Consider the following 71,656-nt stretch of genomic DNA (forward strand, 5'->3'; position numbering starts at 1 on the left):
ACTCAGCAGTGGCCACAGGACTGGAAAAGGTCAATTTTCATTCCAATCCCAAAGAAAGGCAATGCCAAAGAATGTTCAGACTACTGCATAATTGCACTCATCTCACAAGATAGGAAAGTAATGCTCAGAATTCTTCAACAATATATGAACTGTGAACTTCCAGAAGTTCAAGCTGGATTTAGAAAAGCCAGAGGAACCAGAGATCAAATTGCCAACATCTGTTGGATCATCGAAAAAGCAAGAGAGTTCTGGAAAAACATCTACTTCTTTATTGACTATGCCAAAGCCTTTGACTGTGTGGATAACAACAAACTGTGGAAAATTCTTAGAGAGATGGGAATACCAGACCACCTGACCTGCCTCCTGAGAAATCTGTATTCAGGTCGAGAAGCAGCAGTTAGAACTGGACATGGAACACTGGTTCCAAATAGGGAAAGGAATACATCAAGGCTGTACATTGTCACCCTGCTTATTTAACTTATATGCAGAGTACATCATGTGAAATGGTGGGCTGGGTGTAGCACAAACTGGAATCTAGAATGCTGGGAGAAATATCAATAACCTCAGATATGCAGATGACACCACTCTTGTGGCAGAAAGCGAAGAAGAGTCTCTTGATGAAAGTGAAAGAGGAGGGTGAAAAAGCTGGCTTAAAACTCAACATTCAGAAAACTAAGATCATGGCATCCGGTCCCATCACTTCATGGCAAATAGATAGGGAAACAATGGAAACAGTTTGAGAGACTTTATTTTGGGGGTCCAAAATCACTGCAGATGGTGACTGCAGCCATGAAATTAAAGGACGCTTGCTCCTTGGAAGAAAAGCTATGACCAACCTAGACAGCATATTAAAAAACAGAGACATTACTTTGCCAACAAAGGTCCGTCTAGTCAAAGCTATGGTTTTTCCAGTAGTCATATATGGATGTGAGTGTTGGACTATGTAGAAAGCTGAGTGCTGAAGAATTGATGCTTTTCAACTGTGGTGTTGGAGAAGACTCTTGAGAGTCCCTTGGACTCCAAGGAGATCCAACCAGTCAATCGTAAAGGAAATGAGTCCTGAATATTCATTGGAAGGACTGATGTTGAAGCTGAAACTCCAATACTTCGGCCACCTGATGCAAAGAACTGACTCATTTGAAAAGACCCTGATGGTGGGAAAGATTGAAGGTGGGAGGAGAAGGGGACGTCAGAGGATGAGATGGTTGGATGGCATCACCAACTTTATGGACATGAGTTTGAGTAAGCTCCTGGAGCTGGTGATGGACAGGGAAGCCTGGTGAGATCACAGAGTCGGACATGACTGAGTGACTGACCAAGAGGACTTAGGCCACGGGGGACCTTCCAGTGCCCCATCCTTGTGGTGAGCCCCTGCCGACCCATGCCTCTGCAGGAGGCCCTCCAATGCTAGCAGGTAGTTTTGGTTCCATCTTCTGTGGGATCGCTGCTCCTCTCCTCTGGGTTTTGGTGCATGCAAATTTTTGTTTATGCCTTCCAAGACTAGAATCTGTTTCCCTCAGTCCTCTGGAAGGTCTACAATCAAATCTCTCTGGCCCTCAAGGCCAGATTCCCTGGGGATTCCCAGTCCTTTGTCAGATCCCCAGGCTGGGAAACCTGATGTGGGGTTCAGAACCTTCATAATAGTGTGAGAACTTCCTTGGTATTACTGTTGTCTAGGCTGTAGGTCACCTATCCAGCAGGTGTGAGAGTTGATGTTATCGTGATTTTGCCCCTCCTACCATCTCGCTGAAATGGGAATCCGAGCTCTTGTTTGTGGAGCATGAACTTCACAAACATGCAAACACAGTAGCAAGTGAATAGGATTTATTAAAGAGAAGCAAAGTACAAAGCTCTCAGCAAAGGCACTGAGCAGGGGTAAAGAGTCTCCCAAAGGGTGGGTATTACAGCAGTTTTGTATCCTTACCAGTATTAATTTGTACACTTTTTGTTGGCTCCTGTCCTTAAAATACATCATTTTTAACCAATCGATTTAAAGGTCACAATGTTTAGTTTAACATTTTTATGACTCTTGTTGATCCTTGGATTAAAGTACCACCCTTTTTCATGCCCCCTGGACATTTGAAAATAGACTAGATGTATTGCCAACATCATCAAAAAGGCAAGAGAGTTCCAGAAAAACATCTACTTCTGCTTTATTGCCTTTGACTGTGTGGATCACAACAAACTGTGGAAAATTCTTAAAGAGATGGGAATACCAGACTACCTGACCTGCCTCTTGAGAAATCTGTATGCAGATCAGGAAGCAACGGTTCGAATGGGACATGGAACAACAGACTGGTTCCAAATAGAGAAAGAAGTACGTCAAGGCTGTATATTGTCACCCTGCTTATTTAACTTATATGCAGAGTACATCATGAGAAATGGTGGACTGGGTGAAGCACAAGCTGGAATCAAGATTGCTGGGAGAAATATCAAGAACCTCAGATATGCAGATAACACCACACTTATGGCAGAAAGTGAAGAACTAAAGAGCTTCTTGAAAGTGAAAGAGGAGAGTGAAAAAGTTGGCTTAAAACTCAACATTCAAAACATGAAGACAATGGTATCCGGTCCCATGACTTCATGGCAAATAGATGGGGAAACAATGGAAACAACGACAGACTTTGTTTTCGTGGGCTCCAAAATCACTGCAGATGGTGACTGCAGCCATGAAATTAAAAGACTCTTGCTCCTTGGAAGAAAAGTTATCACCAACCTAGGGAGCACATTAAAAAGCAGAGACATTACTTTGCCAGCAAAGGTCAGTCTAGACAAGGCTATGGGTTTTCCAGTAATCTTGTATGGATGTGAGAGATGGACTGTGAAGAAGGCTGAGCGCCGAAGAATTGATGCTTCTGAACTGTGGTGTTGGAGAAGACTCTTGAGAGTCCCTTGGACTCCAAGGAGATCCAACCAGTCAATTGTAAAGGAAATGAGTCTTGAATATTCATTGGAAGGACTGATGCTGAAGCTGAAACTCCGATACTCTGGCCACCTGATGCAAATAACTGACTCATTTGAAAAGACCCTGATGGTGGGAAAGATTGAAGGTGGGAGGAGAAAGGGATGACAGAGGATGAAATGGTTGGATGGCATCACCGACTCAAAGGACGTGAGTTTGAGTAAACTCCGGGAGCTGATGATGGACAGGGAGGCCTGTCATGCTGCAGTTCATAGGGTTGCAGAGTTGGAAACGACAGAGAGTGAACTGAACTGAATGGCCTTAAGATTAACGGTTGTTTTTTCCTCAGGCAAATGGGTTGGAAGTTAATTACTGCCCTTCCGTGGATCCCACTGCTGATAATTTATCAGACCAAGGACACATTCCAGGAATTTGTGACAACAGGTATAGCTTCAGGCTAATGGAGTGAGATGTTTATTGAAAACAAAACTGAGGTCTCAGAGTCCTTCACTGACTGCCTAGCAATTTCTGTGTTGTTCCTGTGGCTTCTTCTTTGTCTTTGGATGTGGAGTATCTTTTTTTGGTGGGTTCCAGTGTCCTCCTGTTACCGAAGGGTATGCGTTGGGGACCTGGCTGCTTGCCATTAAAAAGTCAGTAAATAGGCCAGGTTGGTGGAAAGGAAAGTTTGGTTTATTTCAGATGCTGGCAACTGGGGTGGGTGGCCCCCTCCTCCAAGCAGAGGGTGAGAGCTTTTATGGACAAAGTGTGTCTCTGGGAAACATGCAGAACCAGTACAGTCATTTCTAACAGTCATCTTCCAAATGGTCATCAGTTGTCTGACTAGCATCATCTTGATTGTTTTAGGTATAGTTAATCTTCAGTTCCTGGGTTCACTTGTTCCCATTTCTTTGCATCAGTTCCCTGAATTGTGGCAGCTCATGTCCTGGGTAGTCTGGTCATCATGTAGTTAACTTCTGCACCTGGTGTTTTGGTATATCTATAAGACAGCTCACAGGATATGGCTCAGAATATTACCTTTAGCCCTTGAGAAAGAACTAAAGGTCCTTGACTCTGCTTAACGACTACCTTATTATTACTTAGTTTCCTTAGACTGTTTTCCTTTGTTTCTCACTCCTCTGATTAAACTTATTTTTTGACTAAAGTTTTCCATAGGCAAAAGACAGGCAGAGGAGATGGTGCAGGGTGGCGAAGGACCATATGGTCTTGCTCTGCTCCACTTCTGTCGATAATTGTTCAACAACTAGTTGCAATTTTGGTGCTCTTGGAGGAGATGAGTGCATGTCCTTCTACTCCACCATCTTGAACTGGAAGTCTTGAGTTATTCTTTATAAAGCACTTAAAAACCGTGCCTTTGGGTAAATAACCCAGAGATATGAAAGTTTGGACAGCAAGTAGATGGTAGGTGGGAAATGCAGTTAGAAGGGTAGTTGGGAAACAGTTTGTAGAAGTGTTTGAATATCTTAATTTTTATTGACGTATATTTGACTTACAGTATTATATTGGTTTTAGGGATACAACATAGTGATTCAATATTTTTGCACTTTACAGAATGATTACCACTATAAGTCTAGTTACCATCTGTCACCATACAAAGTTATTATAATTTTATTGACTGTGTTCTCAGTGCTCTACATGACATCTTAGTGCTTATTTATTTTGTAACTGAAAGTTTGTACCTCTTAATCTCCCTCACCTGTTGTACTCATTCCTCCACCCTACTCCCCTCTGGCAATCACCAGTTTTTCCTCTGTATCTGTAAGTCTGTTTCTATTTTGTTATGTTTGTTCACTTGTTTTGTTTTTTAGATTCCATACTAAGTGAGATCATATGGTATTTGTCTTTCTGTGTCTGACTTATTTCACTTAGCATAATACCCTCTATGCCCATTGATATTGTTGTAAATGGCAAGATTTCATTCTTTTTTAAGGCTGAGTAACACATACATACATATATATATACACACACACATACAATATATATATTTATCTCCTTTATCCATTCATCTGTTGATGGACACTTAGGTTGCTTCCATATCTTGACTGTTGTAAATAATGCTCTAGTGATCACAGGAGTGCAGGTATCTTTTTGAATTAGTGCTTTTGTTTTCCTTAGAAAAATACTCAGAAGTGGAATTTTGGGATTGTATGGAATCAAGATTTCTGGGAGAAATATCAATAACCTCAGATATGCAGATGACACCACCCTTATGGCAGAAAGTGAAGAGGAACTAAAAAGCCTATTGATGAAAGTGAAAGTGGAGAGTGAAAACGCTGGCTTATAGCTCAACATTTCAGAAAACGAAGATCATAGCATCTGGTCCCATCACTTCATGGGAAATAGATGGAGAAACAGTGGAAACAGTGTCAGACTTTATTTTTTTGGGCTCCAAAATCACTGTAGATGGTGACTGCAGCCATGAAATTAAAAGACACTTACTCCTTGGAAGGAAAGTTATGACCAACCTAGATAGCATATTCAAAAGCAGAGACATTACTTTGCCAACAAAGGTCCGTCTAGTCAAAGCTATGGTTTTTCCAGTGGTCATGCTTGGATGTGAGAGTTGGACTGTGAAGAAAGCTGAGCACCAAAGAATTGATGCTTTTCAACTGTGGTGTTGGAGAAGACTCTTGAGAGTCCCTTGGACTGCAAGGAGATCCAACCAGTCCATTCTGAAGGAGATCAGCCCTGGGATTTCTTTGGAGGGACTGATGCTAAAGCTGAAACTCCAGTACTTTGGCCACCTCATGCAAAGAGTTGACTCATTGGAAAAGACTCTGATGCTGGGAGGGATTAGGGGCAGGAGGAGAAGGGGACGACAGAGGATGAGATGGCTGGATGGCATCACTGACTCGATGGACGTGAGTCTGAGTGCACTCCAGGAGTTGGTGATGGACAGGGAGGTCTGGCGTGCTGCCATTCATGGGGTCACAAAGAGTCGGACACGATTGAGTGGCTGAATTGAACTGAACTGAATGGTAGTTCTATTTTTAATTTTTTGAGGACCCTCCTCCATACTGTTTTCCATGGGGTTGTACTAGTTTATGATCCCAGCACTTGTTATTTCTTGTCTTTTTGATGATAGCGATTCTCACAGGTGTGAGGTCATATCTCACCGTAGTTTTAGTTTGCATTTCCCTGATGATGAGTGATTCTGAGCATCTTTTCATGTCATGCCACTCCCTTCTGGCCTAAAAAATTTTATTGAAAGGTCAGCTTATAGTTTTATGTGAGTTCCCTGTACCTAACTAGTTGCTTACCTCTTGCCACTTTCAAGATTCTCTTGTTATCTTGAACGTTTTTCATTTTTAAGTTTAATGTGTCTTGGTATGGAACTCTTTGGATTCATCTTGTTTAGGACTCTCTGTGCTTCCAGGACTTGGATGTCTGCTTTCTTTCCCAGGCTAGGGAAGTTTTCAACTTTTATTTCTTCAGATAAATTCTCCTCCCTTTTCTCTCTCTTCTTCTTGAATCTTTATAATGTGAATGTTAGTATATTTGATTTTGTCCCAGAGATCTCTTAAACTTCCCTCACTTAAAAATTAAAAAAAAATTTATTATTTTTGGGCTGTGCTGGGTCTTTGTTGCTGCACGGCCTTTTCTCTCATTTCGGTGAGAAGGCACTGCTCTCTAGTTGTGGTGTACGGACTTCTCATTGCAGTGGCTTCACTGTGGCAGAGCGCTGGCCCTTAGGGTGGGCAGACCTCAGTAGTTGTGTTTCCTGGTCTCTAGAGCACAGGCTTGATACTTGTGGCACATGGGCTTAGTTGTTCCTTGGCATGTGGGATCTTCTCGGACCAGGGATTGAACCCACATCTCTTGTATTGGCAGGCAGATTCTTTACCACTTGGCCACCAGGGAAGCCCTGCACTCACTGTTAGAAATTCATTCTTCTTTTCACCCTGGGTGATTTCCACTATTCTGTCTTCCAGTTCACTAATCCATTCATCTGTATTATCTAACCTACTGTTGATTCCTTCTAGTGTAGCAGTCCCCACCCTTTACAGCACCAGGAACTGGTTTCATGGAAGGCAGTTTTCCATTGACTGGGTCAGGGGAATGGTTCAGGCAGTAATGTGAGTGATGGGGAACAGTGGATGAAGTTTCGTTAGATCGCCTGCCGCTCACCTGCCATGCAGTCTGGTTCCTAATGCACTGTGAATCAGTAGTGGTCCACAATCTGGGGAGTTGGGGATCCCTGTTCTAGTATATATTTTATTTCAGTTGTTGTATTCTTCAGATCTGTTTGGTTCTCCTTTATATTTTATAACTCTTTGTTAAACTTCTCAATGTGTTCATGCATTCTTTTCCTGAGTTTGTGGAGCATCCTTATGATCATGACCTTGAATTCTTCATTGGGTAGATTGAATATCTCCACTTGATTCTTTTGGGGATCTAGTTCCTTCATTTAAAACTCATTTCAAATGAGTTTTGAAATGAGTCTTCCTCATTTTGTCTAACTCTCTGTTTATTTCTTGTATTAGGTAGGTCAGGTTTTGTTTCCAGATCTTGGAGAAGTGGCATTACGTAGGACACACCCATGGAGCCTAGCACCAAACTCCCCCCTGGTCACCAGAGCTATATGCTCTAGGGGTGCCAGCTATGTGAGCTGAGTGGGTCTTTCTGTGTGGCTGGGCTAGCTGCTGTGAGTGTGCTGGTAGGCATGGGTGGCCCTGCCTCACATGGTGGCTGCCAGCCCTCTGGTGATCAGGGTTGAGTCCTGGAACAGCTGGCTGTGGGGCCCAGGGCTAGTGGCAGCTCTCCCATATGCAAGTATGCAAGCCCCGCTGGCCTTCAGAGTCAGATGTTCTGGGACCTCATCTTCATGGTGCATGACCCCTGGGCTGGGAGCCATGAGGTGGGGCTCAGACCCCTTCTTCCTTGGGGAGAACCTCTGCAGTTGTCGTTATCCTCTTGTTTGTGGTTCACTAACCCAGTGCCCCCAGTCCCTTTACTTGGCTTATGGTTTCTTCTTTATATCTTTAGTTGTGGAAAATCTTTTCTGCTAGGGTTCAGGTCATTCCTGTAGATAGTTATTCCTGTAAATAGTTGTAATTTTGGTGTGTCTGTGGGAGGAGGTGAGCCGGGGTCTTCCTACTTCCCCATAGTGCCCATACCTACTTGAATATCTTCTTAATCAATTTGGAATTAGCCCACAAGGAACACAGAACATCCCTTCCCGTATGGCTGAAGCTCAGTGGTGGCTGCCCCTTGTAAACAGGGCATGCACTCCCCATTTTGCCAGTCCCTAACGCTCCCTATGCCAACACTCCCTGCAGTGGTTCTCAGTTAGTCTGAAGATCTGCATTTCTAATGAGTTTCCGGTTGATGCTGATGCTGCCAGCCAGCAACCACACTTGAGAACCACAGCCCAGTTGTATCTTTTAAAATATTTATTTGGCTACACTGAGTTTTAGTGGTAGCACATAGGATCTTCAGTCTTTGTTGCGGCATGCGGAATCTACTTCCCTGGCCAGGGTTCGAACCTGGGCCCCCTGCATTGGGAGCATGGAGTCTTAGCCCCTGGACTACCAGGGAAGTCCCTGCCCAGTTACATCTTGGACACTAAGTTAGGGAATTAGTTGCCACTTATCATCAAACTTATGGCTTTTCTTATGCCTAGCATGTTTCCTACATTTAACATTACCTTCCTGGTCCTGATGGAATTTAGATTTGCTATTTCTGCTGCTGCTACTGCTGCTGCTAAGTCACTTTAGTCGTGTCCAACTCTGTGCGACCCCATAGACGGCAGCCCTCCAGGCTCTGCCATCCTTGGGATTCTCCAGGCAAGAACACTGGAGTGGGTTGCCATTTCCTTCTCCAATGCAGGAAAGTGAAAAGTGAAAGTGAAGACACTCTGTTGTGTCCGACACTTAGCAACCCCATGGACTGCAGCCTACCAGGCTCCTCCATCCATGGCATTTTCCAGGCAAGGGTACTGAAGTGGGTTGCCATTGCCTTCTCTGTTGCTATTTCTAGTATAATCAATTTTTTTTAAAGTCTCTCAGTTGTGTCCGACTCTGCAATCCCATGGACTTTAAAGTCCATGGAATTCTCCAGGCCAGAATACTAGAGTGGGTAGCCTTTCCCTTCTCCAGGGATCTTCCCAACCCAGGGATTGAACCCAGGTCTCCTGCATTGCAGGCAGATTCTTTACCAGTTGAGCCACAAGGGAAGCCCAAGAATACTAGAGTGGGTAGCCTATCCCTTTTCCAGTGGATCTTCCCAACCCAGGAATCAAACCGGGGTCTCCTGCATTGCAGGCAGATTCTTTACCAACAGAGCTATTAGGGAAGCCAGAATAATCAATATTGGAAGGTCAATCTAAAGATATCAAGAGACAGGCCTATGAAAAACAGATTCGGGAGTGGCTGAGGCTTATGGTAGCTGAAGCTCAGGGTATGTGTGAACTCATACCCAGGGAGCATGTGCCCAGAGTGACAGGTGGGGGGTGAACAGCAGACTGTCACAGGGGGACTGCATACCCTGCCTTAAAGGAAGGGCAAAAAGATAGTAACTGTTCAAGGGAGAGGCATTCAAAGAGGTGGGAGGCAAGCCAAGAAAGTGGCTGACGGAACATTCTTGGCCTTATTATTAGAGAGGGGCTGTGGGCAGACATCTGAGGCCAAAGTTTAAATAGTTAAACAGCAAGTTCTCAAGTGAGCTTGTGGTCTGTGGGAGGACAGGAAGCAGGAGTCCTGTTACCCTTGCCCGTAGCACTCCTGGTAACCTGCTGTTGCTCCAAGGTACAGCTTGTTGTGGCAATTGTCTCTGAGGCTCTGGTGACGAGGTTGCAGCCAGCAGCTGAGCATGGTGAGTGTCATGTCACCTGCCTTTTTAAAAAAAAATAATGTGCCTTATTAAGAGAAATGTGCTAGTCTCCACATGGCCATGGTTGGTATGCTTGTGGCTGGATTTTTTTTTGGAGTTTGTGTTGAGGAGGAGTATCTGAGAAAGGGAAGCATGGGAGCTGAAATGGAAAAGGTGGGTCAGTGGCATGAGTGGCAGCTTCAAGACCAGGCTAAGGGTTTGCACTGGGTACTGTGGCAGCAAGGAGCTGTGCTAAGCTGCTGGGGTGGGGAATGGGGGGGAGCTGTGTGGTTAATGCATCTCCGTGGCCCCAGTGCCTGGCACAGGCCTGGCCAAGGTAGGCATGCTCTAAACGGGGGATGAATGAGTGGATGAATTTGAAGGATAAGCAGTGATGATCTGATCAAAGCAAAATTGTAGGACAGATAGCCTCAAGAATTGATGTAGGGCAGTTCAAAGTCCACAAGCTTTGGAGCCTGTGTGTATGTGTGTGTGTGTTCAGTTGTGTCTGACTCTTTGCAACCGCATGAACTGTAGCCCACCAAGCTCCTCTGTCCATGGAATTTTCCAGGAAAGAATACTGGAGGGGGTTGCCATTTCTTTCTCCAGTAGATCCTCCTTACCCAGGGATTGAACCCATGTCTCCTGCACTGCAGGTGGATTCTTTACCACTAACTATCTGGAAAGCTCCAATATATGTGTGTGTGTGTGTGTGTGTGTGTGTGTGTGTGTCCCCATACATATGTGAGATATACAGATCTCCTTTATTTTTACAAATTATTATTAAATGTCATGTTACTATATTATTTAAACAGAAATACATATATATGTGTGTATATATAGTCATTATTCTCTATCGGTACATAAAAAGCTGCCTTCTTATCAATAGCTGCATAGTATTTCATTGTATAGAGATACCTTACTTTGTACTTTCTTGTAATTTTCTTATACTTTACTATTACAAGTAATACTACAATGACAATTTTTGCACAAGCACCTTTGCACACCTGTATGAGTTTATCTGTGGAATAAATTATAATTCTTAGTAGTGGAATGTTCATTTTAAATTCCAGTTGCTATTGTAAAGTTACAAAGAGAAGAATTTCTTTGTCTAACAAGAGAGTGGCAAGTAGAATCTGAGTCTTTTAACAACAAACTGGAGCTGTTTTCTAAACCATAAGGATTGGAAAAGAGACCATCGTGGACTGAACAAGATCTCTGTGCAGAGGCCCAGCTGCTGTCTTGAGCGCCACCCCGTGGCAGAGCTGGGCATCATTTCACTCACATCCCACTAAAGAAAACATGGGGTCCACCTTACAGCTGGGGAAACTGGAAACTAGCCCATCCTGTCCGTTAAATTTTGCAGTTACCGAAGGAGAACCATTTAATGTCCACTGTTAAGTGGCTCTGCCTCCCAAGGCAAAGTTACTGGACTTTATCCTGAGATCAGTATAGGGTTGCAGAAAGACTTCCATATACATTTGACAGCTCCTTCCTGACCCAGCCCTCTGGCAGGCTCTCTTGCAGTGCACTTGGGCATGGTGGGGGGGTGGGTGGGTGGTACACTGAGGACCTGCTATGTGTCAGGCACTGGGCTGGGTGTTTTTCCTGCCTCATTCCTAACCACAGGCCTGCAGAGGAGGCACCATGATTCCCAATACACATGGAGGCTTAATAATACAAAGGATCTTGCTCAAGGCTGAGGATCTGAACCCACATTTGTATGTTATAAAGCCCACACCCTTGCTTTGGCCATGTCAGCGCACACTGCACACTAAGGCTCCTGCTGTCCAGTATGGTACACGCAGCCATGTGCAGCAGGCCTAACTTCAATTCTCTTCTCATTTTCCAGGCCCTCTCTCAGCTCCTGTGCCTGTGGCCGTGGCCTTGGTGGCACCCTTCCCCAGTGGCCAGCCCAGGGCTTCCCCCACCCATGCAGTCTCCTACCCTCACTGCCCAGGGCCTCAGTAGCCCCCTCTTTGGGGCCTACACTCTCCCCACCTTCAAGTTCCAGCCTCGCCGTGAGAGTGTGGACTGGAGGCGCATCAATGCCCTGGATGTGGACCGCGTGGCACGGGAGCTGGACGTGGCTACCCTGCAGGAGAACATCGCTGGTGTCACTTTCTGCAACCTGGACCGGGAGGTGTGCGGCCGCTGTGGGCAGCCCGTGGACCCAGCGCTGCTCAAGGTGCTGCGGCTGGCGCAGCTCAGCATCGAGTACCTGCTGCACTGCCAGGACTGCCTGAGCACCAGCGTGGCCCAGCTGGAGGCGCGGCTGCAGGCCAGCCTGGGCCAGCAGGAGCGTGGCCAGCAGGAGCTGGGCCGACAGGCCGACGAGCTCAAGGGCGTGCGGGAGGAGAGCCGGCGGCGGCGCAAGATGATCAGTGCCCTGCAGCAGCTGCTCCTGCAGACGGGCACCCACAGCTACCACACCGTGAGCACTGCTGTGGGGCGGGGACCCTGGGAGGGCTGTGCACCCAGCCAGTGGCCACCTCTGTGGCACTGCCGCCTGGGCCCCGAGGCAGCTGTGGCCATTCTCACTGGGGCTGGGACCAGGTTTTAGAGATGCCATTCATCACCAGAGAGCCCTCTGCAGTCTGGTTAGGTCTACAATGCGTGTGGAGTTGTGTGGCAGGTGTGTATGAGTTCAGAGTATAGATGTCTTATGCGTTATGTCTCATTGTGCATGTGTGAACATATGCAGGGTGTGTGTGAGTTAACAGATGGTGGGTAAACATGCCTAAGGTGTGTGTATGATTGCTTGGAGGGTTATGTTTGTGAATGGTGTGTGCATGTGTGTGTGTAGAGTGTGTGGTATATAACACGCTTGTGTAAAATGCGCATGTAAAGACATACTTTTGTTGCATGTGTGGATGTATGAAGGGTGTGTGTGTGTGTAGAGCCTAAGTGTGTATGTGTGAAGGCTTTGTGTGTGTGTAGAGGTGTGATGTGATAAACATGTATAAGAGATGTGTGAGGGTATGTGTGAAATCAGTGTGTGACAAGGAACTGGTGAAGACAAACCCGTTCTGGAAAAGTGACTCCATTAGTCAACCAAGTGACAGCTCATCACCCAAAGTAGCATTTGAGCATTTGCGTCTCTTTCCATGAAAAGTGTAGATTGGGATCAGTTGCCCTTTAATGAACTGTTGGTGGCTAGATCCTCTGGCAGGCTCTGAGGATGAAGGCACCAATTATGCTGGTTCAGGTTTCTCAGAAATTCATAGTGTAAGGTCAACTGGACAGAAGGAATCACTAAGATATGATGTTAGTGACTAGAATGGTAATGGATGCAATTAATGCAATGTTAATTATGATAAAAGGGCCAGACCTTTTCCAGTAGTAAATTACAAAACAGCAGTTTAACCTGGCTTAGGCCAATAAGGAATTTATTGGTTAATTGAACTGAAAAATCCAGGATTATGGTGGACTCAGATAATGGCACCAGAATCTAGTTTCTCTCTCTGCAGCTTTTGGCAATTCTTTGACAGTGTGGATTCCATTCTTAGAAAGAGTCTGTCTGTGTGGTAGCAAGTTGGGCCGCTGCAATGCCAGTATTTCATTTTCCCAGATTCAGAGCTGGCATGGCAGAGGGCCGTGTTTGGTGCCTGGTTTGTGAATGTGCTGCTTGGGGTGGGAAAGGGGAAGCAGGGAAGGGGGGGAGGAGGGGAAAATTATGGAAAATATCAAATGTATACAAAAGTAGAGAGAATAATATAACGAACCTTCATTTGCATACTACCTAGCCCAATAGTTTTCAACATTGGGCCCAATGTTGTTGCATACGTTCCCATACACACTTCCCCCCTACCCCTGGATTATTTTGAAGTGTATCAGTCATATGACTTTATCTGTAAATATTTCACTTTGTATCACTGAAAAGCAAGGACTCCTACTTTTAAACATAAGCATAATACCATCATCATGCCCTGAAAAACCCACAAAAATTCCTTAGTATCATCAAATGCCTAGTTTTTGTTCATAGCTCCCTACTGCTGGTAGTGTTGTAAAGCTCAGAAAATAAATATTTTGAAGGGGCTGTATAAAAAATATATATGTGTATATAATGGCTCAGTGGTAAAGTATCCGCCAGCAATGCAGGAGATGCAGGTTCGACCCCTGGGTTGGGAAGATTTCCTGGAGAAGGAAGTGGCAGCCCACTACTATATTCTTGTCTGGAAAATCCCATGGACAGAGGAACCTGGGGGGCAACAGCTCATAGGGTTGCAAAAGAGTTGGGCATGAGTTAGCAACTAAACAACAGCAACATATATATATATATATGTTTTATATATGTATATATATATGATTCACATCGCTTCCTTACTTTGTAAATCAAGCTCTTCATTTGTGAAGCAGCCCAGGGTTCCCAAGGAATGGGAATGTTGATGGAGGGAGAATCATCCCAGGATGACTCAGGTGAGCTGATCCTATACTTTCCGCTGCTTTCTTCTGTGTAGTGCCACCTGTGTGACAAGACCTTCATGAACGCCACCTTTCTCCGGGGCCACATCCAGCGCAGGCACGCAGGCGTGGTGGAAGGCGGTGAGTGGAAGGGCCTGGGCGTCTCTAGAAGGCTGGGAGGTAAGGGCCCTTCAGAGTCACTCAGTCTGTCCCATGCACAGTCAAGAACACTGAGACTCAGAGAGGAAACACTGACCGTGGTCACATGATATAAGGGACAGGAAAAGACTGGACGCTGCCTGTCTGACTCCCAGCCAGCTCAGCAGGTGGAGGACGTGTACAAAGCTCAGAACCTCATCATCCAGTCGAGGAGCCAGTGATCCCACCATCCACGTGGAGGGATCCCATAGGTGCTTAGGAACACCTCTGACCCCATGTTTAGAGGAAAAGGGCTGGGTGTCAGACAGGTAGGTTCTAGTCTTCACTTCGTCCCCTTTTGTTATGTGACCGTGGTTAGGGTGGTTTCCCTCTGAGTCTCAAGTGTCCTTGACTGTGAATGGGGCAGTTAGACACAGTGACTTGGATGGGCCCTTACCGCCCAGCCTTCTGTGAATCTGGTGCTGACTATGAATAAGCCTAACTGGGCCTAAGGAGCAGTCAGACCAGTTCTTTGACTTTTTAATGTACATGAATTCATTATGATTTAATCACTGTAATTTTACTGTTTCAAGTTCTAAAACAAGTAGCAAGGCTATATGTTTTCCCCTTTAAGAGATTTTTTGAGGTTCAATAAGAAATAGCTGTTAATGCAAATATGTTATGATAAAATGTAATATAAATTAAATATAAAATCTCATTGAATAAAACATTTTTCCCTTTATTTTAATTTCCTTTTGAAAGAACAGAGTTTTAAAATAGCACTTGTCACCTAGTTACTATGCATTTATTATATATCTGATTCTTCTTGGTTCTACATTGGAGGCAACTAAAGAAAAACAGATTTTCTATTTATTAAACACTTTTTTCTGGAAACGATATATGTTTTTGAAGAGATAGTTGTATACTCATTTTCATAGGAGCATTATTCACAGTAACTAAAGGTGGAGAAGCAACTCAAATGTCCACTGACAGATGAATGAATAAGCAAAATGTGGTATATGTATGTGTGTATATATATATATATATATATATATATATATATATATATATATATATAGAGAGAGAGAGAGAGAGAGAGAGAGAAATACAAAGAAATGTTTTTCAGCCGTAAAAAGAATGGTCATTCTGCAATTTGCTACAATAGGTTATTTTGCTAAGTGAACTGTCAGTTAAAAAAGGGCAAATACCATATGATTTCACTTATATGAGGTACATAGAATAGCCAAATGCATAGAAACAGAAAGTAGAATGGAGGTTGCTAAGGGCTGGAGGAAGAGGGGATGGCAAGTTAGTGTTTAGTAAGGACAGAGATTCTGTTTTACAAGATGAAGAATGTCCTGAAGATGGGTGGTGGTAATGATTGAACAACATTATGAATGTATTTAATCCTACCGAACTGTACATTTAAAAATGGCTAAGATGGTAAATTTTATGTTAGGTATATTTACCACAGTAAGAAATTAGAAAATACATGCCTTTGATGTAGAAAATTGAAGTGCAGAAAGGTAGAAAAGAGAAAATAAAAACCATGGACGATATCATCTGCAGCTAATACGTTGGTGTGTCTGTGGTCATTATTTTTTGTGTATGAATATTATCATATAAGATGCAGTTTTGATACTGCTTATTTTCAATTAATCATTAAATCATTAAATCATCTTTGAAAACATGGTTTCTAATGGCTGAATAGTATTTCATCATGTGCTGATCATAATTTACTTCACAACTGAATTATTTCTTAATTTATTTGGATAACTAAAACATTCCCCAATTATAAATCACATGGTGGCAACATTCTTGTGCATAAATCCTTGTGCATGTTCCTTATTACTTCCTTAATGAACAGTGCTGGGAAAATATGGAGAGGAAAAATACGTTCTTAAGGAAATCCCATGGACAGAGGAGCCTGGCAGGCTACAGTCCGTGGGGTCCCAAAAGAGTTGGACGTGACTTAGCAACTAAAACAACAACAATTAAGACAACTTTGGCTACATTAGTATTCAGTAATTTATATCAGGCAGCTGACTTCTCAGCTACTGCAGTTCTCCCATCCCAGACTCACCTCAAATCACTTTATTTTTATTTTGTTATTTTATATTTTTTGCGGTGCCACATGACATGCCTAATCTTAGTTCCCTGACCAGGGTTTGAACCTGTGCCCCTGGCAGTGAAAGCCCTGAATCTTAACCACTGGATTTCCAGGGAAGTCCCTCAAATCACTTTATTAATCCAAATTAATTTTCACTGCATCTAAAAGTTGCTTGTTTCTAAAAAGCCCCATTTGAGAAAAGCCATATATCTTAAAAAAAAAAAAGCTTGAAGTTTTAATAAAAGTACCATCTAATAATCCCTAAATGTACTTTGAAAAGTAACAAATGTTGCAGTACAATTGGTGTCTTTCTCATTAACCTTTAACTCGTAGTTTACCAGTATGCGGTTTAGTTAGAATATTCTTCTATAATTCAAGTTTTCTTCATAGTGCACAGTGCCTTTTTTTAATTTGAAATTTAAAACTACACATTTGAACTGTACTACATTACTGAAAAGAATGAACTTAAAAACTACAATTCTTATCATTGCTTTAAATCCCCCTCTTTGTATTAATAATCAGTGTGTACATATCCTGATTCTGTTACTCTACCGGTTTTACATTCATGTTCCCCATTCGTAAGTACTGTCAAAGTAGTTATTTTAGGGACTTCCCTGGTGGTCCAGCGGTTAAGACTCCGAGCTCCCAATAGAAGGGGCCCAGATTCGATTCCTGGTCAGGGAACTAGATCCTACATACTGCAACCAAAGATCTGGTACAGCCAAATAAATAAACAAAAATAAATACATATTTAAAAAATAGTTATTTTAAATGACAGTGTATTGGGCTGTCCTGCCAGGTGCTATGCTGGGCACTTTGCATTATCACGTTTCATCCTCACAATGACCCTCTGGGTTCAGTTCAGTTCAGTTCAGTTGCTCAGTCATGTCCGATTCTTTGCAACCCCACGGACTGAAGCACGCCAGGCTTCCCTGTCCATCACCAACTCCCAGAGCTTGCTCAGACTCATATCCATTGAGTTGGTGATGCCATCCAACCATCTTATCCTCTGTCCTTCTCCTCCTGACCCTCTGGGTTAGGTGCTGTTATTGCTTTCATTTTCCACTTTGGAGAAACAGAGGATCAGGGAGGTTACATAATTTGCCCAGAGTCAGTGTACAGTGTACAGTGTAAAGCTGGTCTCAGATTGAGGTGCTACTGCACACAAGGAACTGTACACACCACCGACTCTGACTTATGCTGGTCACTCTCACTTTGCGTGGTTCCCACAGGAAAGCAGAGGAAGCAGGAGCAGCCAGTGGAAGAGGTGTTAGAAGAGCTACGGGCCAAACTGAAGTGGACCCAAGGGGAGCTGGAAGCCCAGAGGGAGGCGGAGAGGCAGCGGCAGCTCCAGGTGGGCGTGGAGGAGAAATGGCAGGGGATTTGGTGATGGACTGGCCAGGAGACCCGTAATGTGCTCAGATCCCACAGAGTCGACATTCTGGCTGTTTCCCAGAGCTGAGAGTCAGGGCTAGGATGGTGTCTTCCCGGATGTGCCAAGTGATTTTAGGTAGTCTGGGAAGGAAAATTCAGTTATTTGGCTAGAACTGTGTGGCCGAAAGAGAGCTGCAGCTTCCTGTGTTTGCACCCTCTGTGGGCATTTGAACCTGAATTTTAACTTCCTACAACATACTGTTAGCTTTGGAGGAGAAAGACTGGGTAAACTCCAGACGGCAGCTCAGAGGAGGCATTCAGTAAATATTTGTAGAATGAAAATACATACACTTGCGTCACGCCTTCCGTCATTTATTCATTCATCACTCCTTGCCAGGCATCATGAAGAATATAAAGAGAAAAGAGACGTGATCTCCATCCTTTACAGTTCAGATAAGACTAATTCCATTCCCAGTCCAAACACAGGGGACTGGGGGATAAATGTTCTTTGGGTCTCCATAGTGACTTACATGGAAAAGGGGCCCTGGCAGTTTCTTGGTAAATATTTGTCATAGTGTGGAATTAATGATTCTCTTGTTCTTGCTTTTCTTTGTAGGAAGCAGAGATCATTCGCCAAAGGGAAGCAGAAGCTAAGAAAGAATTTGATGAATGGAAAGAAAAAGAGCGGGCGAAGCTATATGGGGAAATAGACAAGCTCAAAAAATTATTTTGGGATGAATTTAAAAGTGTTGCCAACCAGAACTCTACCTTAGAGGAGGTACCCAACCTAAAAGACTTCTCAGAGTTCTTTAGCTGAAAATCTGCTTGTTTGTTCACAAAATTTATTTCTTTGTACTAGTTCTATGAGTCCAGACACAAGAGGGCAGTGGCTGGTATTGAACCCATGCTCCATCACATACTGGCTGTGTGATCTTGGGCGTGTTACTTAATCTTCCTTTGCTTCAGTTTCCTTTCTGTAAGATAGGTTTCTGAAAGGGTTAAATTAGCACATCAACAATACCTAACATTATCTGGCATATATTATAGTAAGAGCTCCAGAGATGTTATGCTTATTTTTGCAAAGGGCTTCACTGGACAAGAAATGAGGCAAAATGTAAATGGATACATTTTTCTTCTAACAAGTATTTGCTGAGTGGTGGTTACAAGTAGGCACTCTGTTGGGGCCTGTGGAGTCACATAGTAACTAATATTTATTGAAACATTTCTAACCCCTGTACAAAGTTCTTTATATACACTAGCTTTTAATTCTCATAACAACCAAACAACTAATATTCTAAAGGTAGGCATGTTGTTAGTTTGTTAATTTCTTTTTTTAAAAAAGATTTATTTATTTGGCTGTATCAGATCTTAGTTGCAGCACCGAGAGATCTTTTATTGTGGTACAGATTCTCTAGTTGCAGCATGCAGGCCTCGTTGCTGTGTAGCCTAGGAGATCTTAGTTCCCCAGCCAGGGATTGAATCTGTGTCCCCTGCATTGCAAGGTGGATTCTTAACCACTGAACTACCAGGGAAGTCCCTAAGGTTGCCTTTAAAAATTTTATTTATTTTTGGCCGTGCTGAGTCTTCATTGCTGCGTGTGGGCTTTCTCTAGTTGCGGCGAGCAGGGCCTACTCGTCGTTGCAGTGCGCAGGCTTGTCATCGTGGAGGTTTCTGTTGTTGTGGAGCACGTGCTCTAGGGCATGCGAGCTTCAGAATCTTGGGCACACAGGCTCAGTGGTTGTGATGCAGGGGCTTAGTTGCTCCTCGACATGTGGAATCTTCCTGGACCAGGGACTGAACTCGTGTCCCCTTCACTGGCAGTGGAGTCTTATCCACTGTACGACCAGGGAAATCCTCCCTAATTTATTTTTTAAAGGAATTCCCTGGTGGTCCAGTGGTTAAGGCTTCCACTGTACAGGGTGCATGTTTGATCCCTGATTGGGTATCTCACATGCTGCACAGTGAGTACAAAAGGTAAAAAATAAAATGCCTTAAAAAAAAAAAGCTATTATCATTCCCCCTTTTCAAGCAAAGACATTGAGGCCACATTTGCCCAAAGTCAAACAGCTGTTTTAAGAGGTAGAGCTGGGATTTGAACCCAGCTCCTTAAACTTCAAAGCTCTGTTCCTCTACTGGATATATTATCAAATTTATTCACAAAAAACTTATCAAAATTATCCCTGGACTGTATCTTCCCATATAAACCTGTGTAAGGGAAACATTTTGAAAAATAGTTTCAGAATGTTGTGTTTTAGTCACTCAGTCATGGCTGACTCTGGGATCCCATGCACTGTAGCCTGCCAGGCTCCTCTGTCATGGAATTTCCCAGGCAAGAATACTGGAGTGGGTTGCCATTTCCTTCTCAAAGGGATCTTCCTGACCCAGAGACCAAGCGCTTCTCCCGAGTCTCCTGCATAGCAGGCAGATTCTTTACCGCTGAGTCACTGGGGGAGCTGTATCAGGGAAAAGGTTTGAGGAGAAGTATTTTCAGAATGTTTTCAGCTAAATCATCTCACTAAAGAGAGAACTTTAGATTAGATGTAGGTTAAGTCCGGTTAGAGTAATTGGTGGCTCAGACGGTTAAGCATCTGTCTACAATGTGGGAGACCTGGGTTTGATCCCTGGGTTGAGAAGATCCCCTGGAGAAGGAAATGGCAATCCACTCCAGTACTATTGCCTGGAAAATCCCATGGACAGAGGAGCCTGGTGGACTAGAGTCCATGGGGTCGCAAAGAGTCAGGCACGACTGAGCGACTTTACTTTAAGTCCAGTTGCCAAAGGAGGCCCCAGTTGAAAGGAAGGCACCAGCGTGGTTTTCTTGGTAACACCGAGAAAGCCGCTCTCTGGTGTGTCATAAGCAGCAGCGTGAAGACGGAAGTGACACATTGGAGGCTGCAGTTGTGCATACATCTGATACAGCATTTGACGCTACAAAAATATTCAAGGGGTTTAGAAATGGTTTTCTCAGGTGGTGCCAGTGGTAAAGAATCCACCTGGTGATGCAGGAGACACAGGAGACATAGGTTTGATCCCTGGTTGAAGAAGATCCCCTGGATCTGGAAATGGCAAACCACTCCAGTATTCTTGCCTGGGAAATCCCATGAACAGAGGAGCCTAGTGGGCTACAGTCCACGGGGTCTCAAAAGAGTCAGACATAACTGAGAATGGACTACTATATTTTGTATGAGAAATGGTTAACATTTGGACCCAATATTGCTTTAGCCAAAGAGTTAAAGATAATAAGAATGTGAAGTTAAACTCAGGGGCTTAACAGTTCTCTAAGGCTGTAATAGGGTCTATGAGGTATATATAGTAATAGAGAAGTAGGTAATTGCTTTTGTCACTACAGTAGTGATATATTTAAAAATATAACTATGGGGAGGAGGTGTAAAGGTATCTTCTCTTTGATCCACTTTTCCTTACCTTTTCCTTCACATTAGCTCAGGAACTGTTAGCTCAGGAAGCACTCACTAGGCATTGGTGACATGACTCCAAGCTGTGAAAAGCCAGGCCTTCTTGGTGACAGCCAAGATTTTTTTCTTTGTTGGGAGAGGGGCAGGAGTCCTCAGGGAGTGGTCTGGAATGCCAGAGACCCTCCTCATGGCTCTGAGAGTCTGATTCTCTTTAGCCTATTTGAGACTGAGGAGGAAATGGGAAAGCTGTCAGAAGTTTTGGGCTTGAAGTATAGCAGAATTTCAGTGCAATGGAAATGACACTCTTGAATTGTGTCCTTCCATGGGATTTTCTTCTCCTGTGCAAGAGCTGAGCTTTCAGGAGAACCTAGTGAAGGGGAGTATGGACTTTTGGGAATATTTGCAGGCATGCAGATACCCAGTAAGTTCAAGTTGGGGCCTTGTGGTTGGGGTAAGTATGCCCTTCTGACACCGCTCAGGGTATAAAAGACAATGTCACAATTAGATCTTCATCTGAATGAAACTACACTTTGGCCTTTTCAGAAGCTGCAGGCACTGCAGTCCCACAATATGATGAAGTCCAACCTGGGGTCCCTGCGGGATGAGGAGCCTGAGGAGAGACTCAGGCAGGCTCAGGAGCTCTGGGCTCTGAAGGAGAAGATGGAAATTCAGGTGAGCCAAGGTCCCATGTCTTTCTTCCTGAACCAGGCGAGAAATGTGCTGTCTCGCAACAGAGTTTCTTGTTTTCACTCTGGTTTTAGGGTGGTTGCTGTTGTTTAGTCCCTTAGTCCTGTCTGACTCTTTGCGACCCCATGGACTGCAGCATGCCAGGCTTCCCTGTCCTTCATCTCCCAGAGTTTGCTCAAACTCATGTCTATTGAGTTGGTGATACCATCCAACCATCTCATCCTTTGTTGCCCCCTTCTCCTGCCCTCAGTCTTTCCCAGCATCAGGGTCTTTTCCAATGAGTCAGCTCTTCGCATCAGGTGGCCAAAGTATTGGAGTTTCACCTTCAATATCAGTCCTTCCAGTGAACACCCAGGACTGATTTCCTTTAAGATGGACTGGTTGGATCTCCTTGCAGTCCAAGGGACTCTCAAGAGTCTTCTCCAGCACCACAGTTCAAAAGCATCAATTCTTCAGTGCTCAGCCTTCTTTATGATACAACTCTCACTTCCATACATTGACTATTGGAAAAACCACAGCTTTGACTATTTGGACCTTTGTTGGCAAAGTGATTTGGGGAGATTAAAGACATCACAGTTCTATCATTTCAGACCTTGTGCCAATTAATGAAAGCATAGAGTAGGGTTCTTAGAGTTCTCAGGTGTGGCTGGTGACATTCAAGTGTGCAGTGTCAGATTTGCCGGGGAGTTTTTTGAAAATACATTCAGCCGTGTATCTTACTGGAACCTTGCCCTCACTTTGAGTCCAACCCAGTTGAAAACTATTCTTTGAAAGTGTGACAGTCTCTTGGCTTTGAAGATATTTGGCATGTATCTAATGTTCAGTTCAGTTACTCAGTCATGTCCGACTCTTTGTGACCCCATGAACCGCAGCACGCCAGGCCTCCCTGTCCGTCACCAACTCCCAGAGTCCATCCAAACCCATGTCCATTGAGTTGGTGATGCCATCCAACCATCTCATCCTCTGTCGTCCCCTTCTCTTCCTGCCTTCAATCCTTCCCAGCATCAGGGTCTTATCAAATGAGTCAGCTCTTCACATCAGGTGGCCAAAGTATTGGAGTTTCTTTCAGCTTCAACATCAGTCCTTCCAGTGAACAGGACTGATTCCCTATAGGATGGACTGGTTGGATCTCCTTGCAGTTCAAGGAACTCTGAAGAGTCTTCTCCAACACCACAGTTCAAAAGCATCAATTCTTCTGCGCTCAGCTTTCTTTGTAGTCCAACTCTCACATCCATACATGACCACAGGAAAAACCATAGCCTAGATGGACCTTTGTTGGCAAAGTAATGTCTCTTCTTTTTAATATGCTGTATATGATGGTCATAACTTTCCTTCCAAGGAGTAAGTGTCTTTTAATTTCATGGCTGCAATCAGCATCTGCAGTGATTTTGGAGCCCAGAAAAATAAAGTCAGCCACTGTTTGCACTGTTTCCCCATCTATTTCCCATGAAGTGATGGGACTGGATGCCATGATCTTAGTTTTCTGAATGTTGAGCTTTAAGCCAACTTTTTCACTCTCTTCTTTCACCTTCATCAAGAGGCTCTTCAGTTCTTCACTTTCTGCCATAAGGGTGGTGTTATCTGCATATCTGAGGTTATTGATATTTCTCCTGGCAATCTTGATTCCAGCCTGTGCTTCCTCTAGCCCAGCGTTTCTCATGATGTACTCTGCATATAAGTTAAATAAGCAAGGTGACAATATACAGCCTTGATGTACTCCTTTTCCTATTTGGGACAAGTCTGATGTCCTGTGTCCAGTTCTAACTGTTGCTTCCTGACTTGCATACAGGTTTCTCGAGAGGCAGGTCAGGTGGGCTGGTATTCCCATCTCTTTCAGAATTTTCCAGTTTGTTGTGATCCCCACAGTCAAAGGCTTTGGCATAGTCAATAAAGCAGAAATAGATGTTTTTCTGGAACTCTGCTTTTTCCATGATCCATCAGATGTTAGCAATTTGATCTCTGGTTCCTCTGCCTTTTTTAAAACCAGCTTGAACATCTGGAAGTTCACGGTTCACGTATTGCTGAAGCCTGGCTTGGAGAATTTTAAGCATCACTTTACTAGCATGTGAGATGAGTGCAATTGTGTGGTAGTTTGAGCATTCTTTGGCATTGCCTTTCTTTGGGATTGAAATGAAAACTGACCTTTTCCAGTCCTGTGGCCACTGCTGAGTTTTCCAAATTTGCTGGCATATTGAATGCAGCACTTTCATAGCATCATCTTTCAGGATTTGAAATAGCTCAACTGGAATTCCATCACCTCCACTAGCTTTGTTCATGGTGATGCTTCCTAAGGCCCACTTGACTTCACATTCCAGGATGTCTGGAATGGTATGATGGTAAATATTTAACAACTGGTTGACTGGAACTAAAAAAGCTTTGATTTGCAGCATTTGTCATTTTCTGTGGTAAAATATTCCCAGTATGGTTGATTTGCCTCTGCCAACATGAGGCCACTGGAGATGGAGTGGGGAAGACTTATGCACCATTTGCTCTCGCTGGCTGGGAGGAGGTGGCCTGGCTTCCACTGGCTGAAACTTGCATCAGTCCAGTTATATATGGTCTGTCTCACTGATAATTCCACAGCAAGGAAGGGCAATTTACACTGTTGTTAAATCACATTGTCCTGCTGCTTCTCTCCAAGACCATTAAGAAAGAGCTTAATGTTTCCAACTGCTTGATGTTTCACAAATTTCAAACTTAAAAAGCATTCTTTTTCTATGAACTCCATTCATATCCCATTTTTTCTGTTGCTTCCGTTACCAATTTGTGTGTTTGTGTAACGGATGGAAATTAACCCAACTCTTCGTTGCTCCTGTGGCCATTTCCCCCCGTTTCCTGTTGTCCTTAAACTTTGTTGATCATGGTTTTTGACCATGCAAAATTAATAATGTTTATGTGGTCAAAATGATCAAATTATCAATCTTTTTTGTTTATAGCCACTCTGAGATTTAAAAAGAAAATATTCCTGGTCCAGTGGTTAAGACTCCATACTTCTACTGCCAGGGGCCCAGGTTTGATCCCTGGTTGGGGAACTAAGATCCTATAAGCTGTGCAGTGGGGCCAGAAAAAAATGCTCTCTTTTCTTTTTTTGTAGTTTGCTCATCCATTCATTCATTCATCTAGGTTACCTCACTGAGGTATGATTGACATGTAAAATGCTGTGCATATGTAATGTCTGTAACTCATTGAGTTTGGGGGTAAATGTAGCCGTATTTTGCTACTGTGAGTAATGCTGCAATGAAGATGGGAGTGTGGGCCTCTCTTTGAGATCCTGATTCCAGTTCCTTTGAATCAATATTGAGAAGTGGGATCACTGGATTATTTGGTAGTTCTAAGAAAACCAAACAAGTTTATTAACAAGTATACCTCATGGATACATGGGGAGACTCACTGGGGAAAATGAGTAACTCTCTTGGTTTTTAACTTTTTTGAGGAGCTCTCCATCCTGTTTTTCTACAATGACTGTGCCAACTTACATTTTCACCAACACTGTAAAACATTTCCCTTTCTCCATATCTTTGCCATTTGTTATTTTTTGCTACTTTAAAAAATATATATCTTGACACTTTGAAGGTCTTTTTTGGAGAAATGTGTAGTTAGTCTCTTTGTCCACTTTTCAATTAGGTTGTTTATTTTTTTTTTTTTTCCTATTAAGTCGTATGAGTTCCTTATGTTTTAGAGATGAACTCCTTATGAGATACATGGTTTGCAAATATTTTCTCCCAATTTTTAAGTCGTCTTTTCATCTGTTGATGGTTTCCTTTACTGTGTAGAAACTTTAGTCCTGTTTGTTTGTTTTTGTTTTTGTTGCCTGTGCCTTTGGTATTACATCCAAAAAATATCATTGATAAGATCAATGTCCCTCTTTTATTCTAGGAGTTTTAGAGTTGCAGATCTTACATTTAAGTCTTTAATTCATTTTGAGTTGATTTTTGGGTATGGTGTAAGGTATTGGTCCAGTTTCATTTTTTTGCATGTCGATATCCATTTTTCCCAATACCATTTACTGAGGAGACTCCTCTCTCTATTTTGTATCCTGGGTGCCATTGTCAAAGATTTGTTGACCGTACATACGTGGGTTTAACTTTGGGTTTCGTCTTCTGTTCCATTGGTCTATGTGTCTGTTTTTATTACCACTACCATACTGTTAAATACTATAGCTTTGTAATATAATTTGACATCAGGAAGTGATGCTTCTAGTTTTGTCTTCTTGTTCAAGATTGCTTTGGCTTTGTGGTTTCATGTGAATTTTAGGATTGAATAGGTATGTTAGGATTGTATGGGTATTTTAACAATATTCTTCCATCCATGAGCATGAAATATCTCCATTTATTTGTCTTCTAGTTTCATAACTTTGTGGTTGGAAAAGATTAACCTGATACGATTTCAAGTTTAAATTAGCAAAACTTTGTTTTATGATCTATCTTGGGGAATAGCTTTGGGCATTTGAGGAGAATGTGTATTCTGCTAGTTGGATAGAATATTCTATTTATGGACTGAACAAGCCTGTTCAGCCCACTTGTTCTATAGTGTTGTTCAAGTCCACTGTTTACTTATTGATTTTGTCTGGATGATATATCCATTGCTGAAAGTGGAGTACTGAAATCTTCTACTGTTACTGTGTTACTGTCTGTGTCTCCCTTCATTTCTGTTAATATTTGCTTTATATGTTTAGATGCTCCTATGTTGTGTAAATACATAGCCATCCCTCAGTATCCATCCATAGGAGACTGGTTCCAGGAACCTCTATGGATGCCAAAATTCTCAGATACTCAAGTCCCTTATATAACTCACAAACATCATTTTTAAGTTCTTTACATAATTTATAAATTACTTATAAAACCTAATTACAATGTAAATTTTATGTAACTTATTGTGACTATAACGTAAATGCTCTGTACATATTTGTTAGCATGAAGCAAATTCAAGTTTGCTTTTGGAACTTTCTGGAATTTTTTTCCAAATATTTTCAATCCACAGTTAATTGAATCCTGGATGTGGAATACACAGATGTGGAATCCATTGATATGGAGGACTGACTGTATATTTATAATTTTATATCCTCCTGATTAACTGACCCCTTTATCATTATATAATGACCTTCTTTGTCTCTTATAACAGTTTTTGACTTAAAGTATATTTTGTCTGATATAAATATAGCTACTGTTCTCTTTTGTTTACCATTTGCTGAAATGTCTTCTCTCATCTCTTCAGTTTTAGCCTATATGTGCCCTTAAAGCTAGGTCTTTTGTAGGCAGCATATAGTTGGATCTTGTTTTTAAAATCCATTCAGCCACTTTATATCTTTTGGTTGGAGAAGTTAGTCCATTTAAATGCAAAGTAATTACTGATAAAAAAGGATTTGCTATTGGCCATTTTGTTGTTTTCAGACTGTCCTGCAGTTACTTTGTCCCTTTCTTTCTCTCTTGCTGTCTTTCTTTGTGAGTTGATGATTTTTTTTTTGTGTGTGTGTGTGTGTGTGTATACTTTGATTCCTTTATCTTTCTCTGTAGTTTATTTGCTACAATTTTTCCTTTATAATTAGTATTTGTTGTTGTTGTTCAATCACTAAGTCATGTCCAACTCTTTGTGACCCCATGAACTGCAGCAGGTCAGGTTTCCCTGTCCTTCACTATCTCCCTGAGTTTGCTCAAACTCATGTCCATTGAGTCAGTGATGCCATCCAATCATCTCATCCTCTATAGCCCCCTTCTCCTCTTGGCCTCAGTCTTTCTTGGCATCAGGGTCTTTTTCAATGAGTCAGCTCTTCACGTTAGGTGGCCAAAGTATTGGAGCTTTAGCTTCAGCATCAGTCCTTCCAATGAATATTCGGAGTTGATTTCCTTTAGGATTGACTGGTTCGATCTTATTGGTATCCAGGGGACTCTCAAGAGTCTTCTCCAGTACCAGAGTTTGAAAGCATCAGTTCTTTGGTGCTCAGCCTTCTTTATGGTCCAGCTCTCACATCCATACGTGACTACTGAAAAAAACCGTAGCTTGGACTATACGGACCTTTGTTGGCAAAGTGATGTCTCTGCTTTTTAATACATTGTCTGGGTTTGTCACTATTCTTCCAAGGAGTAAGCGTCTTTTAATTTTGTGGCTACAGTCCATTCACAGTGATTTTGGAGCCCAGTAAAATGAAATCTGTCACTATTTCCACTTTTCCCCATCTATTTGCCATGAAGTGATAGAACCAGATACCGTTTTTGAATGTTGAGTTTTAAGCCAGCTTTTTCACTCTTCTCTTTCACCTTCATCAAGAGGCTCTTTAGTTCCTCTTTTGTTTTCTGCCATTAAAGTGGTATCATTCGCATATCTGAAGTTATTGATATTTGTTCCAGCAACCTTGATTCCAGCTTGTGATTCATCCAGCCTGGCATTTCACATGATGTACTCTGCATATAAGTTAAATAAGCAGGGTGACAATATACAGTCTTGACATACTCCTTTCCCAGTTTTGAACCAGTCTGTTGTTCCATGTCTGATTCTAACTGTTGCTTCTTGACCTGCATACAGGTTTCTCAGGAAGCAGGTAAAGTGGTGTTGTATTCCCATCTCATTAAGAATATTCCACAGTTTCTTGTGATCCATACATTCAAAGGCTTTTAGCAGTCAATCAAGTAGAAGTAGATTTTTTTTTGGAATTCCCTTGCTTTTTCTATGATCCAGTGTATATTGGCAATTGATCTCTGGTTCCTCTGCCTTTTATAAATCCAGCTTATACATCTGGAATTTCTCAGTTTCTGTACTGCTGAAGCCTAGCTTGAAGGATTTCGAGCATAATCTTGCTGGCATATGAAATGAGTGCAATTGTATGGTTATTTGAACATTCTTTGGCCTTGCCTTTCTTTGGGATTGAAATGAAAACTGACCTTTTCCAGTCATAAAACATTTTATAATTACAGCACTCTATTTTAAGCTAGAAACAACTTAACTTTGATTGCGTACAAATAGTCTACACTTTTCCTTCTCTTCCTCCACACCTTCTGGTGTCCACAAGCTAGCCAGTAGGATCTGAAGCTGGCGTTGAGATCTGTGTGCCAGCACTGAAAACCAGTTCAGCTATGTTGATTCCCTCAGTTCTGGTGGAGTGAGACAAAAGTGGGGCTCCTGGGCAGCATCCTTTAAGCCCTGGGCAGTCGGGTGCTTGCTTGCACTCACTTTCCTTGTGGGAGAGACTGTGGGCTGAGGGGTTCTTTCTTAGCACTGAGCTGTGCTGTCTTGGGTGAGGGGTAACACGGTAAGGTGAAACTATTCTTCCCCTCTTCAGTGTATCCACTCTTGGATTTTTTTGCTTCATCGAGGTGCTAGGACCTCTAGCTGGATTCCTGAGCTCTCATAAAGTTATTCTCATCTGTGGGTATTTTGAGAACTGGAACCTACTAGTCCATCGTCTTGCTGACATCTCTTACATTTTTTAAGATGAAATCTTTGACCACCTAGAATTTGTTTTCATTTAAGATGTGAAATAAAGATACAAGTTCCTATTTTTTTGCAATCCAAGTTCAAGTAGTTAACTACTTGTTTGAACACCATTTGTCAATAATGCATCTTCTTCCCAGAGTAGATTCCATTTCCCCCACCGCACCCCCCGCCCCTGCCCCACCTCCCCTGCACCGCCCCCCCACCCCCCCGAATATCTTTGGGCTTTCTAGTCTTTTCACTGCTCTGTCTGCCTGCTCTGTGAGCCAGTACATTTTAATTCTTTTAGCTTTGTACTATATTTTAATATCTAGAGGGGCCCATTTGATAAGCATTTAATCTTTTTCAGAAAACAGAATGGAGGAGGAAAATGAAGGCACTGCAAGAAGAGCACGCAGCTCAGAAGAGAGAGGTAGGTCTCACCAGACTGTCTTGGGGAGCCTAGTTTCCCACGACTTCCTCTTATCCTTCACCTCCCCATCCTTTGCCCCCTGCCTTGAACTGGTTGGCAGATATTTTGTTGCTGATACGGTTCCCCATTGCTGACCCCATCAATACACAAAGGGCCCAGAGGGCTGCTTCCCTGGCTGGGAGCAGGGGCCTCTCGGCCTTCTCTTCTGAATCCAGCACATCCTTTCTCCATGGATTCCTCTTCAGTGACCCCTTAAGGCTCTCTAAGTAGGGCTGTGCTATAAAACTCAGAGAATTGCCTGGTCATTCAGTGTTTGGGCCTTCCTTTGAAGGCCAGGAGAGATCCAGGTGGTTGTGGACCTCAGCGATAGTTCAGGGGCAGCTCAAATAGAAGGGTTCAGACACTGAGACCAGTAAGGAGAGAGCAGTAGTCCTCAGGACAGAGAAACCAGCTTCTATAAAAATGTCCCTGAGGAGAAGGCAAGTGGAGGATGAAGCCAGTTAAGAAGAGCCCTAGGTTCTGCTTCAGAAAGCTCAGAAGGTAAAGGTGCTTAGATCTGAGTCTGGTGTATGATGGATGGCCCCCCATTCAAGTGGTTCCCCTCTGACAAGTTTATCTTTTTAAAAAAATCTTTATGTATTTATTTTTCGGTTGTTCCATGCAGCTTGTGGGATTTTAGTTCCCTGACCAGGGATCAAACGCTTGGCCCCTGCATTGGGATTGGAGTGTCTCAACCATTGGACCACTGAGGAAGTCCCTGATAGGTTTATCTTATTTGAAAAAATTCAAAAATGGGAAATGCATTCAAGTTTATTCCTAAGAGCAGAAGAACTATATTAAGGTACATGGAGTAAAGTCTCACTTCTGCTCCATTTCCATCTAACTATCCCCGACATCCACCCCACCGGTGACCACTTTTATTGTTTTCTTGTATTCTTCTAGAGGTTCTTTATGCAGAAATAAGTGGTGTCATTTTCTCTCTGCTCTTACATCAGAGGTAGCTTGTAACCACATTTCCTTCATCTTTTGTCTTCACCTAAAAGCACCCATTTGATGATTTTTGAATGACCTCAACTTACCTGACTGTCCTCCTGTGGGTTACACACCTGACAGAGAGCCTTTGCCCTGAGCTGAGGGGCCTGCACTCAATTCTCCTCAAGTACTACTTAACACGTCCTCAAATAGGAAGGAAGTCAGTCTTGTTAGAAAGCTGCTCGCCCAGGTCTGGAAACCTTCCACCTACTTCAGGTGAAGCTCGGGCCAGCGTTTGCCTGCTGGTACAGGTCCTGCAGGCACTGAGCTCTCAGAGGTCCCTGCGGACATGTGACTGACCAGCCACCCTGTGCCACCAGCTGCGGGAGCAGAACGAGAGGCTCCAGGCTACCCTGTCTCAGGATCAGAGGAAAGCAGCCGCCCAGACCCAGCGCCAGATCCATGCCCTCCGCGCCCAGCTCCAGGAACAAGCCAGGCTCATTGCCTCCCAGGAGGAGATGGTAGGCGTGTCCCTCCTCCCAGCCAAGACCTGGAGCTGTAGACCCCTTCCCTGTGAGGATCTCCTTAGAGTCTCTTGGACTTGTTGGCTTCAGTCTCATTAGTTAGGAGAGGGAAGAGTCTTCAGACTTGAGGGGCAGAAAGCGATGAGGGTGTGGAAGACGTGACTGCTGTCCTTAGGGGCTGTGTTGGTGGGTTCACAGTACCAGCAGAGACCATGTGAATGCCAGCGCCTGGTTGATACTTTGCTTATTCCTCCATGTAAAGCTCACTGCTGCCTTTCAAGGTGGACATTGCCTTCTCCCCAGCTTCCTTTGACAGAGGATGAGACAGGCTGGAGAACTTAAGCACCTCACTTGAGTCTACACAGTGCGTGTTAGAAATGGCAGGGGTGAGAGTCAACCCTAGCCAGGTAGGTGGCATGCAAAGCCTGTGCTCCTTTCACTGTGTTCTCAGACACCATTTCTTAACTTAATTCCTTTTTCATAAGTTAACAACCTCTGAGGAGGTTGTTAGATAAGCTAGTATGACGAGAAGGCATCACTTACTAAGCACCCTTCTTCTAAAACTCGCCCCTCTGACTCTTCATCTGATAGTGGGTCATTCTCTGCCCAGCCCAGGTGCAGCTCCCCTTTCTGAGCCCCAGGTCGGTGGAGATGTGTATCTGTCCCCAGCTGGGCCCTGCTGTGGCCTCAGGTCCTTGCCGTGAACCACCCTCCCCATAGCTTTCCTGGGCGGAACACCCACTGTCACTGTCTAATCCACTGTTCCTATACCTCTTGCTATTTGTGCCCTTCTGCTCTTCCAGCTGTCAACATATCTAACCCACCTCCTTGCTGCTTTTCTTTTTACTACTTCCCCTAACACATTTAGCTCTTCAAAGCTGTAGCTGCCCGGAGGTTTCCTTCTTTTGTTACCAGAATTCTTATTTATAGTCATTTCAGTTAGGAACCCACTGGCTAAATATAACAGAATAGGTTAACTGGTGTTTATTTTTATTGTAACACCAAAAGAGGTCACACTTGATTTAGCAGCAACATTATGCCATTGGTATTCTAGACTATTATTATTATTTTTTTAATTGCCATCTTTAGCATATTCCCTGATGGCTCAGATGGTAAAGAATCTGCCTGCTATGCGAGACACCTCAGTTTGATCTGTGGGTCAGGAAGATTCCCCTGGAGAAGAGAATGGCAACCCACTCCAGTATTCTTGCCTGGAGAATCCCACGGACAGAGGAGCCTCATGGGCTATAGTCCATCGGGTTGCAAAGTGTCAGTGACTGAGCGACTAACACTTTCATTTTCACTTTAGCATACTGACTTATGCTTGACTCGGATGATTGCAAAGTGGCTGCCATAGCCCCAACCATCACAACCATATTCAATGGAAAAAGTTGATGAAAGGCTCTTCTCAAGGCTTCTACTTATGTTTTACTAGCCAAAACTGTGGAACCTATAGTTGTGAGGGAGGTTAGAAAAGAAATAATTAGCTTTATACTTTCTAGGATAGAGATAAGCAAAGGAGGAATAGAAATGGACATTGGATGAATCATTCATCAGTACGGAGTGAAAAACAACTCACGCCTAAGCAGAAAAGGAGATTTGTCATAAGGTTCGACAAAGTGTCTCAGAAAGCTCAAGGCAGCGGAACAGCTAGTCTAGGAATGAACTGAATCCAAAGACCTGGATCTTTGGATCAGTTCATTCCTAGACTTGGGTTTGCCAGAAAAGGAGGACCTGGCTAGCCCCTTGTGAGCGCTTCCCACTCCACCCCACCTCTGCTGCCCTATGCCTGTAGCTTCCCCTCTGCCTTTTCTGGCAAACCCAAGTCTAGGAATGAACTGAATCCAAAGACGTGAAATGTCGTCAAGTCATCGCTCTGTGATATGTCTCTGTTCCTTTTTCTGTAACTGTTTTGATTTTCCCTGTGAAGGCCAGCTTCTACTCCATGTCTGCCCCATGTGGAAAAGAAACAAACAAAATAAAAGCTCAAACCAGTTAGCTGCCCAGAGCTCTTGAGTTGACATGTTACCAATCCAGAATTCTCTGCCCAAACCTGGACAGTCAGCTATGGCTGTGGTGTGGGGGTCACATAGTCACAAGGGGCTGTCCTGGCTGCGACTATGTAAACTGAGGAAGCAGAGGCACTTCCTGGAAAAGGGGCTGAGCAGAGAGTCAGTGGCTGTTCACATCATGCCCCCTTCCCCCCAGGGAGCACCCAGCTCAGAGGCCCGCATCTCAGGAGGGGCGCCTCCTTTGTCCTGGCTGAGGTTACTTGTGTGCTTATGTCCCTCTGCTTGCATGGGGGGTTCCTTGCATAGAGGGGCCTTCTTGCCTCCCCACCATGGGCAAATGGAGCTTGGTGCCAACCTGATTGCCACTGTTCAGTCTTGGCGCCATGCCCTCACATCTGCACAGCAGGAGGTGTCTTGTGGGGCCGGGGCAGAGTATTCTGAGCTCCGTCTCCCAGTGGATGGTGTGGAAACACTGGCTGTCCCTTCTTCACAGAGCTAGGCAGCCTGACTGCTCACAGCAGAGCCCCTTGTTGCCTGTAACCTGCTTTGTTCCATGTCTTTGCAGATGCAGGCCATGTCTCTCCGGAAGGTGGAGGGTAAGTCTGTTGTCTCCTGTCTCCTGTCTCTCCTGCTTCTGGTCCCCTCTCCTGTCTCTGTCATGCTATACCAGTCAATGTATAGGATGAGGATGGTGGCAGCTGCTCGGGGACCTGTGGCGTCAGGCTCTCTGGCTGGACAAGGGAGGGTGAGAAGATGCTTGTTTCTGGGACAGACAGGGCTCCAGCCCGGGTTCATGCTGAAGGCATTCTGTGCAGGAAGCAGGGTTTCTTGCCTGGCCTGCTCTTCTCTGTAGGACAGTGTCTCATGAGGTGGGGCGGGGGGTGAGAATCCTGGGCGGGAGATGATAGATGGAGTGGCAGGGCTCGTTAAAAGGCTCTTTCTAATTCACAACTGTGGTTCAGGTCCATCCAACTTTACCTTTTTCCATCTTGCAGCAAGTTGACCCCAAATCTGTGAATATGCCTGTCTAGAGAGTCTGCCCTCCTCGTCTTGTGTGCATGCTTCTTCGTGTGCGTGTCTGACAGATGCAGGTGCTGATGTCTAGAGGGCGACAGTAACCTATGGGGGACCAGCCTGCTTGGAGGACCTGGCTAGCCCCTTGTGAGCCCTTCCGACTCCACCCCACCTCTGCTGCCCTATGCCTGTAGCTTCCCTTCTGCCTTTTCTGGCAAACCCACACCTCTTCCCCAGCTTCTGCCTTGAGGTTAGATGTTTCTTTTGCAGTCTTGCAACCAGTTCAGAGAGGCACCGTTCTATGGCTGTGATCTGAGGGCTGGGGCTGGGGCGTGTGCGTGTGCTCAGTTGCGCAGTCACGTCTGACTCTGTGATCCCACCAGGCTCCTCTGTTCATGGAATTCTTCAGGCAAGAATACTGGAGTGGGTAGGCCATTTCCTACTCTAGGAGACCTTCCCAACAGGGAAGGGATCGAACATGGATCTCTTGCGTCTCCTGTATTGGCAAGCCATTTTTTTTTTTTTTTTTTTTTTACCACTGAGCCACCTGGGAAGCCCAGGGCTGGGGTGGGCCATTAATGAGAGCTGTGTGTCATAGACTTCAGATCCATTGTCTCAGCACTTTGTCCCCACACTTTAGTGTGGGGCGGGTATGACTGTCCTCACTTTCTAGAAGAGGCGCGTGAGGCTTAGTGAAGTTCAGGGACTTCTGTCATGGGCAGCTCGTGAGGGGCAGAGCTGGAATGTGGATTCTGATCTTTCTGCCTCCCAGGTCATGGTTGTGACCACTGCTTCATCCTGCCTCTGTCTGCTAGAGGACCGACTCAGGTCCTTGCTGTTTCTGGCCTGCACTCACATGCTGTCCTAGCTCTTCTCTGAGGTGGGGGTGGGGCCCAAGGCCCTGGAGACACTAACTACTGCTGCTGTCCTCAGGGATCTGTGAAGGCCCGAAGGCTGTGGACACAGATGAGGACTCTTCCGAGGAAGGTGAGGCTCCGATTTCTTCCCTGGGGGCTGCCCTCTTCGTTGTTGAGTTTGTCTCTACTTAACTGGATCTGACTGCCTGAATCTGGGTGCAGGAAACTAGGGATATGCAGTAAATATTTCTTAAGCACCCTGTGCTTGTCAGGCATGTGACACGAAGGCACACATGTGCAACTTCCTGGTTCTCCCTTGCTTGGAGAGGATCAGTGGCTTGCCCAGAGCCACAGAGCAGCAGGTGGTGGAGTCAGGATTTGGCGTGATGGCGCCTGCTGCGTAGCCCGTCCCTGGTGCCCGCCCCACCGTCTCTTGCCTGGTATGAGCCAGAGCAGTGGATGCGGCCTCACTGTGTGGGCTTAGGTGACCTTTGCAGTTTTCTTCTGCGTGGCAAGCATGCAGCAGGCAGATCACACTGGCCAACCTGATGTGCAGGAATCCTCCTCGGTCCCCTCTGCGGAGCCCTGGGAGCCTGCCACTTTTATTTACTCTGTTCAGTGACTGACTCCGATTTGCAGAGCTCTCAACCGAGTGTTTCCAGGGGATGCAAAGGAGAAGTGAAAAAAATAGACTCTCCTGGGTGAGTCAGGGAGAAGGAACTCCCAGAAAAGATCAGAGAGAGCTCACAGCCGACCTGCTGACCAGGCCTGCACGCCCAGCCCGGCTGTGATGTGACTGTTCCAGAGTGACCCAACAGGTGCACTGAGGAAAGGGTTTTATTTGTGTCACCAGAGAGTTCATCATGGGGTATTTGTTGTTTTTTAATGTAATGTTTTTCTTTACTTTTGAGGCAGTCTTCTGTGCTTTTGGCAGAAAAAGCAGAAGGGTGCACAGTAGGTCTCCCTCCTGCCAGGCCATCCAGTCTCCGCCCAGAGATTCCATTGTTAATGGTTTGTCACGTTTCTTTCCAGAGACACGTGGTGCAAACACAAGCATGTGCATGTATGCATTCTTTTCCGTTTTCCAAACGGGAGCACAGTATACATATTCTTCTATGGTTGTTTCTTAACTGTATTGGGGGTCATTTCTTATCCCTTTATATAGAGCTGCTTCATTATTTTTTCAGGACTTCAAAGTACTCCATTGGATAGATGAACCAAAATTTAATCAGTCCTCTGCTACCATCCCACCCCAGTGCACTTAACCTTGGAATATAGTAGTAAAAATAAGTTACAGATAACCCTGAGTAACACAAGGTCCACAGTGAGGATGAGGCAAATCCTCCAGCGGGGGCACAGAGTTCTAGGAGGCGGTCACTGAGTGAAGGAGACCGCTCCCCACCTCCTCCACACCCCATCCCATTGCAGGGAGGACCCAGACCTTGGTCAGACTCTGCTGTTCCTCTTCACCTGCTTTTCTACTTCTTCCCGTGTCAGACCAGCAGAAGCAGCATCCCCTGGCACTTGGCTAGAAATGCAGATTTTCAGAGTCTCAGTCCCAGGCCGCACAGACTGAATCAGAGCTTCTGGGGCAGGGCCTAGCCATTTCTGTCTGCACCTGCCCTCCCGGGCACTCTGGTGCTTGCTGAAGTTTGAGGACCTCTGTGGGTCCCACAGCTCTCTGCAATGGTCGCACACTAAGAATCTCCCGGGCAGCTTGCACCTCTCTAGAGGAGTGACCAGCCGCCTGCTGCCTAGATCACCACACGCGGGGCAGGGCTTTGGGCAGCAGTAGTACCCAGAGCTCCAACAGTGATTTCAGTATACAGCCCAGCTGGGGCTCGTGCCCGGTGCAGACTCAGCAGAGAATCGACCTTGGGGGCAGAGAGGACTTAAAGCACAGATTGCTGGGCTCCACCTCCTGAAGTTTCGATTCAGTCAGGTCGAAGTGGTGGAGTAGGAAATGGCAACTTCCCTGGAGAATTCCATGGACAGAAGAGCCTGGTGGGCTGCAGTCCATGGGTCGCAAAGAGTCAGACATGACTGAGCGACTAACACACACACAGGTTGGAGTGGGGATCTGAGAATCTGGGTTTTTAATAAGTGACAGGTGGCTCCCATGCCATGGCTCACACTTTGAGAAGCGCTGCTCTAGACCAGTTGGTCTTCAGGCGTGGCTGTTGTTAGAAGATCTGGGAAGTTTCACAATTAGATCTTAAGGCCTGGGGCTGACCCTCCAAGATTCTGACGTACTTATCTTGGGATGGAGCCCAGGTGTTTCAAATAAGCAACCAAGGGATAAGATTACTACTTGACTTTGAGCTCCTTGAGGGTTTTCTTCCGTGTCCCCAGCGCTGGCCTGTGCACACTCATATTACTTGTCAGTAGGCTGGTGCACCTCTAACCACAGTGGTCCCTGGCATGAGACCTGAAGAGCACTTCTGGGAGGTCTTCGCTGACTCACCCTGGACAGCCCCTTTATAGCAGTCAGTTCAGTTCAGTAATCACATTTTATTTTAATTGCCTGTTTCATTACCCTCTGCGTCAGCAGGTCTTCCCTGGTGGCTAAGTGGTAAAGAATCAGCCTGCAATGCAGGGAGTTGCAGGAGATGCAGGTTCGATCCCTGGGTTGGGAAGATCCCCTGGAGGAGGGCATGGCAACCCACTCCAGTATTCTTGTCTGGAGAATCCCATGGACAGAGGAGCCTGGTGGGCTACAGTCCATGGGGTCACAAAGAGTTGGTCATGCCTAAAGCGAATCTGAGTGAACTCTGGGAGTTGGTGATGGACAGGGAGGCCTGGCGTGCTGCGATTCATGGGGTTGCAAAGAGTTGGACACAACTGAGCGACTGAACTGAACTGAACTGAAAGCGACTTAGCACGCATGGACACTGGGTCAGTATTTCTTAAGGAGTGGTCTGTGGCTCACCTCCATCAGAATCATCTGAGCAAGTTAAAATGCAGATTCCAGGGCCCTTCTCCAGATCCGTGGAATCACTCTGGAAGGTGGGGCCAGAGAATCTGTACTTTAAACCCAAGCAATTCTATTGTGTATAGTTGGAGGGAGAACACCTAATTTAGACAGTAGACTTGAGGGGAGCAGGCAGCTGTCTGTCCACGATATATATGTGTATACATATATCATGAATGTGAATCAAATCATTATGCTGTGCATCTTAAATGTATACAGTGCTGTATGTAAATTATACTCAATAAATTTGGGTGGGGAGAGAGGGGAGGAAGAATGGAGCCTGGGGAACAAGCTGCTGTCTGGAGTCAGAACCCCGAAAGCTGGGACAGGACTGAGCCAGATCTTGAAGGTCCAGGGGATGAGGATCCCAAAGGTGGGTGGAGGGTCTGCTGCCGTGATTCCCAGAGGAACAACCTGGGGATGGACACTCAGGTGGGGTCGGTGGCCCTGGGACATGGGCTGGAGACCATGATTCCTAGCTGGGTGCACTGGGGCTTTGGGAGCGGAGGTGCTGGGCACCCCGGCTGATCTTGGTGGTTGTCTTATGCTGCAGAGCTGGAGGACTCCCACAGTGGACAGCAGAAGGTGCTAGAAGCCCTGAGGCGAAACCCCACCTTGCTGAAGCAATTCAGGCCAGTCCTGGAGGACACCCTGGAGGAAAAGCTGGAAAGCATGGGGATAAAGAGAGTGAGTTCCGGTACCACCGTGGCAGGGCCACACCTACCATTTGGATGCAGGGCATTTTTAAACCAACAAAGGGTCAATTGTTCTTTATAGTGTAGGCTTATTCATCTCATTTGTTCCAGTGGGGCACCCTTGGTGTCCGGGAACGTAAACCCACACAGCTGGCACTGTGAGCTCTTCTGTTTCCTCCAGTGGCTTCCTGAGATGTCACCCCGTGTCCTGACCTCTCCGTGCTCTCCACTTACTGGCTGCTTTCTCTGTGTCTCTATCTCTTTTTCTTTGTTGTCGTTCACATATTCAACAAATATTTACTGAGCACCTTTATACTAACTGTTGTACTAGGTTCTGAGAAAACTGGAGAAGGAAATGGCAACCCACTCCCATATTCTTGCCTGGAGAATTGCGTGGACAGAGGAGCCTGGCAGGCTACAGTTTATGGGGTCACAAAGGGACATAGCTGGTGTGACTTAGCACACACGCATGCTGAGAATACAGTGATGAATTAGAACTGAAAATTTTTTTCATGGAGTTTGTAGATGGTAGGAAACTCAGATACTAAACAATGGTTGTCCAGAAATGTAATGATTTAGCATTGTGAAATGCTCTGCAAGTGAAGTATTGGATACTATAAGAATGAATAATAAGGGGATGTGCCTTAGTTTGAAGGTCCAGGTCTGATGATGGACATTAAGTGGACAAGGGATTCCCTGGTGGCTCAGATGGTAAAGAATCCATCTGCAATGCAGGAGACCTGGGTTTGATCAGTGAGTTGGGAAGATCCCCTGAAGAAGGGAATGGCAACCCACTCCAGCATTCTTGCCTGGAGAATTCCATGGACAGAGGAGCCGCCTGGTGGGCTACAGTCCATGGGGTTGCCAAAAAACTCAACTGAGTGACTAATACTTTCACTTTTCATATTGATATGATTTTGACAAATTACAATTAAATAGTCTTGGTGAAACTATTAAACAAGATGTCCCATCTTCTACTGGATGAAGGGACCGTGTGTGCTCCAAAGTACTATGTCTCTGTTTTCTGACAAGGGGACTTTAATTGGCTCAATCTGGCCTTTGGAGGGGTGACCTGTCTATCATCAGTAGCACCCTTGGCCATGCCCACTCAGCAGGTGGCTGTGGGTGGAGCAGGCTCTGAAGCCCTATCTGGTACAAATTAATATTTGAACACCATTGTTTTCTCATGCTCCTGTTCAACCAGAGAATGCATATTATCATTAAACGCATCAATGAAATCCATTATTAAAAACACCCACCTTATTACTAAGGAAGCTGGAATATCACATCATTGAGGATACTGTGTGTATAGAGTAAAATAAGAAAAAACCCCAAACAGCTAGGCTTCATTTAGCAAAGATGCTCTCTAATCATTGACTTTTTTCAACTACTGCACAATCTAACTTTGGCCTTATGTTCAGACTTGATTAAAACATTTCTTCTAATCTTAAATTATTCCTCAAGGGTGGATGTCAGAAGCCCAAGAAACTTCCATTAAGTGTTGGAAGGGTGCCTGGCTTCGATTTTTTGCAGTTGATGTTTTCAAGCGTTGTTAGCCACGGAGGACAATGTTTCAGGCCAAATTATAATGCAAGTACAGAAAGGAGCAAGCCCCGGTCTCCCACAAGGGTAGTGGAGAGGTGTGTCCCATCTCAGCCTGGATGCTTGATGTTGATAGCACTGTGCGTAGCCTCTCTGCATCATCCTTCTACTCGTGCTTTGCTGGGGCTCCCAAGCCCTAGCCCACCTCGCTCTCAGCAGCCTGCTCGCCCTGCCCTGATGCTCGGCTCATCCTCTCCCAGAGCCACCAGCACGGATCCCAGCGACTCCTAGGCCAGCAGCAGGTGTGAGAGGCCAAGGGAAGGAGGAGGGGAGCCCATCTTCGAAGGGGACCTCTGTGTCTTCCAGGATGCCAAGGGAATTCCCGCGCAGACCCTCAGACACCTGGACTCCATCCTGCGAGCCCAGCGGGAGCAGAAGGCCAGGAGGTTTTCTGAGTTTCTGAGCCTGAGGGAGAAGCTCATTAAGGAAGCCACCAGCAGAGTGAAGGCCAGACAGAAGGACAGGGCCCCGGTGTCCCAGCCAGAGGGCGAGGTGCCAGGTGAGCTGGCAAGAGGGCCTGCTTGGGACTGGAAGCTGGGAGGCTCCAGGCTTGTTTGCATTTGCAGAGAAGGGATATAATCTCTGTCCTCATCGAGGCGTTGCTCGTTGCTCAGAAGGGCCAGACAATAGGGCTCTTGCAGATGGCTGAGTCCAAAAGACCTCTGTTGGAAAAACAGGGTCTAGGGGTGGGGTGGTCACCTGGGTCCCTCAGGGAAGCAGAGGAGAACCAGGGCCATTGTCCCTGCTCAGACACAAGGCCTCCTCAGCAGCTCAGTTTTGCACTGTTTTGCTTGTATGGACCACAGGCTGAACTCCACTTGGCTCCACTTGGCTCCAACTGAGTGTTGCCAGCACTGGGGCTGCATATGGAAGCAAGGATCAAACATATGGAATATTCTGCCCTAGAGCAGTGGGAGGGCGTGGGAGGCTGGGCCAGTTCAGTAGGTGGACACATCCTCAGAGCTCAGACTCCTTCCCTGGGCGGGCCAGCTGCTTTGTCCCTGGGGGCTGTGACAAGGAAAGGCCCTGTTGTTCCTGTGGAAGACTGAAGTATGTGGGTGAGGACCCTCTGGTCTCTGTCCTCAAGGAACTTAGGGAGCAAGGGAATTGTCTTTGCACCAGGAGCCCCCATCTCTAGAGGGGTCCCAGATCCTCATGCAGGGCGATGCCCTAGCTCCTTGCAGTCATGGATGTATGTGGTCAGAGGAGGGTCACTTTTATTATCTCCTCATGTCCAGGCAGACCCAACCTGAGCTCTTTGTGCAAAGGAAGTTTCCAAAGTGTGGTCCACACATCTCTGGGAGGTATGCAAGATGATTTTAGTTATCTATATTTTAGTTATCTGGTACATGAATCAATAATTTTAAGATTTAATCTTTATTTTTCTTCATGTACATTTGAAAAATATTACTAACATAGCAACCCTGAAAGCTCATGGAAATGACTACTTGGGTAAGTATAAAGTAGGAATTTTATGTTTAAAAGTGGTATCATTTTCTATAAAAAGGTTACATAGGAAACAGGACAGTTGGTATGAGAATATGGTAAAAATTATGTCAATGGTCCGGGTAACTCTGTTCTATTTGGTTTAAACACCTGACCTTAAAATCTCTAAGGAAAGGATAGTTTTCAGTCTCACACAGAAAGAAATCTCAGACCGAAGGAAATTTGTCACAAAGCCCTCTGCCCTTCATTCCTAATTTGTTTAATTTAGGGCAGCATTTACTGAGGTGCAGTATTTACCCCGGTTTGATTCCTGAGTCAGGAAGGTCCCCTGGAGAAAGGTTAGGCTACCCACTCCAGGATTCTTGCCTGGAGAATTCCATGGACAGAGGAGTCTGGTGGGCTACAGTCCAAGGGGCCACAAAGAGTCAGACAGGACTGAGAGACTTTCACTTTTCCCTTTACTGAAGTTGATCTGGGCCAGGGCCTGACCCTCAGCTGGAAACCAGCCAGAACTAGGTGATGTGATGGGGCCAGCACAGGCCGGGGCAGCTCAGAGGAGAGGGGACAGGCTCCGGGGCTGGGGGCTGGCGGGGTGGATGGAAGTCCCTCTGAGTCCTGGTTTCCAAGAGAAGAGAAAGGCTTCTTGCTCTTGTGGTGCCACCCCCTGCCCCAGCGCTTGTGCCTGTGGTCCCGGAACCTGGGTTGGGAGCATTCCTGCCCTGCACGGTCTCTCTCCCCTTCCCTGGGGCCCGTCCCTTCTCAGAGCCCGTTACTGACCTATGGGACGAGCTCTGTTCTCTCGGCATTTCTTAGGCTCTGCACCCCCACGTGCTCTCTTTCTAGTCCCCAGGAGTGTTGTACAAATGCGCACCTCCCATCTCTGCTCAGACCCTGCTGCTTTTGTCTGGGGGCAAACCTGGGGGATGTAGTCCAGGCAGTGGCAAAGGCCCGAGATTTGGGGTGACTGACCACCTGGCTTTGCATCTGCCATGGACTCCCATGGAATCGTGGGTCTGGAGCAAGTTCCTGAAGCTCTGGAAGCCTGTCTGGGGCTGAATGGATGTTGGATGTAAAGTACTTAGCTTGCTCTGTGCACTGTAACTGTAGCTATTATTATTTTCCCTCAGCAAGTTTACTTTAGCAAGTTACCTTTAGTTTATTCTTTCCTAGAAGGCCCACTTCTGTGTAAATGCATCCTCTGAGAGTAGTGCATTTCAAACACCTTTAACTTTGAACTACAGTAAGAAATGCATTTTATGCTGTGGGTCAGTCCATGCTTTCGAGTTTCATGAAACAGTACTTACTTTGCCTCCCTAAAAATCGTGGGTCCTGCAGCACAGCCCTGCTCTCCGCCCTCACCACAGCCCGGCCCAACGCTTGGCCCTCCTGGTAATTGGGAAGAGGGAGGGGCTGTGTCTGATTTTCTGCCTTAAACACTCCAGCAACAGGCCCCTTTCTGGGAGGAGGTGTGTGGATCTTGACGGCCCAGGTGGTCCTACAGTGCCCCCTGGTGGCTTCAGGGCCTTCCTGCAAGGCTGCCTGAACTACCGCAGCAGCTGCTGGAGTTGGGTAGACAGGGTAGGTGGCCTTGGCAGGGCCAGCTTCCAGGATTGTGTCGGGGGTGAGCTGCAGACACGCTGGCCCTCCTTAGGCTTGCTGCCTCCCCTAGTTCTCCTGGAGTGATGACATGATCCCGGAATACCAGCCGCTCTCCTGGTCTTTGATGAAACCGTGGGTCCCAGCTCCAGGCTTGGCTGGCTGTGGGATACTTGGGGTGGGGGAAATAATTAAATCTGCTGTGGTTATAGCAGTACACTGCACAGAGTGACTTGTTCTTTTCCAGTGTGTTGGAGCCTCTTTCTGCCTCCTCTCGGGCTTGAGGGTCCAGATGGATATGCCCTGAAACACATTCTTATTTGTGTTTCTAGTCAAAAGCCAGCAGAGCCCACTGGTCACTAAAGAGGTCCAGCCAAAGGCCAGGACCCAGCATGTGGCACAGCCATCCAAGCCTGCAGAGCCCGCTGTGACAAGTCTTCAGAGCCGCAGCAGCCATAGCCTGGGCCTGGCCCTGGGGCCCACCCCTACTCCTCGCTCCAGAGCACCTGGACCCTCTGGCACCCCTTCTTCCCCAGGGCCTGGGCTGAGGTGAGCTGGGCTCTGCATTCTCACAGGGTCCGTGGTGTGGCTCCCACCCTGTCCTGGGCCTCCCACCAGCTTTCGCAGACAGGTGAGGGGCAGAGAAAGAAGTGAACAGGAGGGGCCTCAAGTGGGGTCCAACCCATGAAAAGACTGGAGTCCCTTGCTCCTGGCCAGGGCAAACCTCCCCTCCTCTTACTGACTCATCCCCAAGTCCCAGTTGCCACCCTGGAGGGGCTGGGTCTTCATCTTCTAACAGAGGGTGGCTGCCCCTCTCTAGATGACTCCTGGCTGGTGTCTGGGCCCAGGGGTGTCAAGGGCAGGACTGGCTCTGGGCCAACCAGCTAGCTTGCAAGTGGTGAAGTGTGGCTTTGACCATCTTCCTTCCAGCTCATGCACTCCGCATTTCCTCTCCTTGACAGTACGCCCCCGTTCAGTTCCGAAGAGGACTCGGAGGGAGATGCTGGGCCGCGTGCTTCCCTGCAGCCCCCGAGAGCTCTTTCGAGGGTGGGGCCCCGGCCGCAGGATGACTCAGACTGGTCTGACACCGAGACCTCGGAGGGGAGTGCCCAGGCCCCTGGCAAGGGCTCGGGTGGGCTGGCCTCCTCAGGTGAGGAAGGTTTTCTGGTAAGACTATTAACGAGGCTTCTAGCTTCTGGCTTCAGTTGCATTTTCTAGCCAAAGTTTAAAGACTATAGAGCTTAGGTTTTGTCTTTCCAAAGGCAGTAAGTGGACAAGCTGGGGGGTAAGCTCAGTTCTGTGCCATCTGTCAAGCCTACAGTGTCATGAATTCTGCGGAACTTCATCTTGTCCAAGGCATGGTCCCAGCCTGCCAGCCCATTGAACCCACCAGAACCAGATCTCTGGAGAAGAACTGACGACCTGCCAGGTGGATGATAGGGTGTAGACATCTAGGAACTGGGAGTGTGGAGTCCTTGCACACGCTCTGGGCTGTCACTTGCTCCCTGTGTGCTGGCGTGGAGAGTTTTGGTTCCTTTCTTGTAAAGGAAGGTATCTGGAGAAGATGAGTGGTGAGGGGCAAGGAACATAGTAGGAACATAGTAGACCCTTAACTAACTGGCTTTTAATCAATCAGTGAGCCAAGGGTCATCATCGCTCTGGACCTCTGCTCAGGCCCCCAGACACTTGCGTCCTGGAAGGCCATGGCTGGCTCCCTGCTTCCTGGCCAGTCCTGAGGTCTGAACATCCACCTTGCTTTCTCACACTGATAATGTAGTCACTGCTTAGCACCCTTCCCGCTGGGAGTTCATAGAAAGTGGGTCTGGCCCCACAGCCCTGTGCAAATTTATATTGATGTTATTTCTTCATTTCTCTGTGAAGATGTTGGAGGAAAAACCACACATTGATCTTGCTGTTCATGTACCGACCGAGCAGCGGTTCCGCCTGCTGAGAGGAAAGGGCAGCTTGCTCAGCTTCTGTGCCCAGCCGTGCCCTTCAGGACATAACACATTTCTGGATGTTCCAAGCCTCTTTTCCCCGCCCATGCTGGCCTGAGCCCCTCTCTCCTTGCCTTTCTTCTACTGCTTTTGTCTTTCCTTTTTCCCTTCGGACTCTTCTCCACGCTCCCTTTATCCACACTGGAGCTGGGACGTGACCCATGGGGATGATGCATTCATACTCTGGTCTTCTCCCCTGGTTGCCTTCCAGGAACGCTGGTGCAGTCGATGGTCAGAAACCTCGAGAAGCAGTTGGAGGCTCCAGTCAAGAAGCCTGCTGGAGGGGTCAGTCTGTTCTCAGTGCCCAGTGCCGGGCCACAGAGAGCTGCTGTGCCAGGAGGAAAGCCCCAGGTAGGCTGTAGGACCTAGGAGGCGGCCCTGCAGTCTCTTCCAGAGCCGGCTCGAGTTTGGGGCCCTGGGCAGGACCTGAGGGAGGGCCCGTGTGCGACACTACAGTTGACCTCACGCCCCTCGTCTCCTCTGCCCCTGCAGGAGTGGCGGGATGCCCACTCTCCAGTGCTTGTTGTTTGCGTCCCTTGTTAACATCGAAAAGCCTTGTGGTTCCTAGTGGCTCAGAGGTTAAAGCATCTGCCTCCAATGCGGGAGACCTGGGTTCGATCCCTGGGTCAGGAAGATCCCCTGGAGAAGGAAATGGCAATCCACTCCAGTATTCTTGCCTGGAGAATCCCATGGACGGAGAAGCCTAGTAGGTTACAGTCCACAGGGTCGCAAAGAGTCGGACACGACTGAGCGACTTTACCTTCACCTTCATTACATGAGCAACCGCTCGGTGGGTTGTTTCTCCCAGCCACGCATGCCCCCACTTCTGGCTCTGATGGGGCCTGGACCTGGCTCTGTGCCTGGCTTCCAGCAGTAGCTGCTCTATTCGGGCTCCATCCAGCTCATCCCACAGCCAAGCTCTCCCCTTTCTTCACTCCCCGAGGACCCCAGCGCAGGACTGTGTGCAGAGCAGACTGCCCCACAATACACAGCGGGGATATTAGGCACCTTTGTTCCAAATATCCAAGGCCATTCCCCATCACTAAGAATGTCTTGATGGCCTTGCCTCTCTCCAGCTGCCATCAGATTTATCGCTCAGATGCTCAGCCTCCCAGACAATTCCTGCTAGGATGTCCTTGCCACCTCCCCTCTCCCCATAAGGGAACCACTTCTGTATTCCTGTTGTGTTTTCTTAGGCAGAAACATTTCAAGCTCTTGTAACTTTACCCTCCTTTTTCAATCAGAAAGATGCATCCTAGGATGACCTATGTTATTGCTCTAAAATTCAGAAATAATGGGCAATCATTGTTCGGTTTTTCCTAGCATACACCTCCCCTGGCAACCCCGACACCCACCCTGTGCTATGTAATATGTTCGGTTTATTATGTAGCTCATGTGTGTTTGTGAGTAATGAGTCTAAATGATTCAAAATGTATTCAAAAAGAATTCATCCTCAGTTGTGAGAGAGCACCGACCGCGCTATGCAGGTTGAGGCACTGTCCAGAGCCTGCTTGCCACCTGGGGCCCTGGAGGTTTCTGATTGGTTCCTTACGTTCCGTGGCAAATGCTCTGGGCACTGAGAGCTCTGGTGGGGGTGGGGTGACCGTGATTCTGGTTCGGGTACAGCCTGGGAGTTTGGCCCACTCTGGGCTCCCCTGTTGGCCCAGCTCAGACCTTTTCCAGGCTGAAGGATTCCTGCACTTGGAGTTCCCCTCATGCACCTTTGGTCAGAGTGTCTCCCAGCCCTGGACCAGCGGTCTGTGGCAGGTGCGGTGGGTGCATTAGGCGCTGGTGAGTCAGCTCAGGAGTTTGGAGAAGTTAAGTCCCTGGACTTTGTCACTGCGGGCAGTTCAAAAATCTGGACAAAGTTTAAATTCCGACAAGCGCAACCTGATCTTCTACAGGCCTTGGGGCTGGCCTTAGTATGGCCAGTGGAATTTCAGGGGTGTTTTGCAATGGCTGTGACCCCAGGTCTCTGAAGCGGGTTCTCAAAGACGTGGACACCAGAAGATGAGAGGAGTGGCCCCTCCTGCTTCCTTCCAGATCTGCATTTTCTCTGCATATCCGTCCTCCCTGGTCAGATGCATTTTCTTCTCCCCTGTTCTCCCTGCAGCTTTCTGAGGATGAAAGTGACTTGGAGATCTCTTCCTTGGAAGATCTCCCACAGGACCTAAACCAGAGAGAGAAACCGAAGCCCTTGTCTCGCTCAAAGTTCCCGGAGAAGTTTGGCGCCAGCTCTTGGAGCCCCAGTCAACCCAGGGTCCCTGGCTGGTGAGCCTGCTTCTGATCCTGGGAGCCAAAGGACCAGCCTTGTCGCCCAGCTGTGTGGGGCTGGCCCAGAACCCCCCAATGATGGGGCTCCTGGGCCTCTTGTCTTCCTCAGGAGCCAAGAGGTCTTCTCCTTGGACAGAAGCAGAGTAGAAGACAAATATGATTTCTCCCATCTCCCGTGAGAGCCCTGGCAGTGTCCCATGGGTCCCAGGGCTGAGAAAGGGTTGTAACAGGACCTTGAAAGAGCATCCTTCATCTACCTCCATGCTCGCTCCAGACTGAAAGGAGACACTTGGTCTCTACTCTGCAGCGTTTTGTAAACCTTGTAGAGCTGGGTCTTTTATGGGGTCCTTTGAGGGACGTATGCCTGAGTCAGCCATTCAATAATTGACCCAAAGTCATTTACTGAGGTCGTCTGGCCTCTTACTGCTGAGCCGGGGTATAGGTAGAGATGGGGAGGAGACGAAAAGTACGGGGTCGTAATAGAGATTGGGACGTTCTGGGAGTATAGACAGAGCCTCTCAGTGCAGCTGGGTGTGAATGGGGAGCGCTGCCCAGAGCTGATGTCCTCAGGACCTGCTCATGGGTGAGAGGGAAGGCGGGCCACCTGGCTGGGGCCTCATATCCCCAAGGGACCACAAATTAAGTTTTGATAATATTTCTAAAATTAGGTTATATACATATCTATAGTTTTTTTTTTTAATGTGAAGAGCATTAATTTATTATATGTGAACCCTTAAAGACAGCATGTTTATCACTTTCTGGTATTTCTTCTTTGTTTTTGGAGTGTCAGCAGAGACTGGGTGGGGGGCAGAGCCATCTGTACCCCAGCTGTCAGTTTAGGACTTTGGGGTGAAGTTGCCAAGATGGTGGTGGTGGTGCAGTGGGTTTGGTGGGGAGTCACTTCTGTGAATTGTGAAGGCAGAAGAAGCTGGATCTGGGCAAGTGCTCAAGTGCAGTGTGGGTCTGACCCGCATGAGAGGAGAAGAGCAGGAGTGGGCAAGGGGAGGCCAGACCACCGTGCAGCTGACAGCCCCACCCAGTTGGTGGGGTCCAGAGCAGGCCCAGCCCACCAGGGAGTCCCCACTGGGCAGGATGGCCAGAGCCAGGCGCCCCAGCCTGCTTGGCCATGGGCTGCGGTGCCCAGGAGAGTGAGAACTGGTAGACCAGCCATAGTTTTCCCTAAAGGGAAGCCCAGCTGTTCACTCCAGGCCTCATGAGTAGAGGGAGCAGAGTGATGAGCCCATGTCCCTGACGCCCAGCTTCAACTCTTATCAGCTCAGCTCATGGTCAGTCTGGCTTCATCTGTCTTTCCCCACTACCTCGGGTCTCTCCCTAGCTCTTCGTCCGGGCTTCTTTTGACCTTTGGGTGGTAAGGCCTGAGGTTCTAGTGGGAAGAACTAGGGGAAGTGAGGAGGAAAGGCATTGCCGAGGATAAAGGGATCTGGTGGTGGGGAGGCTTGGGGGTATCACGGTACCTAGCTGTTCAGTGAGGCCAGGGCACAGTTTATGAAGGGCCTTATGTGGGACCTGGGGTCAGCCTACCTTAGCTGCTGGGGAGTAAATTCACTGTGTGGATCTTATACCTTTGACCAACTGAGAATATGTATGGATTATCCCACTGACTCAGTGAGGAGGGGAAGGGGCAGTGAGTTGGGAGTGGTAATGAGGTTCATCCCTCTCTCAGGATTCTGCCAACAAAGTCATGCTTTTCTATTCACAGGTTTTGGGCGAGGGAGGTAAAAAAAAAAAAAAAGATGCTTGTGGGGTCCCTTGCCACCTCCTGGTTTCCTGTAGCTCTGAGTGCACTACGGATGCCAGCTCCCCACATCACAGTGCACGCTGGGATCTCTCCTGCTTGTCCCCAGGATTGTTTCTGATGTGGGAGGCTGCACAGGCTACGTGCATGTGTACCCTGGAAGTGGCAGAGAGCTGACTCTACCAGGGCAGCCTGCACTCGAGGTGGAGTGGGAGTTGGTGCATAATTGCTCCAGCTTCCTGCGCTTTGGTTTGACAATTCGGAGGTTTATTCCACAGATTTTCAAAGTCCCCAGGGTAGGTGAATCCCAGTTGCCTTGAACATTACAACTTGTTAATGCATCCTTTATTGGCCTTTCTCTTTCTGGTTTCACTTTTCTCACTCACATTTGCTTCTTGGGAGTACCTCTGAAATAAATTCACTTGTACCCAAATCTTTGCCTCAGACTCTGCTTTCAGGATGACCCAAGTGAAATAGACGTGAAAGCCCACGTGTTTTCACACACACTGGTGATAATCATCCGTGAAGAATGACTCTAGTCCTGAATGTTCATCATTAAATTCTGTGTTTCTGAATCTGTTTTTCTACTTTGGAAACTAATGTATTAGTTTTTCATTTGCCAAGCTCTGAAGAACTGATGCTTTTGAACCGTGGTGCTAGAGAAGACTCCTGAGAGTCTCTTGGACTGCAAGGAGATCAAACCAGCCAATCCTAAAGGAAATCAACCCTGAATATTCACTGGAAGGACTGATGTTGAAACTGAAGCTCTAATACTTTGGTCATCTGATGCAAAGAGCCGACTCGTCGGAAAAGACCCTGATGCTGGGAAAATTGAGGGTAGGAGGAGAAGGGGGCTATAGAGGATGAGATGGTTGGATGGCATTACCCACTCAATGGATATGAGTTTGAGCAACCTCAGGGAGATAGTGAAGGGTAGGGAAGCCTGGTGTACTTCTGTCCATAGGGTCACAGAGTTGGACATGACTTAGCAACTGAGCAAATGCTGTTTACCCCTTCCCACTTTCAAATACATTGAAAAATTGGGGGGCAAGATTTATAAGAACTTTGGAACTTGTGTATTAATCAGGGTTCTCGGGCTTCCCTTGTGGCTCAGCTGGTAAAGAACCTGCCTGCAATGTGGGAGACCTAGGTTCGATCCCTGGGTTGGGAAGATCCCCTGGAGAAGGGAAAGGCTACCCACTCCAGTATTCTGGCCTGGAGAATTCCATGGATCACTTTTCCAGAGAAACAGAAGCTATAGGATATAGATACAGATACAGATGTAGATTTAACTACATATGAGATTTTATTATAGGAATTGGCTCATACAGTATGGAGGCCAGAAAGTCCCCTGACCTGCTGTATGCAGGGTGGGGAACCAGGAGAGCCCCTGGCGCTGGTCCTGGCGTGTGAAGGGCCGAGAACAAGGAGCTGGAATGCCCAAGGGCAGAAGATGGACATCCCACGCAAGAAAAGAGAGCTGAGTCATGCTTCCTTCTTTTTCCTCCCTTTCCGTTCAATCTGGGCCTTTGGTGGACTGAATGATGCCCAGCCAGGCTGGTGAGAGTGGTTTTCTTTATTCTGTCTACTGATTCAAATGCTAATCTCTTTCAGAGGCACCCTAAAAGATACCGAGAAATAAAGTTTTCCCAGCTATCTGAGCATTCCTCTGCCCAGTCAAGTCAACACATAAAATTAACCATCACAATATGTAATCTATTAAATTATTTAAAATTATCCAAACAGTAAGATTGATGTAGAAAAATTAGAAAACACAGATGATCCAAAAGAAAAATAAATTTGAATAACCCCCAGTTCCAGAGTCAACTACTAGATATGCAAGCACTGATTAAAAAAGTACGTCTGTCTCCTTCCTACAGTTCAACTATATTTATTCTTCTCTAACTTGATTTTCCTTGAAAATAGATTATAAATGTCCTTACATCAGTACGTATGTATCAACTTAATTATATTTAATGACCACATAGTATCACATGGAAAAGATTACAAAAATTTATTTAACCAGGCATTTCTACTTTGGGCCTTTGATTAATCATGGAATGATAAACAAATATGTATATACATCTTTGTGTGCTTAATTAAGATTTCCTTAGGATAAGTACTTAGAAGTGAGGTTGCTGAACCAACATGGTAATGAAAGCCAGTACTGTATGCCAGGCACTGGTCCACGCTTCTTAGGAATATTCACTGAACTTCACAGCAACTCTTTGAGGTGGTGATGCTCTTACAGTCATTTTGGGACCAGGGGCTGAGACACAGAGCAGTTAAGAAACTTGCCTTGAATCCTGTCTCCAATAAGAGGTATAACTGGGATCCAATGGGGCTGGCAAGCCCTGGAGCCCTGGCTCCTCACCGTGTATTTTTGGAAATTTTTGTTAAATAAATGCTCTCCAGAAAACCTGAGCCACTTGAGTCTAATGTTTGAGATGCTCCTTTTAGCATTCCTTTGCCACCAGGGGGTATCGTTCATCTTTAAATGCTTGGACAATGTGATATGTAAAAAATGAAACCTCGTCTTTGAAAAAATTTACATTTTTTATTTTTCTCCTAAGGCAGGATTTTTTTTTTTTCATTTTCCTATTGCTTATTTCTATTTCTTCTTTCATTAATTGCCTGATTGTATTCTTAGTGCTCTTTTGGTCAGTTGATGCAATTTTCCTAGTTGCTTTTTTCTTTATCTGTTTATTATGGAAAATTTCCAGCATATATAATAATACAGAGAGTATATAATGACCTTGATGTTCTCATCACTTAGCTTTAATAATTATCAATATATGATGACTCTTATTTCCTGTAAACCTCTTAGCAACCTCCCCCAAATAGTCATGTTATTATATTTACAAATACTTCATGTGTATCTTCCATATGTACTTTCTTTCCAAAATAACCACTATACTACCACCGCTAAAAAAAAATCAGTGATACCTTCTAAACATTGTCTAATATCTACTGTGCTCATGTGTCTTCTCTTTTCCTATATATTTAAGACTCTTTTAATCCATAGATTTCTTCTCTGCTTTCCCCTTCCTTCCCTCCCTCCCACATTTTCTTCCTCACAATCTTTATTGTTACTTTGTTTTTGTTGCTAAAGAAACTCAGTTATTTGCCTAGAAGAACTCCCCTGGTCTGGATTTTGCTGACTATGTTGCTATGATGGTGTCTAATGCGTTCCTCTTTCCCCTGAACTATCTGTAAATTTGTAGTTAGATCTAAATACATGATCAGGCCTCCCTGGTAGCTCAGTCAGTAAAGAATCTGCAGGCAGTTCAGGAGACGTGGGTTGATCCCTGGGCTGGGAAGATCCCCTGGAGAAGGAAATGGCAGACCATTCCAGTATCCTTGCCTGGAGAATTCCATGGACAGAGGAGCCTGGTAGGCTGCAGTCCATGGGGTCGCAAAGAGTCGGGCATGACTGAGTGACTAACAAGGACTGAATACATGATCAGTTTCAACGTTTATGATTTTTTTTATTCTTTTTTGACAAGAACTTCTTACGTAGCACTATGCACCTCTGGTAGGAGGCACATAATGCTTGGTTCTCTCTTTTTGTGGTGTTGGTGATGACATTGATGATGTATTGAAGATCATTGCCTAAATCTATTGATTAGGGATTTCCAAAATCCCTTTGGCATTTACTAGCTGGGAAACTTCTATAAGGGGGAATTCCCCAAATAGAACTGCCTGGTTGCCTTAAGATATAGTTTATATAGGTAAGGCCCTAAGAGACTGATTCTTTCCTCTTTCAAAATAATAAGATGGTTTCCTAGCATTCTCCATGGGTACCATACGAACTCCTACATTGAAACATATTTGATTTGTTGAAACTGATTGTAGTTGTTATCCTTATTGTTGCTGAACTTGTCCCATCTTTGGCCAATGGGTGCCTCTTCAAGTTGGTTCCTGGGTCCTTTTGAATGACCTTAGTAATCTGATAGCTTCCTTGCTATCTGTTATGAGATGATCCAGGCTCATAACATACATTTCCTGCCTCAGATTTGAAATTAGTAATTTCTCTGGGTGAATCCTGATTTCTTTTAGAGGAAAATGGTATTTACAGACACAATCAGGGTGCAAGGGGGTACTGATTACTATTGGTCTTCTCATTACTTCTAAGCCCTTTCAGTGGACAGAGACAGGAAATAAGTAAGAAAAGATAAGTTCATACTGATATTTCCCATTCAAATTTATGACTACAGGATTTTTACTTTATTTCATTGATCTAATATCTGTTTGTATCTTTTTTCTTCCACTCTAAAGTGTCTTGGCTCCCAATAGCACAATCTCAGTCTCAGAATAGCAACACCAACTTTATTGTCCACAATGTGATAATTGGAAACAGTTTAACATTTATTGCTGTTACATTTTGGAGTTTTGGGGTCCTTAGGGTATATCTCACTGGGGATGTGCAGTTAAATTACTGTGTTTTAAAATCACATCCAATAGTTTCTCTCTGTGGTTATGCTACTGAATGGCTATATACTTTGGTTTGTTTCTTCATTATACTTTTGATTTTTAGAGATTGTATCTTAATTAATTTGCTTCATATAGCTTATATATATATATATTGCTAATATATAAAATATTAAAATTACATATACTATTAAAAGTCTATACATATTGAAAATATTAATCCATTGTCATATTGCTACTTTTTGTCTTTTTGTTTATAGGTTCCTTCTCATAGAGAGAGTTTTAAAATTCTTATATATCTAACTGATGTTTTCCTTTATATCCAACTGATGTATGTCTTTAGTGTCAGAATTAGAAAGGCTTTTTTTCATTCCAGTATTCATACAGTTTCAAATATATTTTTCTTTTACTTCTATTACAAAATTTAGAATTTGACTATTAATATATCTGGACTTTGTGTGTGGAGGATTGAAGGCTATAAGCTGTGAGTTAAGGATGTTACCTATTTTTTTGTTTTTTTTTTCAAAAAATTAGCCAGGGGTCTCACCAACATTATTTGACAATTTATTCTTTCTTCGCTTTAAAAAATATCCCCTTTATCAAATGTAAATTATTATATGTACTTAAGTTGTTTTTGGACTTTTTATTATTCCATTAATCGACAGTTTTGGCACTAGAATTGTACTGTTTTTAACATTAAAATTCATCATCTTGCAGGACACAAAATTATTTTTACGTCTCAGAATTTTACTACTGGCTAATTTTCAAAGTTGAAATTATATCAGATTCTTATACGTGAACAAACATGGATGACTCAACATGCGGCTTCATGAATCCTAATTACAACTCATTTGAAATCTTAGCAAAGCTCTATCTTGAACCTTAATTGGGTATCTTTTGAATACTTCTAGGTAGAGTGTTCTGTTTCTCACAATTCTTCCTGGATCTCACAATTCTTTCTAGATTTCCATCAGGCTGATTCTTTGTAGAGGGGAGCATAGTCCATGTTAGTGTGGGGCGGCAGTGTGCTCTGGGCTCAATCAACAAAATGTGATTCAAGGTTAACAGCTTTTATTTTGCCGGTAACAGAAAGTATGCAACCATTAACACACTAGCACCATTATTTTATAGAAGACTTTTAATACCAGAAGAATGAGATGGGGTGAATCTTGGAATCGAAAACTGAACTTCCCGAGAATAGGCCCCTTACAACGACATGCATCCCTCATTTCACTCATTCACTTTGAGATGCGGTGAACAAACGAAGACTTGGTTATGGACCAGCTCTGGTCCCCAGCCTGGCACTTGGGAAGCACAGTTTGTATCTGTGGACCATCCATTCCATGGTTGCATGAAAACAAAAATGTAATAAGTTGTATCTTCTGATGTAACTTCAATAATAAGCTTAAAGGCAACAGCACCCCACTCCAGTACTCTTGCCTGGAAAATCCCATGGATGGAGGAGCCTGGCGGGCTGCAGTCCATGGGGTCGCCATGAGTCGGACACGACTGAGCGACTTCACTTTCACTTTTCACTTTCATGCATTGGAGAAGGAAATGGCAACCCACTCCAGTGTTCTTGCCTGGAGAATCCCAGGGATGGGGAGCCTTGTGGGCTTCTGTCTATGGGGTCACACAGAGTCGGACATGACTGAAGCGACTTAGCAGCAGCAGCAGCAGCATGCATATGGGGGCTTCCCTGGTTACTCCGACGGTGAAGAATCTGTCTGCAATTTGGGAGACCTGGGTTTGATCCCTGGGTCAGGAAGATATCCTGGAAAAGGGAATGGCACCCCACTCCAGTACTCTTGCCTGGGAAATCCCATGGACAGAGGAGCCTGGTGGGCTACAGTCCATGGGGTCACAAAGAGTTGGACACGATTGAGCGACTAACATGCATGCAGGGATAACAATGACTGGAAGTTTGTATAGGTTGATGGCTACATCCTGAAGAAGATTTTTTTATTATCTAAAATCTGAACCTATAATTTAGGAAATAGAAGATGCTTTGATATCATAGCTGGAATCTAATAGTGATGGGAACCTGAGATGCACATTAAGACCAGTTTCAGTTTTAGAAAATCTAAAGTGAAATGACATGTTATAAGTTAATTTATACACTTATCAATTCTCTATTTATAGGGAATTGAAGTAAAGCAGACTCTAAAGTCAACAAAACTTGAGGTGTGATCCTGCACTTTTCTCTCTACCTGATGGTGTGTCTCTCCTGCCAGCTTGTGAGGGGAGCCACTGAGATCCTGCAAATCCTCTGTGGGAGGAAAGGATGTGGAAAGAATCATTCTGACCCATACGGCCTACTCTGTGTCTGTTCTCGTGCCTGTGGCTGGTTACGAACATTTACACACCCGACTCCCTGCTGGACATAATGGTGCAGGTTCAGCATTAGAATAATAGAAGATAGAGCTGCCAGACACTAACATTTGCTAAGTTCTTTAGGGAGGGGGATGTGTCGCTGATCCTTGTACCACCTGTTTCTGCAGAGATTAGACACTTGCCATCTGATAAGCTGACGGGGCCGATTCCAAGTCAATTACTGTGCCAGGAGTGTCTTCATATGTATGTCACGAGGACATACCTAATGACAAGACACAAGAACCAACCTAGGCAAGGAAAGAAACATTCCCAAAGGATAGGACTCAGAATAAAGGTCGGGGGGGGGGGGGGGGGTCAATGGGAGGACCTGGGCTGGGATGAGGTAATAAACTGAACTGTTGCTGGCTCTGCAATAACTGGTCAGTGTTAGGCCTTTGTAGGAATGAAGATGTGCTCATACTTAACAGAGCCCATCGGTGGCATGGATCAAATGGATGGTCTAAAGGAGCAGAGATCTGCCCTCTGCTCATTAAGTCTATGATTCTTTTTTTTTTTTTTTTTACCATTAGCAACAATCTAAACTAACCTGAGGGAGAGCTCTATTTATTTATCTTTTAATTTTTTTTTTGGTAATTTGGCCCTGCTGTGTGACATGTGGGGTTTTAGTTCCCCAACCAGGGATTGAACCCATGCAGTGGATGTGCAGAGTCTTAACCAGTGGAAAACCAGGGAAGTCCTAATTCCATGATTTTGATCGTAATCAGAGATCTTATAGAGGAGATCCATGAGAACTTGGGACCGAGCCCCGAGATTCAAGAGTCTTTTCTTTGCCATAGTTCAGCACAACAGTCATATAGAGAAAGTGCTTTGAGTTCCTGACCAGAAGTGGTATGTAGGCTTAGCAGCTGCTACTACTTGTTTTATTTTCAGCAAGATCAGCCCACGGGTGCCTACCATGCAGTGGCACTGTGGGCCACAGATTGGATGGCTCATGAGGACTTCTCAAGGGCATGTGGACCCCTCTGCAAGAGATAACCAGGGCTCCTCCATCCTGCACCACCACTCAGATCAGGTGGGCAGGACTTGGTAGATTGTCTTATTCAGCCGGGGAACTGCTTTATCAATAAAAGAGCAAAAATCAAAAACCTTTGAAGATAAGTGTAGAGCAGGGACTTGTTCTGCTTTCCTGTTTACCCTTGTGTTGCCAAAGCCCAGCAGAGAGCCTTGTGTGGGAAAGGCAATCAATAGATACTGATGGGTTTTTACAACCTGTGTTCCCAAGGAGACTCACTCTCAGGAGGTTTCCCCAGCCTGGAAGTATCCAACACCAGGGGACAACCCTGCGCAGAAAAGTCCTTATGACCTCACTGCTTCCTCAGTTGCTTTCCAATTTCTTTCAGTTTGTTTATAGATACATCTAATTGATTTGTCCATACCTGCCAAATCCAGGCCTCATTCCATCAATCTGCTAGATAAACCCAGTCATAACTGAATCTCAGTCTTGGCTGACATGCCTTTGAGCTGCCAATGAATTGTCCCCTACTTTTCAGTTTTTCCAGCACGTACGCATACCACCATCACCACACGTCCTCCACCATCACCACCATCCTCACCACCATCTTTTCTACCACCACCAGCATCTCCGTCATCATCACCACCTCCTCTGCCTCTGCCTCCTGACCACCACCACCATCACCTCCACAACCATCACCACTGTACAGTAATTCTGGGGACGGTCACTCATTTGTAAACATAGCTTCTACAGTAGACTAAGTGGAAAGAGCCTGAAGCAGGGAACTAGGCAGCCCTGATCCAAATCCTGAAAGCCACAGACCTGTTTTGTGACCTTGGGAAAGTCATGTAACATTTGTTTTCTCACCTGTGAAGTGAGAAGCTTGGCAGTGACGATCTTCTAGACTTACAGTATTTTATAATCCCATGAATGCCTGAGGCTTTGGAAATTCACTGTTACCTTTAAAAAGGCTAGTCAATTTACTAATTATAACCTGAAAGTCCTTTTGATATTTAAAAGATCCTCTTGCTTTCTCTTTGTTCTTTGAAAATTTAGAGCTGCCTCATTTCATAATGCCTGAGGCTTATATTTATAATCAACATCTATTTCATGGTTCTGAGCCTTTTTTCACATAATTGTCTTTCTTTCTTTCTTTTTTTTTTTGCTTTGGAATTAGTTCTTTTGTGGTTAATGTATAACAGAAATAAAATGACTTTTAAAAAAGCCCTGTGGGAACTCGGGTTCATAACTGTGTCACTAGGGGCCCACACATCACGGAGAGAGAACTAGGTCTCAGAAAGGAGAGCATCCCATTCTGGGAAGAGAGAAGGGAGTAGTTGAGACCAGATGCAGGTGGTGTCTGTAAGATCTGTAGTAGACAGTGGTTTAAGGGTGGCCTGGAAGAAGCTAATAAATGGCAGTCTGAACTTCAGGGGAAGGGATGAATATGTCCAGTGAGACCAGCAGGGGGCAGCAGAGTTGAACAAACTCTCCCATTCAGTTCACTTTAGTCGCTCAGTCCTGTCTGACTGCAACCCCCTGCACTGCAGCACACCAGGCTTCCCTGTCCATCACCAACTCCTGGAGCTTACTTCAACTCACGTCCATCGAGTCGGTGATGCCATCCAACCATCTCATCCTCTGTCGTTCCCTTCTCTTCCCGCCTTCAGTCTTTCCCAGCATCAGGGTCTTTTCCAATGGGTCAGTTCTTCACATCACATGGCCAAAGTATTGGTGCTTCAGCTTCAGCCTCAGTCCTTCCAATGAATATTCAGGACTGATCTCCTTTAGGATGGACTGGTCCCTTGCAGTCCAAAGGACTCTCAAGAGTCTTCTCCAACACCACAGTACAAAAGCATCAATTCTTCAGTGCTCAGCCTTCTTTATGGTCCAACTCTGACATCCATACACGACTACTGGAAAAACCATAGCTTTGACTAGATGGACCTTTGTCAGCAAAGTAATGTCTCTGTTTTTTAATATGCTGTCTAGGTTGGTCATAGTTTTTCTTCCAAGGAGCAAGCGTTCCTGATTCAGGTCCAGGAACCATTCTTCATGTTCTTCATGGCTGCAGTCAGCATCTGCAGTGATTTTTGGAGCCCCCCAAAATAAAGTCTGTCACTGCTTCCATTATTTCCCCATCTATTTACCATGCAGTGATGGGACCGGATGCTATGATCTTAGTTTTCTGAATGTTGAGTTTTAAGCCAGCTTTTTCACTCTCCTCTTTCACTTTCATCAAGAGGCTGTTAAGTTCTTCTTCACTTTTGCCATAAGGGTGGTGTCATCTGCATATCTGAGGTTATTGATATTTCTCCTGACAATCTTGATTCCCGCTTGTGCTTCACCCAGCCTGGCATTTCGCATGATGTACTCTGCATCTTAGTTAAATAAGCAGGGTGACAATACACAGCCTTGACGTACTCCTTTCCTGATTTGGAACCAGTCTGTTGTTCCATGTCCAGTTCTAACTGTTGCTTCTTGACCTGCATACAGAGTTCTCAGAAGGCAGGTCAGGAGTCTGCTCAAACTCAAGTCCATTGAGTCAATGATGCCATCCAACCATCTCATCCTGTGTTGTCCCCTTCTCCTCCTGCCTTCAATCTTTGCCAGGATCAGGGTCTTTTCTAACGAGTTGGCTCTTTGAATCAGATGGTCAAATTATTGGAGCTTCAGTTCTGGGAAAGTGAGAGCCAGCAGTGGGTCAGGCGGAATTTCTGTGTTGATGTGGGGCACTCCGGGCCCTCCAGGAAGGAATGAGACCTTACCTGGTACCCACAAATGGGTAGATTTAGGTACATTTGGATTTCACATGTAAATTCTGAGAGATATGAAACATTTAGGGAGGACACTGCAGCAAAGCATGGAAATTCCTATTAGTCAAGGACACAGGGTTTGGAGCATCCGTGTCTGGTGTGTGGCTGTGTATGAATGATCACATGATTCCTACTCATCAGCTGCTGAAGGTGAGGTGGCAGATACACTTGGGTTTAATGCTCCCTGATTGTGTCTATATTTCTCATTCTAGATGTGGATTCAGGCATTCCCAATATATTCTTTAGTCATATAGGGGGTTGCCAGTTTCCCTGTAGAAGGGGTTTAGGGGTGATGATCTGATTAGGTGACCAAGGCATTAGAGTCAGTGAAAATAGAAAATAAGAAGATTTCCCTCTCATTCTTAAATTAGAGAATACTTAGGTGTAGAATTTGTTGTTGTTCAGTCGCTCAGTCGTGTCTGACTCTTTACCACCCCATGGACTGTGGCATGCTAGGCCTTCTTGTCCTCCACTATCTCCCAGAGTTTGCTCAAACTCATGTCCATTGAGTCGATGATGCCATCCAGCAGTCTCATCCTCTGTTGTCTGCTTCTCCTCCTGCCCTCAATCTTCCCCAGCATCAGGGTCTTTCTAATGAGTCGGTTCTTCGCATCAGATGGTCAAAGTATTGGAGCTTCAGCTTCAACAATATCCTTCGAATATTCAGAGTTGATTTCCTTTAGGATTGACTGGTTTGATCTTCTTGCAGTCACTCTCAATAATCTTCTTTAGCACCATGATGACTGTCTTCCATCATTACTTTAAAGATGTGATTCTACTGTGTTCTAGAAAATCTATTATCACTCTAAATGCTATTGCTTTGTAGTCAATCTGTCTTTTTTCTTGATTTAAGTTTATGATCTCTTTACTGCTGCAATTCTACAATTTAATTATGGTGTTTATAAATTTGGATTCATTTTGGAAAGCCTTTATTTAATTTATTACAATATTGTTTCTATTTGTATTTTGATTTTTTGGCCATGAGTCATGTGAGACCTTAGCTCCTTGACCAGGGATCGAACATGCACCCCCTGTGTTTGAAGGTGAAGTCTTAACCACTGGACTGCCAGGGATGTCCCTGGATTCATTTTGTTTTCGTCTGTCTTTATTAAGACATAGTATGATTTTAAATGGGAGGATTTATATCTTTAAGAACTTTAAAATTTGAAGTATTCTAAATATAAAGATATAAATTGGACTTTATAGAAGCTGATCTAGGATTTTTTTTTTTCTGCATATGGTTAGCTAGTTCCTTCCGCAAACAAATAATAGCAGCTGACAGTGGTGGATAATTTATTGTACCATAAGTGCCTTGATGAGAAGTACCATTTTACAGAATGGAGCACTGAGGCCCAGGTAGGTTCAAGGTCACATGGCTATACATAGTAGAGGAAGGGTTTAAACATGGGGCATATGCTTTAGCAACTACTATTCTTGCTATACTTCCTCTTGATATTAGCCTCAAGTTTTTAAACTTAGTATGTTTATTTTTCTTTTATAAAATTTATTTTTATTATATTTGGGGAAGCTGTTAGTGGGCTAATAAAGATTACTTAAAGGGGACAAAAGTCTCCACTCATAACAAGGTTTTCCTGTTCTCACATTTGAATGCACTTTCCCAAGCATGTTTCTGCCCAGCTCTTTCCTCCTCTGTCTTAGAAAGATGCATTCCTGCCAGGAAACCTCTAGCATGTGCAGGACTCTGAGCAAATATTTTTTGTAAAGCTGTCTATGAAACTATTTAAGACAAAGAATTGCAATAATTTAAAATTTAAATTAAATAATTTTAAAGAATTTAAAATCCATGGTCAGGGGCTTGTGTGTCACAGTGATTTGTTGTTGGAACAGAGAAAAATGGGTGAAGAGGTACTTGTCGATTTGTTCATTGTCCAGTTGGTGCATGTGAAGACTCTGTGGTGGCCTGGCATCCTCCCATCCTGTTCAGGTCCAGGAATCATTCTTCAGGTTCTTTATTGTCAAATGCACCATTCTTGGCTAATTTCATACTCCTCATTATGAGAAAAAGTTAGCAATGCTGTTACTCTTCCCATTACTGTGGTTTTTTGTATTGAAGCAACATACATCTTCTAGTCCCTGAAATTCCCTGATACCTGCAATTAAATGCTTGTAACATGACACCACTGATTACAGTGCTACACATGCATCAGTTCAGTGGCTCAGTTGTGTCCGACTCTTTGTGACCCCATGCACTGCAGCATGCCAGGTTTCCCTGTCCATCACCAACTCCTAGAGCTTGCTCAAACTTGTGTCTGTCGAGTCGGTGATGCCATCCAATCATCTCATTCTCTGTCGTCCCCTTCTCCTCCTGCCTTCAATCTTCCCCAGCATCAGGGTCTATCAGGTGGCCAAAGTACTTGAGTTTTAGCTTCAGCATTAGTCCTTCCAATGAATATTCAGGACTGATTTCCTTTAGGACGGACTGGTTTGATTTCCTTGCAGTCCAAGGGACTTTCAAGAGTCTTTTCCAACACCACAGTTCAAAAGCATCAATTCTTCAGTGCTCAGCTTTCTTCATGGTTCAACTCTCACATCCATACATGACTACTGGAAAAACCATAGCTTTGATTAGACAGACCTTTGTCAGCAAAGTAATGTCTCTGCTTTTTAATATGTTGTCTAGGTTGGTCATAGCTTTTCTTCCAAGGAGCAAGTATCTTTTAATTTCATGGCTGCAGTCACCATCTGCAGTGATTTTCAGTTCAGTTCAGTTCAGTTGCTCAGTTGTGTCTGACTCTTTGCGACACCATGGACTGTATCACTATGAACAAAGCTAGTGGAGGTGATGGAATTCCAGTTGAGCTATTTCAAATCCTGAAAGATGATGCTGTAAAAGTGCTGCATTCAATATGCCAGCAAATTTGGAAAACTCAGCAGTGGCCACAGGACTGGAAAAGGTCAGTTTTCATTCCAATTCCAAAGAAAGGCAATGCCAAAGAATGCTCAATCTACCGTACAATTGCACTCATCTCACACACTAGTAAAGTAATGCTCAAAATTCTCCAAGCCAGGCTTTAGCAGTACGTGAACCATGAACTTCCAGATGTTCAAGCTGGTTTTAGAAAAGGCAGAGGAACCAGAGATCAAATTGCCAACATCTGCTGGATCATGGAAAAAGCAAGAGAGTTCCAGAAAAACACCTATTTCTGCTTTATTGACTATGCCCAAGCCTTTGACTGTGTGGATCACAATAAACTGTGGAAAATTCTTGAAGAGATGGGAATACCAGACCACCTGACCTGCCTCTTGAGAAACCTATATGCAGGTCAGGAAGCAACAGTTAGAACTGGACATGGAAGAACAGACTGGTTCCAAATAGGAAAAGGAGTACGTCAAGGCTGTATATTGTCACCCTGCTTATTTAACTTCTATGCAGAGTACATCATGAGAAAGGCTGGACTGGAAGAAACACAAGCTGAAATCAGGACTGCCGGGAGAAATATCAATAACCTCAGATAAGCAGATGACACCACCATTATGGCAGAAAGTGAAGAGGAACTCAAAAGCCTCTTGATGAAAGTGAAAGCGGAGAGTGAAAAAGTTGGCTTAAAGCTCAACATTCAGAAAACGAAGATCATGGCATCTGGTTCCATCACTTCATGGGAAATAGATGGGGAAACAGTGTCAGACTTTATTTTGGGGGGGCTCCAAAATCACTGCGGATGGTGACTGCAGCCATGAAAGACGCTTACTCCTTGGAAGAAAAGTTATGACTTACCTAGATAGCATATTCAAAAGCAGAGACATTACTTTGGCAACAAAGGTCCATCTAGTCAAGGCTATGGTTTTTCCTGTGGTCATGTATGGATGTGAGAGTTGGACTGTGAAGAAAGCTGAGCGCTGAAGAATTGATGCTTTAGAACTGTGGTGTTGGAGAAGACTCTTGAGAGTCTCTTGCACTGCAAGAAGATCCAACCAGTCCATTCTGAAGGAGATCAGCCCTGGGATTTCTTTGGAAGGAATGATGCTGAAGCTGAAACTCCAGTACTTTGGCCACCTCGTACGAAGAGTTGACTCATTGGAAAAGACTCTGATGCTGGGAGGGATTGAGGTCAGGAGGAGAAGGGGATGACTGAGGATGAGATGGGTGGATGGCATCACCGACTCGATGGACGTGAGTCTGAGTGAACTCCGGGAGATGGTGATGGACAGGGAGGCCTGGCGTGCTGTGCTTCATGGGGTCTCAAAGAGTCGGACGTGACTGAGTGACTGAACTGAACTGACTGGAGAAGGGAGTGGCAATAATGGCAAACCACTTCAGTATTCTTGCCTTGAGAATCCCATAGACAGTCTGAAAAGGCAAAAAGATAGGACACTGAAAGATGAACTCCCTAGGTCGGTAGGTGCCCAATATGCTGCTGGAGAAGAGTAGAGAAATAACTCCAGAAAGGATGAAGAGACGGAGCCAAAGAGAAAACAATGCCCAGTTGTGGATGTGACTGGTGATGGAAGTAAAGTCCAATGCTGTAAAGAACAATATTGCATAGGAACCTAAAATGTTAGGTCCATGATTCAAGGTAAATTGGAAGTGGTCAAACAGGAGATGGCAAGAGTGAAAATCAACATATTAGGAATCAGTGAACTAAAATCGACTGGAATGGGCAAATTTAATTCAGATGACCTTTATATCTACTATGGCGGGCAAGAATCCTTTAGATGAAATGGAGTAGCCCTCATAGTCAACATCTGCCTCAGGCTATCGTGAATCCTGGCTTTCAATGACTCTCTCAAATATTGCCATGTTTCATGGTGGAGGAGCACAAAAATCTTACCCAGAGCATATAGGAAAACGAGAGTGATAGCTTTCTGGTCTTGTTGCCTTTACCGTTGAGAATTTTTTAACCTAAAGGTTGACCACATCCTCTCTTGAAATTTTTAGGCTTGAATCACTTCCTTCCTAGGATGTGATCTCTTTCAATGTTGATAGGCAATGTTGTCTGCAGGGAGGATGGGTGAGGGACCTAAGGGGCGAGTGAGAAGAGAAAGGTACGAGCATTTTGAGAGGCATGTCCATCTGTCTTCTACAGCTGAAGACTGAGCAAGAGATGTCAAGTAAAGCACCTGCTGGTGTTGCAGGGTGGTGATCTGAAGATGTTTTAGAGGCTGTGGGTGAGGCCACCCCCAGAGGACTGCTGGATGTGAGGCGCAGAGCCTGTGAGGGCTTGGGAGGCCTCCCTGGGCTCCAGCAGCAGGGACACACAGGATAAGTCACGGCTGCTGCTGCCTGATGTTGTAGATCTGAGATGGAAATGGGCAGAGAACATGGGGAGGGGGAGAGGCTGGCCCTGAACTTGTTCTGTGGAAAGTGTGTCACCCCCAGATCAGTATGTTAGCACCATTTTAAGGGCCCGATCTTGCATGTCATCACAGAGAAATACTGCATTAAGTAGGAAGGGTGAGCTGCTGGGCCAACTGCTGGCGTGGGGACATACAGACACACACTCCAGAGCCCTCTGGGCATCCTCACATCCAGGGTGGAGAGTCAGCACTGAGAAGGGGAGAGATGGATGGAGTTCTCTGAGTCCCGGGCCTGGGCCTGAGGCGCCTGGTCAGATGGCGCTGCTGGCCCTAGCAAATTCCAGGCCCTGAAGGGGACTTAGAAACTGTCAACGAAGGCACCTGAAGACACAGGGCCCCTTGCCTGCCCAGGGCTAAGCCCTGTACTGCTCCTGCTGGTCTCCTCACGACAGTGACCACCTCCACACTTGTGATTGTGGAGTCAGCCCTCGGCCTCTGCAAACTGGCACAGGAAGGAAGTCAGACTGAGTTCCAGTTTCGTGGGTGAAGATGGACCCAGATCCTCTAAGTCTTCTCTTTGGAATCATCACTTCTTTTTATCATTTGATCTATTAGGGTGAATACTGTTGTGAAAACAAGCATTTCTTTTGTTCTTGATATACAGGTTGAACCTGCAATGAGGAAAGGACGGTCCTTTCATCTGCAGAAGTCAGCCCTAAACTTTGCCTCACAGGGCTCCATTCCTGGATGGAGGAACTTTTCTTTCTTGCTTCACCTGGAATTCTCCAGCTTCTGAATGTCACCTGTTGCTTATTTTGCTCTTATTACAATAAAATTAGCCTTACAGGTCGGAGAAAGCAATGGCACCCCACTCCAGTACTCTTGCCTGGAAAATCCCATGGATGGAGGAGCCTGGTAGGCTGCAGTCCATGGGGTCACTAGGAGTTGGACACGACTGAGCGACTTCACTTTCACTTTCCACTTTCATGCATTGGAGAAGGAAATGGCAACCCACTCCAGTGTTCTTGCCTGGAGAATCCCAGGAACGGGGGAGCCTGGTGGGCTGCCGTCTCTGAGGTCGCACAGAGTCGGACACGACTGAGGCGACTTAGCAGCAGCAGCAGCAGCCTTACAGGTAAGAAGTACCCATCATGCACCGATGCAATGACACTTCTGATCTAAGCTAAATAAAGACATAAATCCCTCCTCCCCTTTGAAAAATGGAGCTGGGATGAAAATCAAGGAATAAGATGTCCAAACTCCTCCTTCCCCAGTGAAGATTCCGTCCCTTCATTTGCATGCCCTGCATGACCAGCTTGCCAAAGAAACCCAGGGGGCCAGCTCCTCATCTGTCTGCCTGCTCTCCCCCTGTGAGTGTATCCTTGCTTAAATAAACTCTCGCTTTACTTTCTTAATCTCTCTGCCTTGTCTCTGAATCCTTTTGTGACAGAGAAAGAAACTTGCATTCACTGGGAGCAGAATCACACATTAGGACTGTCAACCAAAAAAATGCAAACCTAAAAGTTGCAGGTTATGTTTTATTCAGGGACCTTACTGAGGACTAAAGCCTGGGAAGGCAGCCTTTCAGATAGCTCTGATGAATTGTTTCGAAGAGGTAAGAGAGGAGCCTGGATATATAGAAATTTTTGCCAAAAAAAAAATCAAACATAGTTGAATATTGAAAGATTACTGCTAACCACAAAAGACCTCTCCAGTTAATAATAGTGCTTTTCTGAATATATGAAAAGACAAGAATTTGGATTCATCGAAATTATTCCTTAGATTTTCATCCTAAATATCCAGGACCAGGATCCCATTTTTATTCGTCCAGAATTCCTTTCATAGAGCACCACTGGAGGTGGCTGCAGTGGCTGATGGCTTGATGGTGGACAGCATTTGTTGTTTACTGGAACAGCAGACAACATTTTTTTGGTAAGCACTGGTATAGCATCCTGAGATCCTGGGATGCTAACACCTAGGATCACCTCCTGGTAAGCCTGGCTGTCTTCTCATGCTTCTTTAGCCCACGGGCAAGTGGTGCTGCCACAAGGTTCTCCAAACAGCCAGGAAACCAAGGCACATCTTCCTGGGCTATCAATTTTATTCAAATATCTGAGGCGATAAAGGTTGATCATTTAAACTAGCTTTAACCCTTAAAACATTACAAGTATAGATATATTGTGGAACAGAATGCAATGTGCAATGAGTTCCGACCTAGAACTGTAATTGAGTCTGGGCTCTCCTGGCCTCCCAAGGACAAGTTTCCCAATGCTGAGTTTCTCTATTTTTAAAAACATGTTTAAAAAATTGTTTTTTTGAGTTATAATTGTTGAAAAAAAATTGCACAATGTGAGAGCTGTAAGTTAGGCTTTATTTGGGGCAAAATGAGGACTGCAGCCTGGGAGACAGTGTTTCAGATAGCGCTGAGAAACTGCTCTGAGGAGGTGAGGGGAGAAGCTAGGATATTTAGGAGTTTTTGCGACAAAAGGAAGGTAGTTGGGAATATCAAAAAATTACGGGTTAATTAAAGAAAACCAGATATCCCAAGTTAAGGAATTTAGCACTTTTCTATGTATGAAACATTCAACAGTCTGGGCTTACTAAATTGTTCCTTTGATCTGTGCCTCAGCTATCTGGGGCCAGTATCCTGTGCTGTCTCATCCTGAGTTTCCTCAGGGCTCACCTTCGGGAGCGGCTCTAGTCTGATGGGTGCTAGATGGCAGGTATTCTTTCTTTCCTGAGTTCCCTCAGGGCTCACCAGCTCACCATCTGTGGTGGCTGCAATCTGAAGACCGTGCCATTCTTGTTTTCCGATATGGCAGGAAGTATCCCATTTCTGAAATTTGTATAACATAATTGTCACCACTGTAAGGTCTACAACTTTAAAGTTTTTCGTATATTCACAATGTTGTGCAACCACCTCACTACTACCCTCTTTTTGAGGAGTTCTTTTGTGAAAACGTTTGGGGTGCTGCCTGCCAGCCACTCTGCTTCCAGAGGAGAATTCACAGTGTCAGGGACAGGAGGTAGGTAAAAATCCTTATTTGTTGGGATGGGTTTTGGTGTCATGGTGATGCATTTTCATTCCTATCAAGTCCTTCCACTTAGGCAATCGTCTCTATTTGAGAGGCAGCCCATTCCTTAAGTATTCATGCTGTGCTGTGGATAGATTATCCCTAGAAGAAACAGGGATGAAACTTTCCTGCCATAGAAATGACTAAATCACAAAGGACTAAACAGCTTAGAAACTGTGAAGACTCCTGAGAATAGTAGGGGCTGGACTTGCTTTTAATCAGGTTTCAATGCAGAGACAGGTGTCCTGTCAATTCTCTCATTCAGGGACACATTTGTTGTGACATTAACAAACAAAATCAGCATTCCCTGGAGACCCATGAAAGCCTGATCTAATGTGAGTCTGTTTTTCTGTAAAGATTTGCGGTAGGATTCCAGGCAGTTTGGGGCTTCCCAGGTGGCTCAGTGGAAAAGAATCTGCCTGCCAATGCTGGAGACACAAGAGATGTGGGTTCAATCTTGATCCAGTATTCTTGCCTGGAGAATCCCATGGACAGAGAAGCCTGGTGGGCTACAGTTCACAGGGTCGCAAAGATTCTGACATGATTGAGCATACACACACTCCAGGAAGTTTAAATAATAGCCTTCCTCTCATGGCCCATGGCTATTCCAGGGGGCCAGACTATTCACAAGCAGGCTCCAACAATGGTGGGTCCTCTTGGCATTCTTGCTCAATATCTATCCTGAGTAAGGATGTGAGAGTGGGAAATGAGTCTCTGAATTTACCTCTTCTTACAGACTTTCTGGGGATTCTTGAGACAAACACAGGCTTTCTCAAAGCCATATAGCAAAATTCTGTTATCTTAGATTCTGGAATTTATACCCATAAACTTGAGAACTTGGTATGCAGGAAAATGTCTCTTTGAGAAATGGTAATTTACATAGCTATGAAAGTGTTTTCTATATCTATATTTATAAGAAATGGCAATTTGCATAGCTCTGAAGGACACGGTGTCCCCCCACCTCTGAGTCTGAGGCCAGGGGCTGGGGGATGTGTGGGGGACATGCTGCCCGAGAGAGGGAAGAGGGAAAGAGAGCTCGTGCTGAGGCCCTGACCTGTGGGCCCCGCGGCCAGTCCCCCTTTGGGAGCTCCCTCGTGCCAGCAAGTGGTCTTTTGGATTTGCCCCTGGGGCTTCCCTGGTGGCTCACAAGGTAAAGAATCCGCCTGCAATGTGGGAAACCTGGGTTCAATCACTGGGTTGGGAAGATCCCCTGGAAGACGCCATGGCAACCACTCCAGTATTCTTGCCTGGAGAATCTCCATGAACAGAGGAGCCTGGAGGGTTACAGTCCATGGGGTCACAAAGAATTGGACATGACTGAGAGACAAAGCGCATGCAAGTGTTAGTGCACACTTGTGTCTGACTCTTTGCACAGCTATGAATAACAATAATTATTCTTTGCAGGCTAGATCCATGTGCTAGTTGTTTTTACACATAATATTTTTAATCTTCAAAACAACTTTGCAAGGTAGATGTTAGCCCATGTCGACTGGGCTGCTGAGGCTGAGAAAGGTTAGTAACTGGCTTGATTTTGTACAACTCACTAGCAAATAGTTTGGCTCCAAATTTCCCAGGACTCCTCCTCGACTTTTCCTTTGAGCCTCACTTCTCATTTGGTCCATTGTCTTGGTGCATTGAAACACTATGGGCTTTGAGTCTGTTGACTGCAAAAAGGTCCACACCCTAAAAACCGAGAATTATGTTTTATTCAGTACATTTACTGAGGACTTAAGCCTTGGGGACAGCCCTGAGGGGTAAGCCAGGAGCCATAACATACAAAAGTTCAAACAAAAATACCCAGACAGATGGAACATCAAAAGGTTACTGCTAATTAAAGAAAACCAGACTTCTCAGGTTAATGAATTTAGTGCCTTTCTATGCACGGGAAGATGTAAGAGTCTGGGCTCCTTTAAATCATTCCTTTGACATACACCTCAGTTACCTAGAGCCAGTGTCCTGTTTGTCTCCATCCTGAATCCCCTTAGGGTGCACAGTCAGGGACCGAGTTGGTTGATGGCTTGATGGCTCCAACATCCTTTTTTTAATGATATGACAGGCAACATTTTTGTCCACAAGTCAGACAGACGTGATTCTAATGCCAACTCCACTAATCACTAGAAGAATGACTAGACAAGTCATGTAACCTCTCTGAGTCTCAATTTCCTCAGCTCTCATTGTGAGAATGAAGCTTTGGGATGTTGCTATGGGGATGAAACGAGCTGAAGCACTTCCAATTCCCTGGCATGGTATTGGGACATTACATATCACAGCAGAATCTCAACAAGTGATATTTTCTTTTCCTTCTTTATTCATCTCTGTATCTGCCACGGCACCTGGTACAAAGTAGGTACTCAAGAAATATTTGAGGGAGGTAAATCCATGGCCTTATCTCACAGGGACGCTGTGAAGTTGGGCCCTCTCCAAAAGCTCCCTGAAAGAACAAAAGCAGTTCTGAAGTACGTCAAAGCTACTCATGGTTAAAATCTTTAGGATGAAAGCAGGAAGACACGAAAAACCCTAAAATAACAATAATGCTAAAATTCTGAAGTAAAATTCACTAGGTGGAGTGCTGTTGATTTTCAAGAAAGAGCAAGTTGACGAGTGTCAAGTTGAGGATTGGCGAGGCACAATAAATGTGATGAGAGTGGCTCTTGTGCTTGAAGGATTGTTCAGCAATGCCTGAATTGGTTGGAGACAGTGCACTTTTGTAAGTGTTTCCTTGTTTAAGAGCTTGAAGAATAAAACATAAAATTTTTGAATACATGATGTGTTGGAGGGAATGCATCCTCCCTGTGCTGCAGGTGGTGGTTGGCTGAGGTCTTAAAAGGGATTTGGGAGGGCAGGCAGGTGGCATGGGTGCTGCCTGTCCCCAGCCAGTTCCTGACAGATGCTGCTTGCTGACCATGGGACTCTCTCATGCCTGAGTCCTTCTCAGCAGGGGCGTGCTGTACTAAGTCGCTTCAGTTGTGCCTGATTCTTAGAGACCCTATGGACCATAGCCTGCCAGCCTCCTGTCAATGGGATTCTCCAGCCAAGAATACTGGAGTGGGTTGCCATGCTCTCCTCCAGGGGGTCTTCCTGACCCATGGATCCAACTCACGTGTTTTACGTCTCCTGCCTTCGCAGGCAGGTTCTTTACCACTAGCACAGCCTGGGAAGCCCTGGTTCTCAGCACAGTCAGTTGGAATCTGCCTGACCTTTAATACCCAATCATTGTTGTCCCTGGCTCCAAACAGGGAGACATTTGTGCCATTTAATACTCACAATTCAAAGACCTCTCTTCCCTCCAAGGAGGCTTCACTCTAGTCTCCTGACATGGCTAGG

The 71,656-nt window shown here is 45.3% G+C and overlaps 1 protein-coding gene across 1 annotated transcript; it reads left to right on the forward strand.

The window, feature by feature from the left end:
• Nucleotides 1-11,588: 11,588 nt before the first annotated feature.
• Nucleotides 11,589-47,654, forward strand: DZIP1L (DAZ interacting zinc finger protein 1 like). Its single transcript, XM_052647067.1, has 16 exons — nt 11,589-12,164; nt 14,191-14,275; nt 17,615-17,736; nt 18,373-18,534; nt 21,713-21,841; nt 29,631-29,693; nt 31,046-31,186; nt 33,767-33,797; nt 35,149-35,202; nt 38,597-38,730; nt 40,647-40,839; nt 41,579-41,644; nt 43,715-43,931; nt 44,345-44,532; nt 45,591-45,730; nt 47,493-47,654. The coding sequence occupies exons 1-16, from the start codon at nt 11,664-11,666 to the stop codon at nt 47,652-47,654; spliced, it is 2,388 nt and encodes a 795-aa protein (XP_052503027.1). The 5' UTR covers nt 11,589-11,663.
• Nucleotides 47,655-71,656: the final 24,002 nt, after the last annotated feature.

This window comes from Budorcas taxicolor, chromosome 1, assembly GCF_023091745.1.
Source record: "Budorcas taxicolor isolate Tak-1 chromosome 1, Takin1.1, whole genome shotgun sequence".
Classification (NCBI taxonomy): Eukaryota; Metazoa; Chordata; class Mammalia; order Artiodactyla; family Bovidae; genus Budorcas; species Budorcas taxicolor.

What these genes read in the sequence shown, in the direction of transcription:
- DZIP1L (XM_052647067.1), top strand. Translation starts at nt 11,664, where the DNA reads ATGCAGTCTCCTACCCTCACTGCCCAGGGCCTCAGTAGCCCCCTCTTT. An exon ending in TCCCCAGGGCCTGGGCTGAG is followed by an intron (nt 43,932 to 44,344) that starts GTGAGCTGGGCT and finishes TCTCCTTGACAG; the next exon opens with TACGCCCCCGTTCAGTTCCG. An exon ending in TGCCAGGAGGAAAGCCCCAG is followed by an intron (nt 45,731 to 47,492) that starts GTAGGCTGTAGG and finishes TTCTCCCTGCAG; the next exon opens with CTTTCTGAGGATGAAAGTGA.